This window comes from Pinus tabuliformis, chromosome Q (assembly GCF_031772625.1).
Source record: "Pinus tabuliformis cultivar Carrire ecotype Pingquan chromosome Q, CPIR1, whole genome shotgun sequence".
Lineage (NCBI taxonomy): Eukaryota > Viridiplantae > Streptophyta > Pinopsida > Pinales > Pinaceae > Pinus > Pinus tabuliformis.
In genome coordinates, this window is record NC_142296.1 from 123,516,524 (window position 1) to 123,588,612 (window position 72,089).

Here is a 72,089-nt window from a genome sequence, read left to right on the forward strand (position 1 = left end):
ATAATTTATGTAGCAATTTAGGAAACTAAATTGACTGAACATTTTGGTACTGTTTCTGAGGAAGTTTAACTAGGTAGCCTTTTCTCTTACATTCATAAAACAAAAAAACAACAAAACAAAACAATGACATACCTAGAGAACAAGACTCTAGAGGTAGATTTATAGCTAGGGGCAGAAGTTCGATTCCTACAACTCCACCTACTCCACCAAGAGTTAGAAAAGACACACCTCCATCCCAAACTCATACTCTCAGCCATAGAATTCCTAGAATTCAAGGGGTAGAAATTCAATCAAAAGATTCTCCTACATCATCCACCAAAACAGTCCTAGGAGAGAATACCTTTTTCACTTCCACAAGGGAGCCTATTGTACTCGAAGAATTAGGAATACCTGGTGAGGAAGAAAAAATAGAAACTCTCTCATAGTACATTAATAGAAGAACCAGAGGAGGAAGGAGTAACCTTACAGGTTGAACCCTATATTGACTCTGAAGAAACTATAATGGCGAAAGAGGAACAAGATGGGGAATTCACACTGTTTGGAGGAGGGGGTAGAGGGAGAGGTAAAGGAAGCAATGGAGGAGGTAGAGGTAATAATAGATAAGGAAACACATACCACAATGAAAAACATTTCACCATCTATCCTCCCAAACTTTCATGGGTTGAGAAGTGGGGATCCTGAGAAATTTTTGTTTGAATTTGAAGTCTTGTGCAGAACCTATGACTATATAGAAGACTCTCAAAAACTCAAATTGTTCCCTTCAACACTAAAAGGGGCTGCCTTGAAGTGGTTTATGGGGTTAGTCACTCAATCCATTAGAACTTGGAATGACATGAAACATGCATTTTTGGATAGATATTTGGATTATTTTATGCCTACCAATCATAAAGATGAGGTGTTCAAAATGATACAAAAGGAATATGAAGACTTAGAGGAATTGTTTGAGAGATTCAACTATAATTTGAAAAGAGCTAAGATGAACACTCTAGATGAAGAAATTTTGAAAACTCTTTTGTTAAAGGCCATTAGAGATGAATGGATAGATATGCTTAACATGATGGAGAAGGAAGATATCTCTCAACTTCCATTGAGTGACATAGCAAAACTATGTGTTCATCTCTCAAGAGGGAAATCTAAAAACTGAGAAAGGACCGAGAGATCCTTCTCTTGTTAGAGCAAACAAATCTACAACTGGATTTGTAAGTAGGGCAGAAATTGGCAATATGCTTGATGAGTTTAAAATTGACATTTTAGGGAGCCTTAGTGAGCAACTAGACACCCTTAAAATTCAGAACAAGCAAAAAATAGAGGCTGATGCTTTAGCTATCTTTTGTTCAAAATGCAGAAAGAAACATGCTCTAAGGGAATGCCCCTTAGATGCAAAAATTGTAGAAACTTGTATGATTTGTTCAAAAAGTCATGAGACCAAGGATTGTCCTTCAATCCCAGGTCTTAAGGTTGTCTTTCAAGAGGAAATAGTCCCAAATTTTATAGAACCTCTTTGTTTTGTTGCAAGAAGACCTTGGCAGGGGCAACAAAATCAAGGATTCAACAATCCAATGTATTTTTAGCCCCCACCAAACTGGAATTCTTGGCAGCAACCTTGGCCTAAACCTCAAACTCAGTATTAATCTCAACCATGGAACAATGTAAACTTTGAAGCGGGAACTATAAACTCAAAAAGGGAACTCTGGCCAAAAACCCCCGTAAAAACATCAAAAACAGTGCTAAAAAAGAAAAGTGTTGGTGCTGGAATAACACCTTTTTTTCCTAGGGTAAATTTTCAACATGTTTTAAAAATGGCGGTGAAAACCAATTTTTTGTGCAAAAATTGTCCAGAAAACACCCTCAAAATGAAGTGTTGATGTTCGAATAATATATATATTCTTTTCAATGGTAAATTTTGTGCAAAAAACACCCTCAAAATGAAAAGTGTTGATGTTGGGATAACAAAAAAAATTTCCAAGGGTAAAATTTCAACATTTTGAAATAATGGCGTAAAATATTTTATCATGACCTCGAAAAACATTAAAATTTCAAAAAATAATGAAAACATAAAATAAAAATAAAATTAAAACAATGAAACAACACAAAACAAAAAAAATTAAAAAAAAATTAGCAAAACATAAATTGAAATATATACTAAAAACAAAACATAAAATAAAAATAAAAAACCAAAAAAATCAAACATAAAAAAAAGTCAATCATAAAAATGTAAAAACAAAACAAAATTTTGGGAATTGGACAGACGCACACCCGCCACCGGAATCGGACAGCCACCCGCACACCACCCGGTGGGGCAGGTTAATTTTTTTTTTTTTTAATATAAAAACAAAATTAAAAAAAAAATGAAAATTTAAAAGAAAAAATTGAAAATTTTTTAATAATTATTTTTTAAATAAAATAGACATGAATTTGTTTATAAAAAAATAAAAATAAATTTTTAATGTTTTTATTTGTCTGTTTTTAAATTAACAATGAAAATTTTATAAAAACAATAATTTTTTTTTTTTTAAATCAAAAACACAGTTTTTTATACATTTAAAATGTTTTTTGATTTATTTATTTTTTTGTTTTTAATTTAAAAAGACATATATTTTTAAAATTTTCATATTTTTTTAGTTTTTTCTAGTAATTTCAGTTTACTTTTGTCTTTTTAGTATTTCTTTAAATGTTTTGAATATTAATTTTACTAGTTTAAAAAAAAAATTTGGGTTAATTCTCTATTTTTGTTTAATCTAGTTTGTTTTTATTTTTTATTTTTTCCTAATTTTTTTAATGTTTTCTAATTTTTCTATTTTTAGTTACTTAACTTTATATATATATATATATATAATTTTTTTTTTTCTTTCCAAATTCTTTTATGGTTTATGAGATAATTTTTATTTTATTTTTTAACTTTTTTTATTTTTTTGTTTGTCTTTTATATATATATTTTTATATTTATGTTTTTTAATTAATTAGCATTTAAAAAAAGAAAAATAAAACAACTTGAAAATTCATTAGGTAATCATAAATTAAAAAAAAAATTGAAGATAATAAATTTTAAAGTGTGAAAAATAAGTCCTCTAAAAAGAAGGTATGCTGCATCAACACGTTCCATCTACAAATTTCAAAATCAGCATGAAAATTATTAATATTTAAAAGCAAATATTTATATTTGACACATAAGAAAATTTAAAATGTCAAAAATATGCTCCCAACAAAAAGAAGTGTATTCTGTTTAACCACTTTTGAAAATCGAGTCACGTTTTTACTACCCCTACGAAACGGGTAATCGTATCGGTTATTTAAAGTGCCAAAAGCTATGCTCTATAAAAATATGTGTTCTGAATCACCCCTTTTCAAAATCGGGTCAATTTTTTGCTATCTCTACGAAATGGGTAACAGTATTAGTTCCCGTTTCAAAGTTTACATTGTTATGGGCACAAGGGGTACAAAATCCTTATGGGAGATTTGCTCAATATTATCAATATACTCCATCTTATTAGGGCTATCCTCCCACACAAAATCAACATCAAAATCAAGAACCACAACTTTCAAATCAAAGCCCTCACCTTTCATTGCCATTTCCACAACAACCTCCACAACAAAGTCAAAATCCTCAACTCTTACTTCCATTTCCACAAAAACAAAATCAACTACCATCCCAACCATTGCCAAACCCCAATAATAAAAACCCTCAGAATGCTTACATGGTAGAAGGACAACAATTTCCTACTTACATGATTGCTCCTCTAGATCTTAATGATGTTCAACTTAGATCTGGTAGGATATTAGAAAAGGAAAAATCTTCTATAGTCACACAAGAACAAGAGCCTTCTGAGGATGATTCTCTAGAAGTCAATAGATGTTTTGAGGGGACATCCCTCGAAAACCAAACCATTGAAAATGGAAAACAAAAAGAGTCAATAAACACAACTCCTATCATTGAGCAACTAACATCTACTTCTACACCTCCTTTTCCTGAGAGATTACAAATTGATAGAGGAGCAGAAAAACATATCTTGTTGCCCAATTATGACTTCCTAATTGAATTGAAGAATGTTTGTATCAAAATTCCTTTGATACAAGCCATTAGAGAAATTCCAATTCTAGCTAAGACAATAAAGGAGTTGAGCATCAAAAGACCAGGAAGAAAACCAAGAGAAACAAAAAGAATTCACTTGGTAGGAAACATAGCAGATATCATGATGGGAAAGATTTCCATGCAAAAATATGTGTATCCAAGAAGTCCAATTGTCAAGACACATATAAATGGGATTGAAATTCCAAACACATTGAATTAGGGACAACAATAAACATTATGAGTAGGCAAACTATGGAGCAGCTTAAACTTCCTAACCTTCTTTACACAGCTACCTTACTGCAACTTGTAGATAGATGAATAATCAAACTAGATGGTGTACTAGAAGACATTTCACTCTCCTTAGATTCTTGGGAATATCCTGTTGATTTCATGATTTTAACTCCCAAGAATAATCTAGGAGGACACCCACTGATATTAGGAAGACCTTGGCTGGCCACCCCTGATGCTTTTATTAGTTGTAGATCTGGTGACATGTACATTTCTGATGGCAATTCAATAAAGAAATTTACTTTGTATCCTCCAGCAAAAGCAATCATAGAAATAGATGGCAAGGAATGGATCAATGATGAAGATGTTATTCACCGTATCTTTACTATTTTAGAAATTAGTGAAGATAGAACACATTGGAAAATTTTGAAACATTTTCAGAATATGTTCATGCACAATTTTAGGAATTATCTAATATTGAATACTTTTCATCTAGGTAGATGTCTCTTTATTCTATGGAAGAGTTTGGTATCTATACAATTGAAATTTTTCCAAGTAGGACATTGAACATAAACAAAAATTTTGAGAAACCACAACAAGAAGAGCTAACCAAAATATTACAAAAGCATTCTACTGCATTTGCATGGGAGTATACTAACATGAAAGGTATTGATCCTAAGACTTGTATCCATCATATCTATATTGAGGAAGATAGTAAACTAGTCAGACAACCTCAAAGAAGAATGAATCCAAATTTTAGGAAGATTGTGAAAGAAGAGCTCTAAAAATTACTCAATGTAAACTTCATTTACCCAATCTCAAGTAGCCAATGGGTTTCTCCCCTGGTAATTGTGCCTAAAAATAATGGTAAATGGAGGGTGTGCATTGATTACCGAGAATTGAATAAAGCAACCTTGAAAGATCACTTTCCTTTGCCCTTTATAGATCATGTATTAGGTACATTAGCACGTAAAAAGTATTTCTCATTCTTAGATGGTTTTAGCGGCTATAATCAAATTTAGGTAGCACCTGAGGATCAGGATAAAACCACATTTACTTGTCCACGGGGAACTTTTGCTTACCGAGTGCTTCCTTTTGGGTTATGCAATGCACTAGCAACATTCCAAAGAGAAGTACTAGGATTTTTTTCTGATCTAATACATGATTGTGTAGAGGTATATATGGATGATTTTATAGTCTATGGTAACACATTTCAAGAAGTTATGGAAAATTTGGAAAAAGTCCTAAAAAGATGTAAAGAAACAAACCTTTCACTAAGCCATGAAAAATGCTTTATGATGTTTACAGAAGGTATTGTTTTAGGATATCACATTTCAGAAGATGGGATTAAAGTGGACAAATCAAAAGTTGAAGTCATATCTAAGTTACCAATTCCAAATTGCCAAAAAGATGTTAGAAGTTTTCTAGGATTTACAGGATATTATAGAAGGTTTATAGAAAACTTTACCAAAGTAGCATCTCCACTCTTCAAATTTCTTACAAAATATTGTGAATTCAAGTGGAATCCTGATTGCCAACTAGAATTTGAAACCTTAAAAGCAAAAATATCTAAAGCACTTATCTTGAGAGGACGAAATTGGAAACTTCCTTTCCATATTTCTACAGATGCTTCAGATACAGCTTTAGGAGATGTATTGGGACAAAAAGATTTGATTCCTTATGCCATTTACTACACAAGTAAAAATTTGACTCCCACTGAGTTGAATTATATTGTGACTGAAAAAGAATTCTTAGCTATTGTTCATGAAATTAACAAGTTCAGATACTATATAACAGGTTATGAAAATTTTGTTCATACAGATCACTCTGCAATTAGGTATTTGATGAATAAACCTATCACTAATGGCAGAGTTACAAGATGGCTTTTACTTTTGCAAGAATTCAACATTACTGTGCTCGATAGACCTGGAAAACAAAACACAGTTGTTGATTTCTTGTCTAGGATTCAAAATATCAAAGAAGACTCTTTGGTTGAGGATAAGTTTTCAGATGAATATCTATTTGTAGTAACTACTCAAACTCCTTGGTTTGCAGATTTTGCTAACTACTTGGTTACGGGGAAGTTACCTTCACATTTATTTCCTAGAGATAAAAGAAAGATCATTCAAGATAGTGCAAGGTATTCATGGATCACTAACAAATTGTATAAAACAGGGTAAGATCTCATGGCCAGAAGGTGTGTCAAGAAAGATGAAATGCCTGATATTCTCAAATCATGTCATGATGAGCCGTGTGGTGGACACTTTGTTGACAAAATGATAGCCTATAAAATCCTTTCTTTAGGATATTATTAGCCATCCATTTTCAAATATGCTAAAGAATATGTCAGAAGGTGCGACAGGTGCCAAAGGGTAGGGAAACTTACCCCCTCAAATGAAATGACATTACAACCTCAGGTACGTATTGAACCCTTTGAAAAATGGGCTTTAGACTTTATTGGACCTATTAATCCTCCGTCCAAGCAGAAAAAGTATATATTGGTATGCAATGATTATGTCACAAAATGGGTAGAAGCCAAAGCATTACTTTTTGCTAATGAAAGATCTGTAGTTAGTTTTATTTTTGAGGATATTTTTACCCGCTTTGGTGTTCCAAAAGAAAATGTGACAGATCAGGGAACTCAATTCACATCCAACATGATGAAGATGCTTATGGAAAAGTACAAGATCAAGCATAGGAAATCCACTCCCTATCATCCACAAGTAAATGGTCAAGTGGAGTCTACAAATAAAGTGATTGAATGAATCCTCACCAAGACTATGCATCTACATACAAGAGATTGGACAGATAGGCTTTCTGAAGCCTTGTGGGCCTATAGAACTACATGGAGGAGAACAACAGGACATACACCCTGTGAACTTGTTGATGGAAAGCAAGTCCTGTTCCCCATAGAGTTCCAAGTCAAAACGTTCGAGATGGTACTCACGTTGGGGATGGATTTATCAGAAGCCTCAAAAGCATAGACTAGAGCAGTTGAATGAACTTGATGAAATTAGACAAGAGGTTGTTCAAAGAAATGGTCTAGTTCAGCAACGGAGGGCTAAGTGGCATGACAATTACATCAAGGACAAAAGGTTTCAAGAGGGAGATTGGGAACTATTATTTGATTCAAAGTTTAAGGATTTTCAAGGAAAATTTCAAACTCATTGGCTTGGGCCATGTGAGATTGAAAAAGTTTTCAGTAATGGAGTAGTAAGAATCAGAACAATGGTTGAGAATCAAAATCCTCTCCTTGTGAATGGTCATAGGTTAAAAATTTATCAAAAACCAATCTAAATCATAAATATCTTTAAAAATAATTATGAAATGAAGTTGGTGAAGATGGATCCTTCTTCTCCTCCAACTTAGTCTTTGTTCTTTTCATCATATCTTAAAAATAAAAATAAAAAAATAAAAAAATATGCATAAGGTTGAAAACGAATCACTGATTGGCATGCTTATATAGAAAATACAGGGTGAAAATCAGAAGACACTGACACCCTATATTTTCCAAAAAAATGGTGACTCATTATGCATTTTGAAAAATTCATTGTTTTATTTCATTTCATTCTGTTTTACTTCTGCAAGTTTCACTTCACTCCACTACCATATTCCACCAATAAATTTTTCTTCTCTAGCATTTCTTCCATCTCCATTTTTCATTTTCCATTTTGTCATATTTTCATCCACATAGTCATTTCCATTTCATTCATTCATAAAGTCACATTTTATTCTCTGTTTTACATTCCACAGTTGTTCTCATGTTCCGCAGTTGTTCCAGTTCCATAGCTAATCCTGTTCAGCAGCCAATCTATCTCTCTAGCAATAGTTTGATCATCGGTTCAAGAATAAAGAGGCCAGTTCATAATAAATTTCATATGTAGGTAATGGAGGAGAAAACAACTTTTGAATACATATCAACATCTAAGCACCTATAGAAGCAAACAATAAAATACTAGCAAGCGAAAGGTATGATCCTAGAGGTAAGAACAAAAACTTATTTCAAATAGCAATACAAAGCATAAGTTGTATAACTCGTATAATCACACTACTACTCGATTTATCGTTATGAGATTTGATTGTTGTGATGATTCCACCACACCTTCCGACCTTAATGCCTAATGTTCTAATGATGCAATCTTCCTTTTTGACTCGTACTCAACTATATTTCTCCAACACATCTGTTAAATGGTTAGATTCATGACATATCCCATTTGAATAGGACTCTTCAAACCCTATTGTTCATTTACTACACCGAGTTCTCTCTTATACCTCCGCATCCTTCAAGTGCATACAAACACGTTGTTACATTGAGCACACAGTCATTTTATTTTCGTATTCTCTATGTATAATAGTCACTCTGTTTTCACATATAGCTTCTCTGTTTTCATATACCCTGTTTGTATAACCATTTTATTTCATGCTTATAGTCTCCGTCATTTCATCCCCATATCCATAGCTATCTTTGCTTCAATATACCAGTTGTTCCATTGCCATATACATAGTCTTCTTCATGCAGTTACTTCATTTCTCAGACAGTGAAGGGAATTTTGAAGAATAGCAGAGGACATAAGTGATGGGTCTCATCGTCAAAACAGAACCTATAGGAGTGAAGTACATGGAAGGTTATCCTCAGTTGAAAGGAATGTTGAAGAAAGCTGGTTGGTTGAGTTTCATTGAGAAATTCGATGGTCACCATAAAGAAATCACCAAATCATTTGCTAGATCATTTGATGGAATGGACGTGGAGATTGGTGACATAAAGTTTATAGTGACAGAGTCTTTTATTGTTGAAGCAACCAAGCTGCCAAGAATAGGAGAGAGGTGGTTCAAGAATAAATAATTCCATGATGAAACTTGGAAATTCATTCTCCAAAATCCAGGTATGGACACTTCAGCTTTTAGGAGAGGAATTCCCATCTCTGCACTTAAGGGTAAATGGAGTAGCATGTTATTAATTTTGCAAAAATTTATTACATGCGAGGGGAGATTTGGTTCCATGTATGTATATCACATAAGAATGTTGATGAATTTTCTTGAAAACAGAACCATCAATCTGTAGGTTTTAACCCCGTACAGAAATTACCTACATACGAATTCTTAAACACATAAAATAAACAATGCAAGAGTATAACACTTAAAACACATATACATAGAGATTTTCCCCTAGATCTGAAAACCAAGACTACCAGCTTGATTTTTCATTATGTTCCTTTCAATGTTATAATACATATTTATACATGCCGAAGCATCCAAGACCATGGACCGAAAACCATCACGTCCAATACCATGCACCAAAAACCATCACATCCAAAAAACATGTGTGAAAATCATGCAAAAAACCATAGGTGGGTCCGCCCAACCTAACATAGGGTCCAAAACCAAAATTTTCTGAGGCACTGCTCCGAACCCCATAAAGTGGGAATACGGGTGCCCCTTAAAGCCCCTGTTAACTACGTGGAAATAATATAACACAACCCAACACAATCTCCCATTTTTCCTGTTGAATACTTTGAGGAGAATGGCCACTATTGTTCAGAAGAAAATGGAAGCCATAGAAACCAATCTTTATCACCATGGTCTAGAAAAAATTTTAGTTGAATATCACTTAAAGAGTGTAGGAGACACATGGGAGAACTTTTTGATCATAAAATTTTTCCAAGATGCACCAAAATTGCCTCAGGGAAGTTCTGTGAGAAGAAGTAGGAGAAGGAAAACCAGTCTCACCATTCAAAACACTCCTGAAACTTCAACACAGAAAAATAGTGAAGAAGAGCCCATCTTTGAAACATTAACAGAGATCAGAAAACAGACAAAATAGAGGAGAAAGATGAAAGAAAAAGTTGAGGAAATCCACAAAAATACTCCTAAACCTTTATTAGAGGATGAACAATTACTTTATGAGAGATTAGTCAACATCAGGGATCAATTCAAGAAAGAGAAGGAAAAGGGGAAAAGAAGACAGGTTATAGAGGAAGAAATCATAGGCTCCCAAAGTTTGAGGAGAAGTTCTAGACTCAAGGGAAAAGTGAAGAAAGAAAAATCAAAAGAGACTCAGTTCATAGATTTGGGCGAAGAAACTTTAACTCAGTCCCAAAACAATATCTCATATGAGTAGAGCCCACAACACTCTCCTCAACAAAACTTTGAAAGTAGCCCAAAGAGAGTCTCTACAAGAATTGATACAACCCAACCGATTTATTATTACTTTGAGTCACTGGAGCGAAAGAATACATTAGTGTGTCAAGGGACTTCATCCAACCTTTAGTAGCCAGCCACATCACAAGAGACTTTGACTAGCTCACTTAAGCAGGAAATCTATGAGCTAGAGGTTCTAAATAGGCACATCTAGGTGGAAAATGAAGCCTTAAAAGAACAAAACAAGGTGGATAAGATTATCCATGATAACACTGTGCTTTATTTGGGTCTATGGCACAAGAAGAATAGAAAACTAGAAAGGAAAAACAAGAAGCTAAATAGGGCTCTCATTAACTTCAAGTTAGATTTCTCATGAGGAAGCCTAGGATGGCAGTTACAACAAAGAAAAGCAAGAAGAGGTTGGATGTTTTGTTTAAAGTCTCAAAGAAAATGCAGTAGGAGGAGGGAGTTTACAATTTTGATTGCATGGGGGCATGCACTAGTCTAGCAGTGGGGTTATGCTGAGTTCCAAAATTGCATTTCCCTTAGCTACTTTTCTTATCCTTCCTTCTCTGGTTTTCCATGAAAAATGCATCTTTATCATCAAAAAACATTACACATTGCCTCAAGAAGTATATTTCAACGATTTACAAGTTATATTGTTATGTTTTCTATTTGAATAGGTTTTTTTCTTTCAGCTACAGAATGCAACCACATTCCGTAGCTAATCGATTGTTCTACAGCCATCTCCACACTTTTGCAGGTTACAGGTGTCAAAAGAGGATAAGGACCACATGGGTAGCTTGGAAAACATTAGATAATGGATCGTATCCTATCCATTTGGCCTAGATCGATGAGGAGGACTCCGGTCAAAGGGAAGTCAACTATAGAAACCTATGACAAGCAAGACTCTGCTTTGCACATGTTTCTCAGTTATGGGATCCGAGGAAGTCTCTTGAGGCCACGGACTTCATATGCCACCTGTGCAAACAAAATCTAACAAGCCACTAGCATAGATTTATGTTTCCAAGCAACCAGGGACAATAATTCCGCACACTGGCTTGTCTACGTGTTTTGTTGTAGCTGATTTCTCTCTTCAAAACAATTGTATATTTTTCTATGAATACCATGTTGTAGAACGCAAAACAAGTTCAAGTTTTTGATTATGTAATAGTTCAAATTTCTGCTTTGTAGTTTGAAGAACTCAGTTCTCTGTTTTAATATAAAGACTCTGTTTTCAATGGATACCTAAAGTGTTGTTGGTGTATTGATTGAGTGCTTATAATCTGAGACCTTTGCAGAGGGCCCCTATGTGGTCAAGGGTACATTTTATTTCTATTTTGTCTTTCATAGTTCAATTGTAAATTCACTGTGTTTTTTCCATAATGTTTGTAATCGTTTTCTAACTCTGTTTATAATGCAGCCTGTGTCATCTTTTCACTAACTCGGAGTAGTTTTATTTGAGTGAAGAATAGTTCTTTGGTTTTCACTACTTTCTAGTTTCTTACTAGTAGCTTTAAGTTGATGTTAATAGCATAAATTGATTCATTTCATTTGCTGTTCATTAGTTTTTAGATTTTGAATTAAGCTGTTCAATGCCATTTTCTTATTAGTTTAGTAAGTCATGTTATAAATGAATATTTCCAAAATCCCTCTCTGTTGATGGTTAATCTTCTAACTAAGTGGTGAAGTGTTTCATTTATGATTGAGTCTTTCTCTGCATTTTTTATGTTTACTTTTCTTAGCATAATGAAGAATGAAATCTCTCAAAACACTATCACATGGAAGTAGTTCTCCCTAAATTATGTAGCAGAGTGACAAAAATACTTCATTTAGCCTTGCTTTCATAATAGACTAGTTGCAACTTCATTTTCAATTATAGTTTCTCACTTAGTTTAGCTGCAATTCCATTTTCATTTATTCATTGAGTTTTTATTCTGTAATAGATTAGATAGTAGTTGTAATCTTATTTCTAGTATTTCATTTTTGGTTTATCATAGATAGCTACAATCTCATTTTCTCATTTAAGCTTTGGTTTTGTAAATGAGTAGATAGTAGTGTTAAGTCCTTTTAGTTTATGTTTTGGAAACAATCATAATAGCAAGAAGAGAAGCTATGTTTTCATTTTCTTGTTTAAAACTTTACTTCCAAATATGGCTTAAAGCACTTTTAGCTCTCACTTCATTTCTATAGATTATTAGAAATAGTAGATTAAGATTTTTTATATTACATTAAAGAACATTATCAATCAAAAGAGAAAAACCCTAAAACAGACATAAATTAAAAAATAGTGAGGTAAGAAAGGTTATCTAGCACATATAGTGCACTAGACTTCATTAGTTTACGATACCCAGATTGATAATTTATGTAGCAATTTAGGAAACTAAATTTATTGAACAGGTCGAAAATCTAAAATATCCTCAGGAAATACATCCTAGAACTACTGCAAAACTAGGTACCTTCTCAACACATTTTCATCCTCAACCTCCTTACCCTTTTCACTAGAAATGTGCACTACAAATAACATACACCCTTTCCTAAGGCTATGCTTTCCTTTCATAGTTGTCGCCATCCTAACTGATGTGGATTTCTTCTTACCCTACAAGAATATTTGTTCCTCATTTTCATCAACACACTCAATGCCTTTGTCATAATAGTCCACCTTGTTTCTATGAAGATACAACCAATCCATGCCAAGTAATATACGGTTTGATCCCATTGGTAATACGTTCAAATGTGTTTTGGTAGGAATGTCATTCAAATGAAATGCACAAGCTATTACCTAATGATGAAATCGCTTCTTTGTACTTCTAGCCAACTACAATAACAAAGACTCTACATGCAATTCCTTACTCAAACTACAATTATCCACAAAGTTAGGACTAACATAGATATAATTAGATCCAAGGTCAATTAAAATAGAAATAACTGGATGAAAAATATTACCGCCCATCTCAATGATAGATGTCTGGTATTATGCCCACTTGTTGTCCATGGCCACATAAATACAAGGAATGCTCTGGCCAACATCCCCAATAGATTGCCCCTATTGTGCATTATCTATCTAAGGCCTACCACCCTGATTATGTGGACAATCTCTCTTAAGGTGCTCCTTGCTAAATATCCAACAATCCAACCGACCAGTACCAATAACTCTATGTTGTTGCTATGACTCATGTCCTTATCTAGTTGCATTAAATCTCTTTTGCGATGCCACATTTTCTTTCTCATCTACATTCTGAGGCCCTTTCCTCTTAGGCTTTCATTTACCTTTACCTTTGTATTTTCCCTTCCATCCTTGCTGAGATTTATTCTTATGCTTTGACTGTTCATAGAAATGCTTCAGTTTCCCAATAGCTTCCTCAAGTGAGCTAGGCTCATCATACTTAATCCAATCCATAAATGCTAATGGTAAACCACTGACAAACCATTGAAATTTATCCTTCTCATTAGTAAGGTACGATGCATACCTCAACAGCTCGAGATAATTGGTCATGTAGTCTTCATTTGTCATTGATTCGATCTTTAGCTCATATAATTCCTTGGCTTTACTGTCATAATACCTTTCTGACAAGTCCTTCTTCCTTAAAAGCCTATTAAACTCGTGCCATCTCAAATCATTTGTCCTGATGTCTCTGACCTGCTTAACATCTTCACACCAAATGTATGCTTTACCTTTCAAGCTGAAGATAACAATTCTAGCCTTCATGTTATATGTGTACTCATGCAACTCAAAGAATTTTTTCATCCCAAGTATCCAAGCCTCTCCATCTTCCAGCTTTTCACATCTCCATCAAAAGTAGGTGGCTTCACTTTCTTAAACTCATATGGAGAGTATCCCATATCATTCCTCATGTAAGGATGGTGATGATGATGCTCATGATGTCTGTCAGAACCAAAACTAGAATAGTACCTGTACTCATCGCCTCTCCTATCTGAAGTGTCTAACAACCTTCCATCTCTCACTGTATCATATCTATCTGACCTGTCTCTACCAGGAGACGTACTTTCATAAGGTCCATTAGTTCTATCCTCTTATCCATGGTTGATCCGAGGTGTCCCTTTTCGCTACAATTATGACAAACTTTGAAAAGGTATAGCATTAACCTATGCTTTCTTCTCTTATGCTTGTATGATCCTGTAATTATACACCTTACAACTCCTTATTTCTTCCTTTAAGCTTCTCAATGTAATTTCTAAATTAGAAGTGTTCCCAACACTATACTTCCCTTTGGATTCATAGGGAGAGTCTTTGTAGTCAACCATCTTGCTATCCATTTAATATTTGTTTCTTGCAATGCATAATATGTCAGATAAATCAAATCATAGTAAATCAACGTACCTTAGTATAATTTGGGGAGGATACCTTGTCTGCAATACCAAAAAATCAATGTGACACATGCATAACATAAACATAAGACCATATATACATACGCAAGTAAATACATCAACACATAAACATCATTCTAGTTAGGGTCCAATTATCAATGCAAGGATATGTCAACAATGCATTCTATGACCTCATGCTTGACAACAACCATCACTCCATTGTACACATTTCCACATGCAACCATAAACATGCATAAGCAATGTCTAATCAACTACACATACACGTAATCACATGTAGTCAAGCACAAGCGATCAATTCTTTTAATCAACCGACAAGACTAATACATGTAACCAAACCTACAATAGTGCAACCTAACATACAAGGATATACTAAAGCGACATATAAAAACATGTAATTGACATATAGAAATATGTAACTAGTCATATACTCATGACGATGCATTGAACAAAATCAACACTAAATTCCACATGACAACATCACTACAACCAAGATCAACATTATGTAAATGCAACAGGCACATGGAATGTAAGTGTCAGAGACACACATGAAACTGACAAGCATGCATGAACAACACATAGCCCATCCAGTCTGAGGGGTGAACCGTTATTTGATACCACTCTGTAACACCCTCCTCCCACATCTACACAAGTAACCATGCCAACCAGGGTAAACATGCGATGAGAGGCTACTATGTTTGGATTCGACCTCCTATGTGACCATAAGGAAGTGGAATCGAAGGAAACACAACACACAGACATTCAACATCAACTTTAGGACCCTCACGAACCAATCCGACACTTCAGACAACTTTCCCTTGGGTCCTACTAAAGTTTTCACTAACTTGAAACACAATTGATCTCATGCTATAGGCATGACAACATCCAAAAACCTAAAGTCGCTCTCACATGCTTTCCTGCCAGTGCCCAGAGACTCATTTTTCTAGTTCTATGCTAGGGTCCCTGGGATTTGAGCCACCTTTTTAGGCCCAGATCCTAGGTCACTGCCCATAATGGAATGATAACTTAGGAGCAGTAAATGAATATGGGAACAATAATGAAAAATAAATAAGTTAAACAAGAACTTAATCAAACCCCTACCAAACATGACAAGAATTTCATCAAACATGTCATAAGCATGTAATCTACAACAGAATTAGGTGTAGAGATCTCATATTTATCTTAGAATTTTTGTGAACCATTGTTTCCTCATTTCATTTTTTGTATTATCATCTATAAGGTCATAGACATTATCCATTCATTTACAAGTATAAACATGATGAGAGCCATACATAGATGTTGTCATAAAACATACATATAACTAGCATAGTAACAACAAAAATACCATAAATATATCAACCATAAGATCCACATATATATCAGTACATTTACACATGAAAACCAAGGGAATGAATGTCTCATTAATGACTACAATAAACCAACCAAACATGAGACTACCACGTTCCACCCAACCATAGATTAGCTGAGCCAAGTCTCTCTTCAGCCAATCACCCCCGTGACATATTCCAAGTATGAATGTGGGACTCACAGAACACATCAAAAACACCAACAAGCATGGATTCCACCGGAGTTATCCACCTACAGCATGAGGAATTCAAGTGCCTCCCAGTCTCTTAAGATTACCATAATCCGCAGTCCAATCCAGGGATCACTAGGCCCTACACTGAGACATACTCTGCAAACTTTACTGTACATCCCATCCTAGGACTACTAGGCATAGTAGAGACAAATCCACCTCTTGTCTTTACTATATATCCTGTTATTCACCAACAAGGATTCATAGGTCCACTAAGGTACACAATCTTGGCTTTACCACAAGCCATAGTCTATCTCAAGGGTTGCTAGGCCTATGTTTTTACTGTGATCCATAGTCTGGTTCAAGGACCACTAGGCCATGTGTTTGTCATTTCAGAGATCCATCCTACTCATCTTCAAATCCCTTTGGCCATCCCACATTAATTGAAATCTATGAACCCATCACATCAAAGCTGTCAGGAAATGGCAAGGCTAGGTTGAAGAATATTGTTACACCTAGAAAACCCCATGCCATGATATAAAAGAACCACATGCAATACCATGCATGCCAAATATAACAAGGAAAATACACATGAAAATCGATACCAACAATGAAGCCTGTTGTAGCTTCTTGATATTTTCTTCCTCTTGCCTTCTTTTCCTTTCTTTCTCCAATGCCAAAGTGATCCAAGAAACTCTCAGTGTCCAAGAGTCAGAGAGAGATAGAGAATAATGAGAGAGCTCCAAAAATCGATTGACAAAAGGTTACCAATTGATCCTCAGAAGCCTTTTTATGAATGAGGCCTCTATTTTATTCATTTTCCATTATTTTCCTTCATTTTCCTCCTCACATGCAACCTATGACCTTTCACCTCCTTTTTCTCATAATTTCCATTATTTCTATAAATAAATGTGCCAAAAAATGCAATTTTTCCTTTCCAAAGCCTTAGGCTTCTTTTCCAATTTCCTTAGCCATAAAAAACCAAATGAACATGCCTTGGATGTATTGCCCAACATTCAACTTTGAATAAGTTTCCCATCAACCGTGGTTATTATTTTTAACTTTTATTACATGGAATTTTTAGCATGGTTGTTACAACCACCTCCTCTTCCATCTTCAATCCTATGTTCACCATTCACATTATGTACTTTGGCTTCGCCTTCTCCTGTGATTGGAGATTTTTCAAAGCTAATATAAGGTTCCAAAATTGGATTTTATAGTTCCTCCTGTCGTTCTTCTATCAATGGAATGTTAAAATAGGTTTCTTATTCTTCTTCATTAGGGATTTCATATTCTTGTCCTAGAATTTGCTCTCTAGTTGAAGATAGAAATATTAATACTTATGTTGGGATGTCAGATTTTCTTCTACTATGACTTCAATAAGGGAAGTTGGTGAATCTTTAGGTTGGATTTCAGATCTCTGTACCTCAGGGAGTCTATGTCTTCCTTCAATTGATGGAATATGATTTTGGGTGGATGGTGTGGCACTACGAGGTCATGGTGGGGTGAGTGGTGATGTTGGAATTGAACTCCTACCTCTACCTCTACTTATGAATCTACCTCTAGAATCTCTCTCCATATGCTTACATATTTATACCAGTTTTTTTATGAAAAGTAAAAGACTCATATATACATTTTCCCGATAACAATGCCAAAATGTTTTTTAATTTAATTGATATTAAATTACTACATAAATTATTGACCAGGGCTTATAAACTGATGAAGTGTATGTGCACTGTATGTGCTACAAGTGCTTATGGTGTAAGCAATTCCTAAATTAAATTGAGTTATAATTATGCACATATTCTACTTAGAATTTATTAAAAGAACTATCACTCTTGCATAAAGTAAAGATGTCACACTTAACATAAATGAAACTAGGTTTATCACACTTGCTTGAAAGAAACTAAAATTATCACACTAGAATTATCAAACTTGCTCAAAAGAAAGATCAGACTTGCAGAAATAAATATCACACTTGAAATAAATATCACTCTTTCTTAACTAAATAATGAAACTAAATCTAAATCACTCTGACAAAAAAATAGAAATTAACTCTATAATCACAATAATTAGAAATTGAAATATTCTTCACTCAAATGTAGTTTAACTCAGATGTAACTTAAGTTATACTACAAATCATAAATCAATCCACACTGTGCCACACTACATTTCATGTGCATAAGAGATCCCAGCTTCAATCATTCATCCTGCAACAAAATGATTAAAAAATTTTCGCATTAAACTCAATTCTAAACATTAATTCAAAATTGAAACTGGAGAGTTAGATGAACTAATTAAACACTATAAAATGCAGAATTGAAATCTTAATTAAAATCAATAAAACCTTACAACTCGATGGGGCCCTCCTATGAAATGTAGGTAACAACATGACTTATTCAAAGGATTATATACGTGTTTAGATAACGCACAACAAAGGTATAAAAAATAAATGTTTTTTATAACTGTAAACAGAGTTTCAAAAATAATATTCAGGTCTTCAAGTCTATCGTTTATCATGTCGAGAGGTAGATTTATAACCTCTATCAATAATTGTTTTAGATATCTACGAGCCCATCCTACTTGAAATTAACTAAAAATAACATAAGAAGATAATATGACATGATTTCCTCATGATTTTCTATCGGAGAAGCAAATCATGAGGCTAAATATCTGCTTCCATTAACTTTCTCGCTCGCTTGGTTCACCTTCAGCTTCTTCTTCATTGGTTGACTTCCACGTTGACTAGGCTTATACGGTGTTCTTATCATTGATTCAAGCCATGAATATAGCTAAATATCATTATTCCAGATATTAGCCACCTTCCCATAGGCCTTGTTCCTCGATTGGAGTTTCAGAACCCATCGAACCTTCAACTATGCTCCAGAATCAATCATTAGCTGCAGAATTGGTGCAATTCAGTAGCTTATGAAAATATTGAGTTAAATAATAAAGAACAATGAAAATTATGAAATAAAAGATGTTTAAGTACCTTGTATTTCCATGAGCCTTGTAAAGTGATGCTGAGTTAGAGTTATTAGAGTAAAAAATGAGGATGGAGTGTAAGAAGGTCATCAAAAAGAGATAATTTTGGGCTTAAACAAGAATTATAGCACTAGTATAATGAATAAGGATAATGATTATACTAGAAATAAGCTAGCGAAACTTGCATCTCCCAAATAATCTTTTAACTTGTCAACATATTTATCGAAAAGGTTATGGGAAAAGTGACAATCACTCTTTTGCTTATATCAAGGGAAGATTTGGTAACTTGGAAATAGAATAATTGTTTCCACCAAGGATCACATAACACTACTGCTAAGAAAACCTCCCTTGATTCGATAGGATATCTCACAAATGATATCGAGCAATGATAGCCATGCTTTGAATATAATAGGTAGAATTATAGCAATGAGTCCCAACCACTAATGCTAACCCTAATTTTTTGGGATAGGGTGTCCTCTTTAAATCATATATTTAAATTAGTGTCTTCCTAAAAGGGTATTTTAAATATTTTATCCTATTCTAAGGATAATATTGGGAATTATATCAAAATATTTTCTAAAGTAAATTAGAAAAGAAGGACATCACTTTCATTACTACAACACTCCCTTGTAATGAAAAAAAAATGGCCCATAATTAAATGATAACTTTTAAACCCATCTTACCTTTAGCTCTTCTTTTAGGGATTTCTAACTAAGATAATATAATTTTCCAAAATACTTACATATAGATTTAATAAAATAGGGAATCTCATATCAAAGAGATTTCTTTAATTCCGAGTTCTAAAAATAGGTGAACTGAGGCTTTGACTCTAGGGTTTAGTGGGGCTCTACTTGATAGCTAAATGATACAACTTTCTACTTTTAGGATGCATATAGGTGCTCCAAGTTTTAGCATTTTAACTTGGTATATGTTGACATCCTTGGTTGTCCTTTTTTTTAATTTATTTGATCCCTAACATTGTGTCTTCTATAGAAAATATTCATTGTCTAATAGAAATATTTGGAATGTTTTCCACGATATTAGGGGATTCATAGGGATATTTATGGTGGAAATTTTATTCCCTTAAGGAAATCATATTATACTCTTTATATTTACAAGTTAGAATTTTTTTCTTAAATTTCTTAAAATCTAGCCTCGATATGTGCAAAGGATTCCTCTACCTTCTATTTATGTAGTGAATTTTTATCCCTTTTAATTAAGTTCTCTTCTCTATATATCTTATAAGACTTTAAGGACTCATTAGAAAAATCCATAATGGATATTCTAGCAATGTGTCTGACATTATTATATTAAGGGTGGGTTATTTTATTTTTTATTTTATAAATGAGTAGAGTGTTGTCATAAATTAATGTCATGTTCATGGTATTCTAAAATTTATATTTACTATTTGGTTTTATATGGTTAAATTTGATATGACATAATCCATAAAATTATTATATAGCCTATAGATACAAGTTAACTTATTAGGTTTTAACCACTTCATTGCTAATTATTAGGTATTAAGAAATACAAATATTGATTAACTGGATATTGATCAAATTTTTAGAAGAATTAAGAGTATATTTTCCATTTTCTATCTAAAAGAAGGCTCTAATATAGGTAGATATGATTAGAGTTACGATCATTGCTTAAAACAATAGGTTAATCAGTGGCAATTCTAATATGAAAGTCTCTTAGTAAGATGTAAATACCTTCATTTCTCAATCTGTAAATATTTTTCTCTAGGATTTTAAAAGTAAAACATTTCTTATTCCATATATGTTCTTTTTATATCCTAGTTTGAGGGATAGGTGTAATTTATTTGGCACCAATATATTGGCATGTAAAATAAAGAAAATGTTAATAATGACCATAAATAAAATATTTGAATTTCCATAATACCTAATATATTTAGATATTAACTTATGTGTGTAGAAAAAGAAACAAAGAAGTCCATTTAGGATAAAGATGTTTTCTCTTCATCTCAAATCTTAAAGTATGATAATTTGACCATTGAGAAATAAGAATGGGAAAATGGTAATGAATTTTGTTGATATAAATAAGAAACAATGTTATTGGGGCAATTAGTATCAAAATTGAAATCAAACCTAGAATAGAGAAGAAGAAAAAATATTAATATGAACTAAGAATTGTAATTAATACCTATACTCCTCTGTTATCTTATGATTATTTTTGGGGGAGTGTGTATATGGAAATAAGGAATCTACCTAATCACGGAAGATGTTGTGAATTGTCATTGAAAGTAATTTATTTTCTTACATCATGCTCAAGGCCCTTGCATTAGATTATCTTTTAAGAAAGGGAACAAATCTAAAATAGCTTGGTCTTGTCTTAGAAAAAGTAACTCAGGAAAATATAATTAATCTTCTTACTTTATCAATTAGATAAGTTATTAGGTTCAAGCAATTTTTGCAATTGTTATTCCATTAATTTATTCTCCACATTGACGTTACAAAATAGTTTCTAAATTTATTCATATGGCATTGGGCATGTGGTTGCATTTAGAAGAGAATTTTACAACTCAAAATGAGGGCTATGTGTGATTCAGTGCATGTTGAATGTGAATTTGACACATGTTTTTGTTAAAATAAAAATAAAATATTCTATAAATAGAAAATCAATATTCACTATAGTAAAAAATATACTATATTTTTATGATTAATTAGTTTTAACTAAAAGGATTATAAAACATCCTAACTTAAAAAACTGATGCAGGAGCGTTTGACTCAAGAAAAATCATTGTATTTCAGTAGACATAGGGAGTCTTGTGTTTCAAGGCAGTTGGTTTCCTAATTATTCAATTAGTGTAATTATTAGGAGTTTTGAGTGATTTTAAAGAGAGAAACTAGAATAGGATTTAATTGAATATAGTGAGGCATATTTGTAAATATTCTTGAATGTAGGAGAATATGAGAGATTTAGGATAGTTGAGAGAACTGAGGGATTTGAGAATTGATTGTAAAATCCAGATTAGGAGTTAGTTCATGATTTTGTCGATTTGAGAGAATCCTTAGGGATGAGAAAGAGATTTTAGGAATTTTGTTGAGGAGTTTATGGATCTAAACCAGGAATTGGTTTTAGAATCCCCTTTTGTATAAATGTAAGCCAAAAAGGCATAGACAGAGGTTAGAGATAGAGAGTTAGATAATTAGCTAGTTGATGTAATTGTAAGCCTACGGGCAGATGATGAAACAGAGGCCATTAATTAGAAGATTAGGCTGAGGAGAGACAAAGAGTCTCATTATGTAATTGTTTGTTGATATATATATATATATATATATATATATATATATATATATATATATATATATATATATATATATATATATATATATATATATATATATATATATATATATATGTATAGAGATTCAAATTCCAACTTGTATAAGTGTGTTATTGAATATTGAATGATGAATGAATGAATTAGCATATCCGGTGTAACAAAGAGTTGCAGACGAAGTTCAATAATTACACAGAGAAATACATGAAGAGGAGGATCATAATGGATCATTGAATCCACTAGAGGGATCAAAGTCATAACTCAGGAGAAATCACGCAGTAAAACAAAAAAAAGGCTAAAACCCCGAAGAAAAACCAAAATCACAGAAATGCTGAAGGAATAACATAAAACTTAAGTAAACAGAGTAGGAAAGGAGTAAAGTGTTAATGCACAACAACCATTAGATCATAGATCAACGACCAAGATTAAATTGCAAGAGTGGAAAAATTAGGATCACATCGAAATCTTTCAAAGGGAGGAAGCAATTGCAACATGCGATGCATAGCTGGACCCAAAACCTTATAGAATGTGACCTAGAACCCATTAGGTCCAAAATACATATCACATTAGAGTTTTAAAGTGGAAGAGTCAAGTGCAAGGATCAAGTGATGGCCGATAGTGATTGATCAAAGGAATCGACGATCAGAGATTAGAGAAGGAGTAGCGTTGCGGAAGGATTGATATGGAAGGGTAGAACTAATGATATATGAATGTGGGTGTATAGTTTTTGAGATCTGCTTATGTGGTTCAGAGCGGAATTGCAATGTATTTCCTTTTTATTTTGTTAAACTGGTGTGCCGAGTCTTTTAATGGAAAAGCATTATTTAAATGCTTCCAATAATCGCATATCGCAATTGGAGGGGTGATAAGAGCATATATGTGGTAGGATCATGGTAAATTGCAATGAGCGATTGTGATAAAGGAAATTGTTGGGAAATGTGCAAAGGCCGAGGAAAGGAAAAAAAAGGTATGTTATGCATGTTTTTTACATGTATTCTCTTATAGGAGAAATATAATGGACTAAGGTGTCGATAAAATGGTTTTAATGGTTTTCCAATTATAACCCAAAGTTATAAAGTGGGGTTTGGATATATGTGCGGCCATAGGAATTAACAAAGGTTTACAAAGATGTAAAGCGTCTCGATAGGGAAAGGATATGAGGGGTTAGACTATGGGGTTAATGAATAAATGTTTCCATATAAGTTCTAATTAAGAGGGCCTTAACCATTCTTCATTTAAAATGAATTCTTGATGGGAAGGTCATATTAATTCCTAGGGAAAATGGTTTATGCATGGTTTATATTCATACAGTGGGTAAAGCAGGGGTAACCCTACGTCATTTGGTATCAGAGTTGAAGAAAGAAATTATATCTGAAAGATTCTTTGAAAGAATTTAGAACAAAGACATGTGGAAATATGTGTATGTAGGCAAGGGAGATCAGATTCTAATGTAACAACGAAGCAACCATAGTAAAGCTAAGAGATTGGTAAGAGGTACACTAATCTTTATATTTTTGCATTTTGATAGAATGTTCAGATTTTGAGAAAGTAGAGCAAGTGGTTTATGCTAATGAATCTGTATAGTTGGAATTGTGAAATGTTTGAAATTGAAATTGGAGAAGAACAGTTAAGTTCTTAGAGGCAGGTGAGTAAGAATTAAGAAGAGACTGAAGAAATGTAAAGAATCTACAACGGTGTTTTGAAGAATGGAGATTCACTCGGATGTGAAGAGTGGGTGGGGAAACAATGCAGGTATTGTTTTATTTAACTCTGCTTTGAGTTTTGTTGGATAAAGAAATAGATTGAAGATTGATAGTTGCATCTAATGAAGTATCTTAGCAAAATAATATCAAGTCTTAAGAAGCAGTAATGGAAGAAATTGGTAAGGATTTTTGAGTGGAAGAAAACTCTGCTAAGGAGAAATTGTTGTTGATATCTAAGATTTGCCAAGATAAAGCTGAAAGATTGGAAGAAAGAATCAGATTCTAAATCTGATTGACGATAGCTGAATGTTGAAAATTTGCGTAGTGGAAGCATGAAGATCTGCTGAAACAAATTTATAGAAATGGTGAGATCCTGAAGGTAGGTGATGGTATGCAGATTTGTCTAATGATTAGTAGATATTGAATGAGTGAAATTTTAGAGCAAGATTACAATACTTAAACTATAAGAAGGACTTTGTAAGCTCTTGAAGTAACAGAGTTTGAAGATACAGTTGAAGGCTAGTGGAAAGAACAATCCATTCAAAAGAGCAGGTGAATGGGAGGACAAGATCAGACATAGATCTTAAATGTGAGGTGATATGTTCTTATTTTAATTTAAATTGAATATTGGAGAGTTGTGGTCTTTATATTGATGCACAGGTCGCAATAGAGGAAGGTGAGAAGATTGCAGCAACCTAGAGCGAGGAGTACTCAATTGGTTCCAAAGTAAAGAGCCAGATAAATGCCAATAGATTGAGCTCAGAAGAGAGAAGCTTAGTGAGGCATATGTAGCAAGGAGGAGACTTGTTACTGCAGAGGTATTGTTGTAGATCACAAAGGAAATTCCATAAAGGATGTGGGTAGAATTGATAAGAGATAAAGGAAGCTGGTAAGTGTTTCTGAGTGAAAGCATAAATGTGGCAGAACCTTGAGGAATTGAAATAGAGATTGGATAAAGAGGATAGTTGTGTTCTTGGAAAGTACAGATGAGTTGAAGCCTAGAAGGAGCAAAGAGAATTACTCAAAGGAGGTTCCAGAGATAGAGAGTCAGTTGTTTTCCAAAAGACAGAGTATAGAGGAGAGCTTGGTGAGGTAAGTGGCATCATGACAGACTTGCTATTGTAGAGGCTTTAGTGCAGCTCATAGTGAGTGAGTGAGAAACTCATAGAGATGGAAAGGATGATGACTAGTAATAGTCATAACAGAGGTTCTGAAAGAAAGCACAACCAAGGATAGAAGAAAAGAGATGCTAAGGCAAATGGCATACAGAGACAGTTAAGTAAAGAAGAATATGAGAGGGAGAAGGCTGAGATAGAAATTTAGTTTGAAGTATCAATGGAAATGCTGTACAGAAATGAGATAGACCAGAAATATGGTTATGTCATGAGAAGGAAAGTGAAGTGGCAAAGGCTACAAGAGGAGAGGGAACAACGGGTGAACATGTAGATAATAAAGGAGCTAAGGGAACTTGAACAGATTTCAGATGCCAAATTGAAGACAGAGAAGCTCGAAAGAGTTGAGCTACAACAAAAGGAAGATGTTGAAGAAGATGTTGAAGTTTCGATATGTGAGCTAGAACGTGGACAATTACTTTTTGAAAGTGATGAAGAGATAGAGGAGTTGAATCATATGAATGATTCAAAGAAGCCAGAAGACTTGATGAATGAAGCATCAAATGGGATTGGAAGGTCTTATATTTTTAAAATTAATGATTTGTGTATGATTGCAGGTTTGGAAGAAGATAGGCAGTCTTTTAAAGCTGTCAAAAACATGAAAGAATACCTTCAAGAAGATGAAAGTTTTGAAGAAGTATATGACAAGGATATTGAAAAAGAATCAGTTCGCTACAGTGGACAAGTGCTGAAAGACATCATTGAAAAGATGATGAGAAGGAGAGACTAGCTAACAGTATTAAGAGTTCTTTTAGTTAGAATCAACACATTCATATGTTGACAAAAGAAGAGAGATCCGAACAGCATAATGCAGTGTTTCCAAAGGAAGAAGAGGTGGACAGCCAAATGAAAGAAGAAGAGGAAGAACATCTAATGAAGGATGTTAAGAAAGATTTAGCAGAGGAAGAAGGACCATGTGATGATGGGTCAATAGAAAATGAAGAAATGGGAGATTGTGTAAAATTTCCAAAGTTTACTCCAAGTAAAATCGTTGAGTTATATAGAGAGTTAGACTTTAAAAGGAGAATGTTAGAAAAATAGAGGATAAGTGTTCAGGATAAACTGTTGAAGAAGGATGACAAAGAAGTTGTCATAAATAATAATCAAGAAGAAGTTGACAGGTACAGAAAACAAAAGCAGGAAACTGTTCTGAAAGCCAATATAGCAGCAGCTGAAAAGGTACAAGATAACAGTAAAGAAGAGGGTAAGGATGAAAAGGAGGTAATCAGGATAAGTGAAGAACAAGATAAAAAGAGAGTTCATCAATCAAGAGATGAAAGCAATCAACAAACTGAGGATATACTAGACAAAGAAATTGAATTGATAAGAAGGCTAATGATGAAAGTGTCTCAGAAGAAGACAACTGCAAGAAAAGAAAGGAGTAACAACAAGAGGAAGACAACAACAGACTATGAAAGCAAGGCAAGTGGAGCATTACAACATAAGGTATGGAGACCTGGAAAATAACAACAGAAAATAGCAGTAATAGAACAATGGGCAAGCAAAGACAGGTTACAAAATAAATTTTGGGATCCAGGAGGAATCAATTATCAAGACTTATGACCCAGAGGTCATAAATTTTCTTACTTGGGGAGTCTAATGTAGGAGCATTTAGCTCAAGAAAAATCATTGTATTTTAGTAGACATAGGGAGTCTTATGTTTCAAGGAAGTTGGTTTCCTAAGTATTGAATTAATGTAATTATTTGGAATTTTGAGTGATTTTAGTGGGAGAAGCTAGAAAAGGATTTAATTGAATATAGCGAGGAATATTTGTAAATATTCTCGAATGTAGGAGAATATGAGAGATTTAGGATAGTTGAGAGAACTGAGGGATTTGAGAATTGATTGTAAAATCGCGATTAGGAGTTAGTTCATGTTTTTGTTGATTTGAGAGAATCCTTAGGGATGAGAAAGAGATTTTAGGAATTTTGTTGAGTAGTTTATGGATCTAAACCAGGAATTTGTTTTAGAATCCTTTTGTATAAATTTAAGCCAAAAAGGCATAGATAGAGGTTAGCGATAGAGAGTTAGATAATTAGCTAGTTGATCTAATTGTAAGCCTATGGGAAAATGATGATCAAAGGCCATTAATTAGAAGATCAGGCCGAGGAGAGACAAAGAGTGTCATTATGTAATTGTTTGTTGATATATATATGCATAGAGATTCAAATTCCAATTTGTATAAGTGTGTTATCGAATATTGAATGATGAATGAATGAATTAGCATATCCAGTGTAACATAGAGTTGTAGACAAAGTTCCGTGATTACACAAAGAAATACATGAAGAGGAGGATCATAATGGATCGTTGAATCCATTAGAGGGATCAAAGTCATAACTCTGGAGAAATCGCGCAGTAAAACAACAAAAAGGCCGAAACCCCGAAGAAAACCCAAAGTCACAGAAATGTTGAAGGAATAGCGTAAAACTTAAGTAAATAGACTAGCGGAGGAGTAAAGTGTCAATGCACAACAACCTTTAGATCTCATAGATCAATGGCCAAGATTAAATCGCAAGAGTGGAAAAATTGGGATCGCATCGCAATCTTTCAAAGAGAGGAATCGATTGCGACATGTGATGCATAGCCAGACCCAAAACCTTATTGAATGTGACCTAGAACCCATTGGGTCCGAAATACATGTTGGATCAGAGTTTTAAAGTGGAAGAGTTAAGTACAAGGATCAAGCAATAGCCGATAGTGATAGATTGGAGGCATCAGCAGTCGGAGATCATAGGAGAAGTAGCGCAGTGGAAGGATTGATATGGAATGGTGGAACCGACGATATATGAATGCGGGTGTATAGTTTTTCAGATTTGCTTATGTGGTTCGGAGCGGAATTTCAATTTATTTCCCTTGTATTCTGTTAAAGTGTTGTGTCGAGTCTTTTAATGCAAAAGCGTTCTTCAAATGCTTCTGATAGTCGCATATCAGAGTCAGAGGGGTGATAAGAGCATAGATGTGGTATGATCATGGTAAACTGCGATGAGCGGTTGCAATAAAGGAAATTCTTAGGAAATGTGCAAAGGTTGAGGAAAGGTGGGAAAAGGTATGTGATGCATGTTTTTACATGTATTCTCTTATAGGAGAATTATAATGGACTAAAGCGGTTATAGAAGGGTTTTAATGGTTTTCCAATTATAACCCAAAGTTATAAAGTGGGGTTTCTATATATGTGTGGCCATAGGAATTAACAAAGGTTTATGAGGATGTAAAGAGTCCCGATAGGGAAAGGATATGAAGGGTTAGATAATGGGGTTAATGAATAAATGTTTCCATATAAGTTCTAATTAAGGGGGCCTTAACCATTGTTCATTTATAATGAATTCTTGACCGGAAGGTCATATTAGTTCTTGTGGAAAATCATTTATGCATGGTTTATATTCATATTGTGGGTAAAGCAGGGGTAACCCTGAATCAAAAACCAATAAATATGGATGTTTAGTTAGTTTCAATTAAAAGCGATCAATATTTGTAACCTCACTATGATCACTTGATCTCATGTGGATTGAGTAGATAGGCTCATTCCACAACCCAGTATGATATCTAATGCTTCATCATTGAAGTTGAAATTTTTCTCTTGTTGGTCAAAATAAAAAAAATAAAAATAAAAAAATAAAAATAAAAATTAAATAACTATAGAAAACATTTAAATAATATCCACTTATAAAATAAATTGAACGTGAAGGAATTCAATCCCTCTAGACTCATGTTAGATCCATATTTAAGATGAATCTATGTTGGTATTACAACCTAATGTGGTAAAGATATTTCACTCACTCTTAATGGTAAATATAATATTTCCATGTCCATATGACTTAATATAATTTCATTTCTCCTAGATACACATTCTATATAGTCTAGAGTTGACCCATTAGTTTTAAGATAGAAACAAATACTTTTATAATTAAGAAAAAACAAATAGATTATAATAAAATCCAAAATATTTTGTAAATAAAAAATAGAAATAATGTATGTGATATCTATATATATATATATATATATATATATATATAGAGAGAGAGAGAGAGAGAGAGAGAGAGTTAGTTAGTTAGTTAGTTTTGGTTAAAAGTATTGTAAAACATTGCTAGCCTCACGTCACTTTGTTCTCTTGGTGAATTGTTGATATTACAATTTGTACTCTTAGTTTGAAACACAAAGAAAATATATTGATATCTATATTAGGTAACATAATTTTATATCAAACTTAATTAAAAGTAAACAAAGCTTATATTTAACTTTTGAATCTAAGCAACATGTATGATTCTTAAAATTTTTAAAAATATTTCAATATAGTACTTAAATAAATATGTGAATATTCATATGTATTAATATATTCTAATATCAATCTCTCTTATATATGTGTGTGTAAATTTGTAAAAAAATTACTTTAATTTGGACCATAACAAAATATTTTATTTGAGCGAAAAAAATATTGATTTACTTTTAACAATAACGAGATGCTTAATTCATTCAATTCTTAATATAAAATTATTTTTGGCAAAATAATATTAATAATTAAAGAATTCAATGTGGGTGAAAAATAAAATATTTTAATATACCAAATTAGATAATAGTTAGGTATATTTCAAAATATATTAATAACAAAAGGATATTTTAACGGAGTCCATGATATAACTTAATTAACAATCATTTTGTTATGAAGTAATATGTAAATTGTGAGTTTCTAAATTCAAATCTTTTTATTCACAAAAAATAAATAAACAAACGAAACATTTTTGTGAGATAATGTGGTAAATTTCGATTTCAACTATGTATATATATGATATACATTGTCCATTTCAATTTCAAGTATGTATATATGATTATGGTTTAAAAAGTTAAAACTACTTGTATTATATAAAGAAATTATAAAAATAAATTATTATGGTTAAGAAATTCTAGGTAGTCTTACTATTCTATATTTTCGTTTATTTTTAAGAATATTTTCCAACCAATTTTGAAAGCATCAAATCCATTTATGTATTAAAAAATTCAATTGAATATTTGAATCCATTTATGCATTCAAAAGTGAAATTTAATTAATGGAAAATTAAGTACTGTGTGGTAAGAAAAACCACAATTTCAACCCACTATTCATCCACCTCTATTTCTTATAAACCATTTTATAACCAACATAGATCTAGCTTGTAAGAAAAATCACAACTTCAACCCACTATTCATCCACCTGTATATTAAGCAAATAAGTTTTCATAATTTGCATTAATAGTATTAGATTCTCCTTATAAACCATTTTATAACCAACATAGATCTAGCTGAACACTCGATCTATTGATGGCACAGAGGGATCAAATCTCTTTTAAAGTGAAAATTTGAGAAAAAGTTTGCACCTCAAGAGTTTTGGTCCCTGTAGTCCCTTTTAAAGTGAAAATTTGAGAAAAATTTTGCACCTCAGGAATTTTGTTTCCTTAGGCATTTGATAGATTTGTTCTTAAGATGGATCTATACTAGTATGAGCTTTAAAACTAGATAAAGTAATTAAAATTTAAAAAACTATGAATAAGATGTTTAAGCCTTACATTTTTCAAAAATATTTTAAGAAATTATTAAAATAAACTCTCTCTCTCTATATATATATAATTTTATTTTTATATATAATAAATTATTGAATATCTAGAGAAAAAAAAGTGATTGAAAAAAAATAAAAAAATAAGTGCTTCTTGATAAGAATATTAAGAGGGTGATATGTACTTCATTTCATTCTTATATGACATTTAGAAACATTCACAATAATTAAAAAAAAATGTGGGTCATCCATAAAATTTTTTAATACGGAGGAATAGGTAATATTGATGTATACTTAAAATATATTAATAACAATTTTTTTTAATGTAGATAATGTAATCCATACAATAAATGTTTCAATGCACATTTTACCTAAAATAGTTTAATAATATATATGTATATATTATATATATTTAAAAAAAATGATTTATATATCATATAAATTAATTAAAAAAATAAATAAATGTTTATGGTTAAAATATTGGACATAGTCTCACTATTTTACATTTTAGTTTTTTCCACTTTGTTAGTTTTTGTTGAAATTCAAAAAAAAAAATTTAGAGTTATGTATTTTATATAGCACTCAAAAATATAATTTAAAAAAAAAATTAAGAAAAAACTAATGGTAAATTCATTAATAAGGAAAAAAATACAAACTTACACCTCAAAAATTTAATTCTTCAATATACACAATACATCTCCAACTAAAATAAATCTTTACTAATATTTTGGAAATCAAATTGTTTTTTATAAAAAGGAGATCCATCCTCAGTAATATCCACTTTACTCTTTGGTTACTCTAAAGAGTTTTAATCAATATAAGCTATTGAAGCCACGTCAAATGTCTATTGATATGTAATATAAGTTCAACACATGGCTATATTTTGATGGAGTTACATTTTGATCCCACGAAGCTTTTTGGTATATATGTTTGGTTTCGGGTTATTCACTTATCAAACTGATATTCGTTAAAATTCAAAATACAAGGGATTGGCATCCTTTCAAAAAGTTTATCCAAGATAACGAAGCTCACACTCACGCTACTATGGGATAATGTTTCTTGAAAAGTACAGTTTTAGGTAAGATAAAAGTTGAGTATAGTGGTCAATTTTATATTTATATTCAGATTCAGATTCATATTTATGTTTATATTTATTTTAAAAAATAATAATTATTAGTTTTTTCGTAGAAAAAGACAGGGAAATATACTATTAAATAGCCATAAAGGAAATATGGTTTAGTCGTGGCTCCACGATGATGGAAAATTTAGGAGTTCACTGACCTTGGTTCGAAATTTCCACCTCCTTCATAATTCGATTCATAGTGCTTTGGCTGATGTTGTTCCGGTTGTTTTATTTTCCGATAGAACTTTGATGGGGGACAATTTGAGATACTATAATTGTAGAAGAATAGTGCGGATTAATATAACTAATAAATAAATAAAATTTAAAGGTTTTTGTAAATGAAGTAATTTGTTATATATGTGAGTGGAATTATTTTTATTAGATATATTAACATAATTTTAAATATTTAATTAATAAAATTACAAATATTTTTATTAAGAATAAATTAATGATATATAATTTAATGTATATAAAGTATATTAATATTATAATTTGAGAAGAATAGTGTGGATTATCATAGCTAATAAATAAATAAAATCTGAAGGTTTTTATAAAGGTTATATCTATATATATATATATGACTCCGGATATTATAATTTTAAATAATAGTGTAGATTACCATAATTAATAAATAATCAAAATCCCCAAAAAAATTAAATGAAGGTACACTTAAATATACATGTCAATGGAATTAGTTTTACTAGACATATTATTATAATTCTAAATACTCAATCAATAAAATTACAAATATCTTTCTACTAAAAATAAAATGTAAAAAATAAATGTCATATTATTTAATTTATATATAGTATATTAATATTATAACTTTAGGAGAATAGTGTGGATTCTCATAACTAATAAATAAAGAAAATCTGAAGTTCTGAAGGTTTTTGTAAATGAAGGTATTACGATATATATGTGAGTAGAGATACTATAACTTTAAACAAAATACGAAGGTTTTGTAAATAAAGGTATTACGATACATATGTGAGCGGAATTAGTATTACTAGATATGTTATCATAATTCTAAATACTCAATCAATAAAATTAAAATCTTTCCACTAACAACAAAATAAAAAAATCAGTGATATATTATTTAATGTATATAAAGTATATTAATATTATAACTTTAGAAAAATAGTGTGGATTACTATAACTAATAAATAAACAAAATCCGAAGGTTTTTGTAAATGGAGGTATTACAATATATATGTGAGTGGAATTAGATTTACTAGACATATTATTATAATTCTAAATACTCAATCGATTAAATTACAAATGCCTTTCCACTAAAAATAAAATGAAAAAATCAATGATATATTATTTAAGGTATATGAAATTAAAAATATTTTTCCACTAAAAATAAAATAAAAAAATCAATGATATATTATTTAATGCAGATAAAGTATATTATTATTATTACTTTAGAAGAATAGTGTGGAATACCATAACTAATAAATAAACAAAATCCAAAGGTTTTTGTAAATGAAGATATTACTATGTATGTGAGTGGAATTAGTTTTACTAGACGTATTATTATAATTCTAAATACTCAATCAATAAAATTACAAATATCTTTCCACTAAAAATAAAATTAAAAAATCAATGGTATATTATTTAATGTATATAAAGTATATTAATATTATTATTTTAGAGGAATAGTGTGGATTACCATAACTAATAAATAAACAAAATCCGAAGGTTTATGTAAATTAAGGTATTACGATATATATGAGAGTGGAGATACTATAACTTTAATGAATAGTGTGAATTAATGTAACTAATAAATAAATCAAATCCGAAGTTTTTTGTAAATGAAGGTATTACTATATATATTTGAGTGGAATTAGTTTTACTAGACATATTATTATAATTGTAAATACTCAATCAATAAAATTACAAATATCTTTCCACTTACAATAAAATGAAAAAATCAATAATATATTATTTAACGTATATAAAGTATATTAAGCAGTCGCAAGGGTTAGCTCACTTGGTCAAAATCAGTGCCTCATTGATAGGGAGGTCACAGGGTCCATTCTGCCCAAAGCCCTTGAGGTTAGGCCTTGCTAGTGGGCTGCGAGGCTAGATTCCCTTCGGGCGACCACACCTTTACCAAGGTGTTTGTGAACCATAGCGAAAAGAATATATATATATATATATATATATATATATATATATATATATATATATATATATATATATATAATAACTTTAGAAGAATAGTGTGGATTACCATAACTAATAAATAAATAAACAAAATCTGAAGGTTCTTCTAAATGAAGGTATCACTATGTATATGTGAGTGGAATTAGTTTTACTAGACATATTATAATAATTCTAAATACTCAATCAATAAAATTACAAATACCTTTCCACTATAAAAAAAAATCAATAATATATTAATTAATGTATATAAGGTATATTAATAGTATAACATTAGAAGAATAGTGTGGATTACCATAACTAATAAATAAACAAAATCCGAAGGTTTTTGTAATAATGGTATTACCATATATATGTGAGTGGAGATACTATAAATTTTAAGAATACTGTGGATTACCATAACTAATAAATAAACAAAATCTGAAGGTTTTTGTAAATGAAGGTATCACTATATATATGTGAGTGGCTTTAGTTTTACTAGACATATTATAATAATTCTAAATACTCAATCAATAAGATTACAAATACCTTTCCGCTAAAAATAAATAAAAAATTCAATGATATATTAATTAATGTATATAAAGTATATTAATAGTATAACTTTAGAAGAATAGTGTGGATTACCATAACTAATAAATAAGCAAAATCTAATGATTCTTGTAAATGATGGTATTACGATATATATGTCAGTTAGTTGAATTAGTTTTACTAGACATATTATTATAATTCTACATACTCAATAAATAAATTTACAAATATCTTTACATTAAAATTAAAATTAAATTATCAATGATATATTATTTAATATATATAAAGTATATTATATATATATATAAAGTATATTATATATATATATATATATATATATATATATATATATATATATATATATTCCTCGATCTAAGTGCAAGTGGGGAAGTGAATTCCACGGGATCCATGTCTTACATAGAATTTCGAGGTGAAATGATGGTGAGGGTCTTGTGTCAACCCTCACAAAGTCTCCAACCTTTGGAAGGTGGCTATACACATGCAAGGAATTAATGGAGAACAGAGAGATCTGTGTGATAATTTCTTCCTCTGATTTTATGTCGTGAGCTTGGATCGAATCGGAGGTAATGAAATTGGTATAGTTACAGGCATAGTGGAACACTTTGGGGTGTTCTTGAAGGCTCCTCTTGAAGCGCATCAACCTATTGCAAAAGGTCTTTCCCTCTATCCTGTGGCCAACGTTTGCGGCTATCTTATCTCAATATATTCTCACTTCCTTTTCCCTTATCTTAATTACTCTCTGATAATTCTTTGGGAAAGGACCTCCCAGAAAATGTTTTAGATTAGAAAGACTACATTACAGAAATCTTGGAAGGAACTTGCTATTTTTTATGATGGGAAGTCTCAATTTGGTAGAATAGTTTTGGTTTGCTATGGTATTTTACTCTCCCGAGTGGACATGTATTCGGGGTTGGTGCCTTGACATTCAGTCTGTACTCTCTTCAGGGATGATTTAGTTTTATATCATGTTTCCTTGTTGTTCCTACTAGTCTTTAAGAGAAGGGGTCTTCTGTGAGAGTATCTTCTTGAATCGATTCTCTGTTTTGTCCTTCGAAAGCTCGGGAAGCAAATGGTTGATATTTCCAGTGTTTCCCAGTATACCCATATCATATTCGTGGGAAAAAAGTTGTTTTATTGACTTTCTTCTCATAGTTATGTGCAATTTTCTGTGATACTCCTACAAGTTTCAATTCTCGGTGCATGCACTAGGCCCTTAAGCGAGATACTAGCATCGAGTTGGGGATTCCAGGTTACCATTTCAAGGTATTATTTAATTATTGTGGATAGTAGATTCTTATTATGGTGTACCCTCCCTCTAGTAGAGGCACCATGATAGGAGAATGTAGGGGAAAAAGCCAACGTTTTGGGCTCCAGTGTGGAGGTAGCCAACCACAACCACGTTCAGCTCAGGGTTGGGGTTGTAAATCGACTCCTAGCTTAATTCATGAAGTGGCCCGGGATTATCAGACTAGTACTCCACCTCAAATTCGACAACTCATATCTGGGTGGGAAGCAGAACTCAATCAATAGGATGCACACGAAAATTGGGATGTTGAGAAATGGAGCGAACTAGTGCCAAACCGTAGTCATACCAGAGGTTGTTCCTATCAGTATAAACAACTTTTCTACCTCTATTGGTTAATGAAAATTATCATGGCAAGAGCCCTGATGACTCTGGTAGCTAGCCCGCTCAAGACGAATCTTAGATTTCGGGAGATTCATAAGGAATTCTAGCTTATTCAACTCCATATTTAGCAAGAGAATCCTTGCCTCAACTGCATAGAAAAACATATGCATAATCTCCCTCATATGGAATTACCTGGCTCGAGCATGAAAGATATAGATCCTATGGAATCTTTTAATGATTAATAGTACGTTATGCATAGTGTGATTTTCAATTATTGTTTTGTCTAGATGTAGGATTTGCATACTTTGATACAATGTCTTAGATATTTAGCTATTAGGATACTTAAGCATACTTAGACATATATAGCTATGAAAGATAATCTTAAATTATTTTTCTTTTGGATGACTTATAATGTGATAAGGTGGCCAAAAGATCTTGTTTCCCAATGAGTAGATTGAGGACACTTCACCACCTGGTCATGGATGTAATATTCTCTTTTTTGATGAATTAATGAAGAAGGTTCGGCCAAGCTTACTATATATATATATATATATATATATATATATATATATATATATATATATATATATATATATATATATATATATATATATATATATATATATATATATATATATATATATATATATATATCTGTGTGTGTGTGTGTGTGTGTGCCATAAAAAAATTTATTGAAATGATTTTTAATGAAAAATAAATTAATAAAAAATTAATGCTCTAAAAGAATATAATTTCATTTCAAATTTAAAAGTAAATAATTTAAATAAATTTGTTTTATTCAAATGAATCTCGTTGGACATTGCTAAAACATCGACTACAATACTTAAATCTATGGACCTTCTTTTATCTATCAACAATCCAAACCACAAAAGTCTTAATACAATAACCAATATTTATTTATTTATTTTTATATTATATTATAAATCTAAAACTAAAAAATAACTAACCAAAAATAATCTATAAACTGTCATCGATATTCCACTGGATAGTTTGTCACAATAGATATGATAATATTATATTAAAAATTCTGAGATTCTACACTACTACAGTTTTATTTAATTTCTAGATGTGTAGATTTTACTGTAATTAGTGCATGCATGCAAATAGAAACTATGCAGAAAAGTAGAGAATGGTAAAATGAGCTCACACACACACATAAGACACAAGATATGCTCTATGGGAAACCCTTTTGGGAGAAAACATAGTTTGAAGGTGAGGGCACTTCACTTTCTTTCTTTGTTTGGAAATATGGTTGCAAGTACAAAGAAGTAATGCCTGTGGCCCGTGGGCTACTGCAGTGGACAAATCCTCTGTGTGTGCTCTACCTCCTATCTCTACTGGCTATCTCTACTCAACTATGGAACAAAATTCTCTCGAAAGAATGGAATGCCTCCTCCTCCTAGTGGCTTGATTATAACACAACCCGATAGCCTACTAGTGATTAAGTTTGACTACATCAACTCTCAACTAGAGTTAAAAAATATACTCTTATAGATTATTTTACATCACAAACACGTGGCTAGCCAATTTTCCATGAATAATGGGGCCTGACATGACATCCTCCCGAACTATAGGTGTGAAAACAAGAAGGTCAAACTTTATGCCATTGACGTGTTTCTTATGCCATTGGAAAGGTATTGATGTATAGAATAACAAGAAAAGGTATGATTCTAAAGCATCAAATTGTTACCCCAAAAAACGTCATTTTATGCCTCAAAATGCTCTTGCAAGTTGTGAGACCTCGTTTCGCCAAACTAGGTCCTGCTAGTAAAAATGGTCCCATGAGCTAATTCCTCCATGTTTTCCCCTCCAAATGCATCAAGGTGAATGAAAAATAATGGTGCATTTCGAATTACACCTCCCCATATTAGGAGGGTTTTGGTCCCCAAAATCATTTACTAAACAACGTGAGGAAATATTTCCTCCACCTTCTCTCTGGTGTACCATATAGCTTTGCTTGGAAGTTGTCCCTTCAACCCAATTTGCCAAAGGTCATGTTTCCCATGTCTTGTATTTCTGCACCTCTTCTGCAAAATTGTATCTTATGTCAAGCCTACCTGAGATTTTGGTGCTAAATACTCCACAGAAGGTAGGACATGTTCCTCTTCTTGATCTAGCATGGAAGGCTCATAGAGTTTCAAATTATCTACATTCACAACTCAGTTAATGTTTATATATGGTGTTAAATTGAGTAAATAGGAATTATCACCCACCTTTTCTAGTATCTCAAAGAGACCATACCTTAGAGCCTTGATTTTCTTAACAAGCCCTTGCATCTTGTCCTTGTTCAACTATAGTCATACTCTGTCTCCCACCTGAATAATTTCTGTATTTTGTGCTAATCATGCTTGGCCTTATACTTCTCCTGTGACTTCTGCATTGTTCCTTGAACATGTAGATGGATCTTCCTAATCTTCTATATAATTTTTTCAGACCTCAACGCATCCTTGTATGATCTTTCATGGCTCCTCCTTGCTTCCCATATGTAATATTCAAAGGTGAAGGTGGAAAATTTCCAAAACAAGTCTCAAATGGGAACTTTCTTGTAGAAGTCTCGACCGCTCTATTATAAGATTGTTGTATATATACCAAATTTTCATCCTAGGTCTTTGGATGCCTCTGGTTGTATCCCCTCAGAAGTTGTATGGAAGTCCTGCTAACTACTTCTGCCTTCCCATCTATCTGTGGATGGAAAGCTTTTTATCTCTTAAACTTGATGTCCATCTTCTCCCATAGTGTAGTCAAGAATGAACTGAGAAATCTTGTCTCCCTATCTGAAATGATGCTCTTTGGTATCTGTTGTAGTGGCTACAACCACCCTCCAAAATTTTGCCTTAGTTTCGTTTTGGAGCCTCCCTACCAACCATCCATAGCAGCATGTCTTGCAATGTCCAGGTACATATGCTTCAGTTGTGTTTCAATGGCTTATCATCTTTTGTTTGCTAGCTTGTTTGCCTTCCACCTGCAAGATGACATCTGAGGACTTGGTCATTATATTGTTGTTGTGCTCACTTGGAAAATTGTGCATAACTAAAGGGGAGCGAAAATTCCTCTCCATAAGTAGGTAACCTTCCCTCTAAAATTTTCACAGAGAATCCCATCACTCAGCTTGCTCTCAAAATTTGTGCAATTTTGGCCACGCAGGGCTTCAGTCCATAAATTGCACAAATCTTGAAGGGCAGCTAGAGCCACTCAACCCAGAAACTATGCATAAGTCATCCACAAGCTTCCTGTCCATTGTATGTGCTACCAAGTTCACTGATTCCCTCCAGGACTGAGTAATCTTGATTTGCATGCGTGGGCTACTTTTCCCAAAAAGGAAAAAAAGAGAAAAAGAAAAACGCATCCCTAGATTTAAGGGATCCATTTTTAGCAGCTAAAGGTTACATGCAAAAGTCGTTTTGGAAATCTCTCGCCAAGTTTCACATTTTCCTAGATTGGTGGCATCCACGTCATAAGCATCGATCTCATCAAAAATATTTATTTGATGCTCTAGAGTTCATTCTTCACTTCGATCTTGCAGCTCTGGCATCCCACATCACATCTAGGAGCATTCTGCAGACTCAACTCAACTTTTTCCGTGTAAGTCCATTTTTCACGTCTTTTGCTGATTTTCTGTTGGTTTTTGTATTTCATTTTGTGTGAGTGTTATTGTCTTGGCTTCATTGAACACTTGTTGTCGTTTTAACAAATGTTATCTTGTAGAAGCACTATTTCAATTTTTCATTTGCATCTCACTTTTGTCACATGCACGCCACTATTTCTACACTAAATGTTGTCGTTGCAGTGACTTGCTTCATACACTTACCTGTTTTCATATTTACTGAATCTTGCACTCATTGTTTTCATGCATTTTCATTCATTCATGTCTACACTCATCTTCACACATGCATTTAGTGTTTTCATGTTTTGAGTCACCCGTCAATGGGGTCTGGGCTGCATTCGCCCAGACCTTGCCTTGCCCATCTTGCACTGTGTATTTCCAAGTGTGAAGGCTTTTCCTTCCTCCTAGATATTGTGCATAGGTTTCCCAACACTAGCCTAAAGGATTTCACTACACAATTCTAAGAGGCAGTGCCCCGTAGGTGCCCAAAATTGTGCAGATGAAAGTTTCTGTGTTGCAATCATTGTTGACTAAAATTACGAATTCCGCAGTTTCATTCCTTAGCAGGCTAAGTTGGATTGTGCTCTACATATTTTCAACAGTCATTCATCCCATTAATATGCCAGACTGTGTTCTACACAATTTTTGTAGTCAGTCTCCCATCCTTCCAGTGAAAATTGTGCAAATCTTCTAGTCAGTCACCTAGCTGTATTGCATGTTAGTCCTCAAGTTGCTTTTGGTTTTCAAATGATTATGCTTTCCATGAGTGTTTCTCTATCTCCACGTCTCACAGGTATTCATCCACCTCTCGTAAGTATAGGTACAATGGCTTTCAAGAGAGCAGGGTCAAAGGACACCGTTAAGAGTGCAAATGGAGATGTAGGTGAGCAAGTGTCTATGAGGGTACCCATCTATGAAGACACTAAGCTATTCATAGACAAGGAGATCAAGATGAAATGGAATGACATCAATGAAACCTTTTTAGGAACATTTGAGGAGAATATGAAGGACCTCAGAGTCTATGTCAACATACACAAGTCTTGCTTGTACTGGGTTGCATGTAGGTATCTTCCATTTCCATGCACAGACATTATCCACTAGATTGTCTCGCATACTGATCCAGAGACAATGGTGTTGAGCAGTGTCAGTGGAACACAAATTACTACCTTCACAGGAAAGGACTTTCAGTAAATGTGTCACTTTCCGCAGTTGGTGATTAGGATGGATACACCCTTTACCAGACCCAGCAGCAGTGCAAACTCAAGAAAGATCTTGAAGAGCTAGGTGAAAGAGGCATGCAAGTTCAGAACAATACCAAACTAGGTGTACAAGGCAAGGATACTATGGAAGACATATCATCTCTTGGTCATCTTTGCATGTTTCTTATACAACCAAGAGAATATTGATACCTTCCCACAGAGTTGCGTGATTGTGTTAGAGTAGCTGGCGAATGAAGGGAGACCTTTCAACTAGTCTGACATGTTAGCTCTTAGGTTGAATGAATGACTAACAGAAGCCTGACATCGACCCAAGGGTCAACAAGCAAATAATTTCATGTTCGCTTATATATTTGATGCAGTCTATGCCCGTAGCAGTTCCTAGGCTTGGGTTGGGCATCGACACCTTCGGAAACCTCTGTGCACACTTATTGTAAGTTGTTCTCCGAATGCATCTTCCATGAAGTTATGATACATCTATCAGAACACTTTGTCACCCCGGTATACAAGATGATCTTTGGGCAGGATCCACCTTGCATGTCACAAGCAATGATGGAGCCATTGGTTGACATAGCGGATTGGTATGCCACACCCCTTGGCACCTTCATCTGGATGTCCAACGCGAAGAAGGCTCTATATGTTTTACCGAAGTTTTCCATGGATAAGTTGGTCATGTAGGAAACATCATATCACATCTCAAGAGGGTTTTCAATGAGACTGCATAGGATGAAGAAGTAACCCTGGCCTGCTCTTCCTTTCTAGATCAGTTTGTATGAGATCTAGAATCTCAAGCATACTGAGGCTGAGACAAAAGAATTCAAGAGGTTCACCTTAAGTACCAGAAGTTTCAATTGATATGACCCACATTGCTTAGTAAAGGATCACTATGTGAGAGTGCATTATCCTTGGGTCCACGGGGCATGTCATTTACCTGAAGAAGACCCTTGGAGATACTTTTATAACTTCTCAAGGCTCACTGAACCTATTAGAATGGATGTAGAATGGTTAGTAGTGTAGAAGGAAGTAACATCTGAGAGAGAAGCATCATCAACAATAGCAGAGGGTAGTAGACCTATGCTTGGCAAAGGAAAGAGGAAAGTTGTTGACAACATAGAGGCAGAGTAAAGATGATAGTTGAAAGAAAATCCACTTGTGTTAAGAGTAGCTTTAGAGGCTAAGGAAAAGAGGAAACAACACGACAGAAGGATCGTGTAAAGGGAAAGAGAGAAACAAAAGTTGGAGGAAGCAGAAAAGGAATTGTAGGATTTGAAGTAGCAACTCAGGGAAGAACAAGAGCTATGCAGAAGTGATAAGGAAGTTCAACAGGGATAGGAATAGTAGGAGGCACAACATGCACATATTGATGAAGCTATGTACATACAGGTTATTGATTCATCTGAATAGCTCTCACATAGCAGACATGGTGAGTAGTCACATGAGAAGGACATTTATCAGGAAATTGAATAGATGTTAGAGAATAAGGACATGGATGTGGTTTAACCAGAGTTAGATCAGGGTATTGACCTCATGCGTCAGGACCAAGAGATCACCCCATCAGCTTCTCTAGATCCAGAAGTAGAGAAAGTCCCAAACAATCAAGAACACACTGAAATCCTTTAAGATAATCCAGAAGCGAATGTGCACAACATATCTTTCGACGAGTCAAAATACAAAGTTGTTTAGTTGCACAGAGTGCCCAATCCAGATATCCATGTATGTCCTGCGCAGTTTCAAGAATGAGTGATCATGTCAAATGTGCATAGACATCGAACTACATTGGTCGATGCTACCAAGGCATATGCCGAAGCCACCAACTGAAGTGTTAGATTCTTGGTAGCTGAGAATGAGTGCATGGCTAAGGAGATACAAGCAGCCAAGCAGGACAAGAGTAGGTTACATCATCTTCCACAGCATTGTTGAGGAGAGCGATACTAGATGAAGTATAATCTCTCTCGAGAGTCATGTGGAAGTTGTGCTTTAGATTCGTCACTGTGCATAAGTCAGTTTTCCATATCAACGGTTGGCAATACCGCTGTTCTAGGCGAGCATGCATCATGTCATATCTAAACACTAATGTCGATCACATGCAGATATGAACAATGAGGTACAAGGGAGATCCATTGCACTTGCCAAAGACGATGAATACAAAGGAAGTGGAGTTGAAGACATGCATCTAGAGTCAGATCCGGAACTATGAGGAATTGTCGTAGCTCATCACTATTTTGCAAGATTCACATGCACGCTTGTTTAGGAGAATGGATGTCATTGTTCACGCACATTCGATCCCATATATTAGCAAACTCACTGAGCTGAAGTCAAAGATCACATCCAACTTGAGCTGGACATGTACTTTGATCAGTTGATGGGCATAGCCACCAGCGGAGACTTGCAGATGAGTACAAACACTATGCACCAGTATGTTGCTAGTCCAGATGCACTCAAGACCCTGATTCACATGCTATCTTGCAAGTTGGATAGAGGTTCCAAATTAGTGTACCCAGGTGCAACAGAGGCAAGGGTTCACTTTCAGAAGGATGTCACCACAGAGTATACAAACACCATAATAGACTACCAAGCTTGGCAACCATTCACCACTGTCGATCATTAAGAGGATGTTGAAGAGTTAGTATTCCCACAATTGTCTGAGTCTTAGTGATGTACTGTATGGCTTACTCAAGCCCATTTTTTTCTCACATGGGTACATCTACATATTGTAATATAAACATGTTGTAAAACTAAAAGACCTAGTATCAATAGTATAATTTAATAGTCATGTGTAAGTTCAAGAGTCATGAGGGTAGGTGAAGAGTAACGAAGGGGAATTTCAAGGGCCACCCCACCCTTTGCTATTTATAGAACCTCATAACTCGGAGAAAGCTTGGAGTGTATTGTGATGAGCCTTGGCTTCTCCATAGTGTAGAGGTAGTACATCTCTTTGGAGGAGCAAGCAACAGTGACTGTAATGTTCTACTATTGGGGCTAGTGGAAGTCATGGTTATATGTATGATTGGATCTTTCACTCTTTTAATATAACAGGGCCAACATGTTTCATGCATATGTTGTTATTGTAGTTCGGTTATCCTGGTTACTTTAATGATGTATGTAGCTGTAATTTACACATGTATGTAAGGACTATCCTGTATGTGTTTGTATGAATCTTATCAAATCATTTCGTTGATATAATTCATCACTTTGGATCATTGACTATCTTGCTTTCCATCTCATGATGTCCTTATACTCGTGCGTTTCCTTTCAAGTGGCATCCTATCATAGGTTTCTAATGGGCACACTCACTCCCCCTTCCATGTGTTAGAACCTTCCATGAACCTTCCTTGAGTTGCTGCAAGGTCACATCCTTGCTACAAACAAGGACATCCTACTTTCCTCTGCATGCAACCATATACAAGGCGATACTGTACTACCCACTGCTAGGACTCCTACTCCAAATGGTTTGAGTTCTAGTTGGGACTTCTTACTGGGGAGATCCCGTGACATATTAGAAGGTCCAACACCGTCAACAGTATCGCAAAGTGCATCCAAACCTTTCCAAAGAAAAAGCCTTTTTCTTGTTGTCCGTTGATGGCATTTTTACAAGGCATCAGAACGCACATCTTGCTAAACCTGTCAACTACCACAAACAGGTAGTCATAGCCCTTCTTGGTTCTAGGTAAACCTTCCACAAATTCCGTGGAAATTATTTCCCAAGGATGAGTAGGTATAGGTAAAGGATGATACATACCCTATTTCTTGTTGTTATGCTTGCTAGTAAAACAAAGCATGCATCCCCTTATGAGCCTAGCTACGTGCTCTTACATCATGCGCCAATACACATACCTCTCTAAGTTAGCCATGGTATTCCCTAAAACAAAGTTTTGTACAACCCTAGAGGTGTGAACCTCTCTAATTAGCTGCAAATGCTAGCCTTTAGGAACACATAGCTTATCAAGACTGTAGGGTAACCCATCATGGAGATGGGAGTCAATGGTTTTGTTGCCATCATGCACATGACACTGACTCTGCAACTATTGATACTCCTCCTTGAATTCCTCATCTTCTGAATATGACTCTCTTTATGCATCATGGGTGAATGGCTCCATTTGCATGCAAGTCTCCAATGTTGCAATATTTGATGTGGGTGGTCTTAAAATCATACTAGCCAACTTGTTTGTGTTACCCTTCTTGTACTTGATCACCAAATGAAATTGTTGTAAAAACCCCATCCACTTGTAATGCTTAGTCTACTGTAGCTCACTCTGGGCCTGCAAGTACTATAACGACTGGTCATCCATGTAGATTATTGTCTCCTTTCCCATCAGATAGTTCTTCCACATCTTCAGATATTGCACCATGGTATAGAGCTCCATATTGTAGGTACAATACTTAAAACTAACCTATGAGTTAAGAAAACTCCCATAGCATAGCCACTCGCATTTGTCTCCACTTCCAAGGGTCATTGCAAGTTTGGTAATGCCAGAATTGGTGATTGACTGATCTTTTTCTTTAGCTCCTCAAAAGCCTTCTGCTGACCTTTTCCCCACTAGGAACTCTTGTCACTTGCTGTTATGGTGTGGAGCAGTGCTACTACCACTAAAAATGAGGCTATGATTCCTTAGGTATTGTGTTGCCCCAATGAAACTCCTAACCTCAGGAACATTAGAAGGCACCAAATATTTCATGATGGCCTCCATCTTGGAAGGATCTATCTTTAGCTCTCCTCCACCAATCACATACCCCAGTTACACTAAAGGCTGCTATGCAAACTCACACTTCTTGAGATTTTCTAGTAGCTTGCGTGACTTCAATGTTTCCATCACCTACGTCAAATGTGAAATATGATCCTCCCAGGTATCACTATATAGTAGTATATCATCCATATAGACAATAACAAATGAATCTAGAAAATGGTGCAATATGTCATTCATTAATCTCATAAATGTAACTAGTGCATTAAGCAAGCCAAATGGCATAATTAACCACCCATACAAACCTTGCCTAGTTTTGAAGGTGGTCTTCCATGTATCTTCTTCATTGACTCAATCCTGGTGATATCCATACTTCAAGTCTAGCTTGGTGAAATACGTTTCTTGCTACAACTTATCTTGTAGATCATCTATCCTAGGTAGTGGGTATTTGTTCTTGAGCATGATTTTATTCGACGTCCATAATATACACACATAATCCAAGTATGATCCCTCATTGGCATAATGATTATGGGTGATCCACATAGTGTTGTACTCGGTCGAATGACATCATGTTCCAACAACTACTGTAATTGTTTCTTCACCTCAACTGATTCTATAACAGATTACCTATATAGCCCAATATTTGGCAATGGGGAGTCTGGAAATAGTTGAATCTCATGCTCCACTTTTCTCTTAGGTGGTAACCCTTTAGGCTCTTGGAACACATCCTTATATGCCTATAACAACTCCTCTAATTGTTGTTTTTGTTTGTTAGAACACCCCTCCAAGGATTCCTTGCCTCTTATTGTAGAAAGGCATCCTGTCTATTAGTGTTTTATGGATCCACCTCGTAGGCTATTTGTCCGGACTTGGTCCAGCTTCAGGCTGAGAAGCTCCCTTAAGAAATTGCATAATTCTAGAGGGAAACCGACCTTCCCTCCAGAAATTGCGCAATTCAGTCTGGAAACCAGCTGGGCTCCAAAACTGCACAATTCTACTAGTCAGGCTTCATCCAAAAAATTATGCAAATCCTCCTAGCAGGCCTGCTCAGACCAGGATTTGCACAATACAGGGCGGCAATTAGCTACTCTGCCTAGAAATTCAACAATTCTCCTAGGTAGCCAACCCAGCTCCCTTCCATAAATTCCTATTTTCTCCCAGCAGTTGAGCAGCCTCTTGCATGTGGAGTTGAGTTGACCGGTTCCCTCCGGGACTGAGAAAAAATGATTTTCATGCATGGGCTACTTCTCCCAAGGTAGCTAGCAAAGGCATCCCTTGATTTAGGGATCTACCTTTAGCAACTGGAGGTTGAATGCAAGGATAATCTCAAAAACCTCCCACCAAGTGTCGCCCTTCGTAGATTTGTGTCATGCGCATCAGATCTTTGATTTTATCAAAACTCATAAACTGGATGTTGCAAAGCTCATTCCTAACATCAACCTTGCAACTCTGACATCCCACATCACATCTAGGAGCTGTCGGCACATTTAACTCAATTTTTTTGGGGAAAACCTTCTTTCAATGTATTTTGTTGCATTTCTGGTGCTTTTTGTGTTTCACTTTGTATGAATGTTGTTTGCTTGATTTCAGTGAGTGTTTGTTGTTGTTTTGATACATACTAGCTTGTACTAGCACCATTTCACTTTTCGTTAACATCTCACTGTTGTCACATGCATTAACTATTTTTCACGAATAGTCACTGATTCGATGACTCTCCTCACCCACATGCATGTTGTTCCATTTTTTGAATCTGTCATTCACCGTTTTCATGCTCGATTATTCACTTATTCTTACACTCAGTATCACCATGCATTCACATTCACATTCGCTTTCAGTTGCCCATCGACGGGTCTGGGAAACCTTGGCCCGGATTCTGCATCACCAAGACAACATTGTACAATCCTGAGAGGGAAGGCTTTACCTTCCTCTCTATAAATGCACTTTTTTCCCAAAATCTGTTCCCGAGGCTTGCTTTGCGCAATCCTGAGGGATAGTGACTGCTGGCCCAGAAAATTGTGCAACTCAGTCATTGAGCCTGCAATCATTGCTAGCTCAGATTGTGCATTACGCAATTCCAGTTAGGTTCGGCTCTACATTGTGAAGTTCCATCTGCAAATCAACCTCTTGACAACCCAAACTATGCCTCGCGAAACCTTCGCAGTCAATCTCCCAACCTCCCAGCATAAATTGCGCAACCTTCATGACCAATCACATAGGTATGATGTAAGTCAGTTCTCAAGTTCATTTTGGTTTTCGACTAAGAGATTGCTTACCATGAGTGTTGTCATGTCTCCAGGTATCACGAGTATTCATCTACATCGTAGTAGCACAGGTACAAAGTACACTTGGGGATGCAGTCGATCAAATGTCTATGAACTTACTTACCCACGAAGACATCAAGTTGTTCGTAGACAAGGACATCAAGATATGATGATAGCAACATCACAACAAGCATCACCATGAATAGGAGCTGAAGGCAATATACCATATGCAGTAAATGCAAGAGTAAGGTTTTTGAAAACACAGAGGTGGAACAAAGTCGCAAGCTCAAGCAGATCTACTTTTGGTGAAATCAAGTTTGGAGACTTAGCCTACGAGGTGATGGCACAACATAAGGTTGTGCGAAGGTAGAGAACAGAACAAAGAATGAGTTCCGGGTGCTCAAGCAGCAACTCAAGGAAGAAAGCTCCATAGACAAGAGAACATGTTACAACAAGAACAGGTACAGTAGCAGGTGAAACATGCACTCATGGATGAAACTATGCCCGTAAAGTTGAAGATCCATCCCAACAGTTGGCACAGAGAATACATGGTGAGCAGTGTTGTTGATCACATGTAAGGGAATTTAGCAGCATGCAGGTCATCGTGCACATGAATGCGATCTCACCCATTCAGCACACTCACTGAGGCAAAGAGAAGAAGCAAGTCCAACTGGAGCTGAACATGTAGTTGGCAGTTGATGCACATGACCACTAGAACACACTGGAATATCAACATGGACACTATGCATCAGTGTGTTGTCGGTTTGACCACACCCAAGAAGACCATGCACATGTTAGCTGACGAGTTGGATGGAGGAGCCACAGCAATGCACCCAGATGCAACAGAGGTAAGAGTTTGCTTCAGCAAGATGTCACCATGGAGCCCATGCACACCATCATGGATGACCAAGCTTGGCATCAACTCACCACCTTCACCATCACAAGCATGTCAAAGAGTTGGTCTCGCCACAACGGACCGAGTATCAGTGATGTCTTGCATGGATTTCTCAATCCATTTTGTCTCACATGGGGACATGCGCATTGTAATGTAATGTCTTGTCAAGTGGAAGTTCAAGTGTCGATAGTTGGATGTAACAACCATAGAGTAGATGAAGAGTCATGAGGCTAAATGATCTATCAAAAAGGGGAATGTCAAGGGTCACCCCAACCTTTTCTATAAATAGAACCTCATAACTCATAGTAAAGGCTTTTGGTCAGCCAAGCTTCGATAGGAGTTTCTTAGAGAAAGCTTGGACAATATTGTAATGAGCCTTGGCTTCTCCACTATGCAAAGCTAGTACAACTCTTTGGAGGAGTAGGTGGTTGTGGCCATAATGTTCCGTTATCAGAACTAGTGGTTGGACATGGATGTGTTGTATGACTCGAACTTACTGTAGAGTCAAAGGATTTCCTTACCTTGACACCCTTTTTTCTTATACTTCTTCCTTTTTCCTATACCTATCACCTAAATAAATGCAATACAAACAAGGTTTTGTTAAGGTAAGAACTTACATGTCCTCTTTTTCATATTCGTCTATATACCTTATTATTTTATTAAAGTGTGCATTCAACTATCAAATTAGCGTGTTTTTGTAGGTAATCCATATTTCCGTAGCTACCTCAAATGTTGACATGGTTCGAGCACACTAGCTAAGCAAAAGAAGATATGGATGGATGAGGAATGATCCCCTCATGGATTCTTTCTTATTCTCTCGAGCCAAACCTTCAAGAAGATTGCATTATAACATGGTCAACCTCAAATTCAACTGAAAGATTATTGCTCAGACAAAATCCGAGTTTTCACAAAATGTTATTGATCTTCTTTTCCAAATAGAAAATTGATTATTTAATGATATAGTTTGGTTTAATAGGATTGAAATAAGGATATGTAGGCTTAAAAATATCGTAATGTTATTCATAGAAATATTATAAAATCAATGGTCGCTCTATGTTTTGGGTGCACGCCGATATATGTAAATTCTGAGAACATCTTGTTAAGCTTGTTTACGAGTAATAGAATTAGTTCATATTTTCCATGCTGCGTTGATTGAAGATTGTCAATTGTTTCGTGCGGGGCCCCTACATCTAGTACAGGTATTTGACTAGTTTCACATAGATTTTTTTAATTTCTTAAACGTTAAATTGTAGATGCTTTGTTTTATGTTTTGAAATGCAATATAATGGAATTCACAATTAAACTATTGTCTGCATAAGAAATTTCCTTTACTTTCTACCTAGCTTAATGCTATTATTTCATTTTCTTTTTTATTTGCTATAGTTGATAATTCACTTTGCTTTCTACCTAGTGTAGTTCAACTATCTCATTTCATAGCTTAGTTGCTTTTCAGTTTTTCATTTTTATTTCTTGTTTGGATGAGGTTGAATGAGTTAAAGAGCAACAATCTTTTTCTTGGCAATTAAATTCAGACATCGCTCATTTTCAATTTGATAGAATAGATCTCTCTTTCACATAGTAATCTATACTTGGTTGCAACATAAAATAAAAACTAGTCCAACAACAGTAGAGTTTAGGATCTCTATCAAACCACACACAAAATTGATTCAATAGAGATTAATTTTTAGGATAATTAGCTAACAACGTTAAGAACAATACTCTAATCTAATCAGTAACACCATCTCCATATTAATTCTAAGATTAGACCTTAATAATAACATAGATATCTTAACGACAAAAAATAACTTCTAGCACATATAGCGCACTTGTGCTTCATTAGTATACCTACCCTATTCAATAATTTATGATGAAAAATTAAGAACATTAAATTGGCTAAATATTTTACGCCAATGCGGGGGAAGTAAAAATAGAAGTTAAAAGAAAAAGAAAAAGAGAGAAAAATAATTAATTCAAAACATGATATCCGTAGGGATAGAGACTCTAGAGGTAGAATTGTAGCATGAGGAAGAAGCTTGATTCCCACAAATCCATTCACTTCACCATGACTTCGAAGTTCCACACCACCTACTCAAACTCGAATTCCATTTGTAGGTCGACAAAGACTTCCTGAAGTCTCAAGATCAAAAATCTAATATAGAACTGCACCTACTTCATCCACTAAAGCTATAACTAAAGAAAACCATGCATCCCCAGCTACAGGAGTATTTTTCCTATCCTCTACTGGTGAAAAAATTTTAGGAGAAGAATTAGAATTTCCTAGTGAAGAAGAGGAACAGGAAACTTACTTTTATGACCCATTAATAGAGGAACTAGAAGAATTAGAAGAACCTTACATTAGTTCTGATGAATCTATCATGGCCAGAGAAGGGGATGTAGAGGTACACAATGTCAATGGTAAAGAAAATAGGACTGGAGGAGGAAGAGGAAGAGGAGGAGCTGGAGATAGGAATAGAGGAGGGCGTAGAGGTAGAGGAAATCAAGATCCTTTTAGATTTCCTATTTTTGATGAAAATACAACCCTCACAATGAAAAATGTATCACCCTCAATTCTTCCTAATTTCCACGGAAAAGAAAATGAAGACCTAGAGACATTTCTCTTCGAATTTGAAGTATTATGCAGATCATATGACTATCTTCATGATGCTCAAGAGCTGAAATTGTTCCCTACTACCTTAAAGGATTCAACCTTAAACTAGTTCATGAGTTTAGGATTGAATTCTATAAGAACATGGGCAAAAATTAAAGAGGCTTAGTTAGGAAAATATAGAGATTACTGTATGGCTATTAACCTTAAATATGAATTCTTGAAAATGACACAAAAGGTAGATGAAAATCTTGAAGACTTAGTAGAGATATTTGTCTACAATATTAAAAGTGAAAAATGAATAATTTGGATGAGGAAACTTTGAAAGCCCTCTCGCTCAAGGATATGAAAGATGAGTGGATCAATCTCATTAACTTAATAGGGAAATGGAATATTTCTCAATTACCATTTGTAGATATTTGTGATCTATGTGTACATATCTTAGGGGGTAAATCACGGGTTAGAAAGAGTCCTAGAGACCCTCTCTTATCAAGAATTAATAAATCTGTAGTTGGAACAATTAGCAAGGTAGAATTAGGAGGCTTGCTTGATACCTTCAAGAGATATATTTTAGGGAGTCTAAGTGAACAGATAGACACCCTTAAAATACAAAATAAGCAAAAATATGAAAAATTTGCATTATCTATTTTATGTCTTCGATGTTGAAAGAAGCATGCCTTAAAAGAGTGTCCCCTAGATTCAAAAGCTATAGAAACTTGTGCCATATCTAAAGATAATCATGATACTAATGAGTGTCCTTCTTGACGAGCTCTCAAGGTTGTATTTAATGATGAAGGAATACTAGAAGAAGTAGACAATGTTTACTTTATAGCCAAGAGACCATGGAAAAACTCCCAACCAAATCAACCACAAGGCTTCAGACCACGAAAATTTGCTCAGTCTTCACAAAATAATTGGAATCCACCTTGGAATCCTTGGGCTCAGCCACAATCATATTATTGGAATCAAGGATGACAAATTCCTTATGGGTCTGTTGTGGCCACCAACAACCCCCCTCTTTGTTTAGTATTAGCAATAACACTAAGCAAATGGGGACCCTTAGTAAAAGATCCAAAAAACATTTTATATAAATTTTTGTATTCTACTCCTTGAAATTATGTCGCATCGCGTGGAGAAGATAAAACACCCCCTTATGAGCATAATAAAAACTGCGAAGAAGCGACGCGAAATTCATCGCATTGCACACATTAAGAAGCACTCTTAAATGAAAATCTTAAGAAATCTCCGACGACCGATGTGCGACGTCGCATATCGCAATATCGCATAAGCAGCACACAATGATTTAATGATAAATGCAATCCGCGATGCTACGATCTGGTGATATCTGCGATCTGCGATAATCTGATCTGAAAAATCTTGCGATGACACATCTAGGTAATGTGATGACGCAATGCTGCTATCACCCATCGCAAATTTCCTCGGCTCAACATTCAATAAAAGTTGTTCGTAAACCAAAAATTAGGCGCGCGCCTTAAAAGAAATTAATGAACATATGCCAAAGTGTTAATGAAGGACAGTTTTGTGTTTTTCGAAGAGTCAGTTTACGATGGGTGTCATGATTTTATACATTCATAGAGGTTAGAGCTTTCGTATCAGTATTTATTATCATTACTCTTTTCCTTTGCGTGAACTGCAGGAATGAAAAACAGGAACAATATGAAGCAATGAGCAGGAAACATCTAAGGAAAAGGGGAAAGCATCAACGCCGGAGAATAGAGAAGAGATGCCTTCATGAACAGATGCCGCATGCAACAGAACCGCAGATTCTAGAGTATCACTCAACAGATGCTGAGGTCGATAGGTGATTCAACATTCAGGGTCAGAAAGCCCACAAAAGCAGCATGTTTACAAAAAATCCTGAAACTTCTACCCGGTGAAGGAAAAAGAGCTAAAGAAGGAAAACGCACCAGAAAAGCCCGGATCAAAGAACATAAGGCAGTTTTCGATGCGCGATTAGCGCCTAGTGCTAATCGCACATCGCTAAGAAAATTGTTCAAAAAGCAAGGTCCCTAACTTGCTTAGTCATTCGCAAGTCCGGAAACCGAAATAGCAAAAGCAGAAGTAGTTTGAGGGAAATTTGGGTTGTTGCCAAGTATATACGCAGTAAATTTGCCCAACCAGAAGATAATTCTCAAAAATATCTTCTAGTGTACTAAAAAGTGGTGCCAACGCTTGCCATTTCTGTTTGCATAACTCAAACAAAAGCAGAAGGCAACCAGCCGTCTCTTCCCAGGCGAATGTTGAATGCTCTCAACATTTAAGGAGCAAATGCAGAAATAGTTAGGAATTGGATTAAGTTTTTAGAAATAGTTTTTCTTTAGAAGAAGGGCGGTCATTTAAACTGTATCCTAAATTTATGTAATTAAGTTATTTAGTTAGCGGTATTTAAACCCTTCTCATGCATTTGGAGAAGGGTCCAGAAATTTGTCAAAAACTTGTCCTCAGAACATATACTTTTACACCCTCAGAGGGGGTTTTGATGAATGGATGGATCAAGGTTTATTGATATTTGCATTTGATATCTGCTACTGATGTTGCACTTCTGTACTCTTAGTAGATGTTAGAGCAAGGAGAGATAAATCATTGTTGCTTGAAGCTTATGAGTAGAATCAGTCATAAATGGTACTTTTATCTCTTGGCCATTTCTACTTATATTCTTAAAGTGATATACAGTTTTTAGTTGTTTATATGTTATTGCATGAATTTGTGAGTTACCATTTGGCACTTTTGTATGGTGGAGCCATTTATTTATGTCTGATATATGAATAACTTATTATGCAATATGCTGTTCACAACTGTTTTGCCTAACTTTTTACGCAAGGTAGTTCATCTTAATTGATTTCTATTCTTGTGATAGCTGAATGATCTTTATTACTAGTTATTATTTGAAATCTTTTTAGATCTTATAATAGAAGAAATACACCCCGGGTTAGCATAGATTAGATGTGTTGTTTTTCATTAGATTACAATAGCATAAAGTTAGTTTAAAAGATTGAATTAGATTAGCTTTAAGTATCCTTAGATCAGCAACATCCAATTCTGCACACACACACCCTTAGATTGGGAAATTGGTCCCATTATCCCCTGTCGGACCCGCTATACCAAATGGATAAGGAGCTGCCAACCAAGGTCCGGACCGGGTGGGTATCCCCCTTGTTGTCGACCCGATTTTCGGGGCTTCAACATATTTGGCGCTAGAAGGAGGGTTGAACTATGAATGGCACCTAAATCAAAATCTAAATACCATTCTGAGAGTAAATTGCCCTCATCAACTCCTCCGACTTCCGCAGTACGTTTAAATCCAGAGTCAGAAGTCACTCGAGTATTAATCGCTGCTACACAACCTAATATTTCAGACCAATCTACCATTAAACCCCCTGAAGTTCAAACTCTGATTCACAAACTCCAGGGATTTTCCATTTCTACTCAGAGGTCTGATAAATCTCAAAGCAGCATGACTTCGCAGTACAATCCTGCTCATCCCCTGACCAGATTAAAGAGTGAAAAATTTGGCATCCAACCAACTGAATTGCCTCTCCCCACCAGGAAAAGAGTGAGGAAAACACCACAAGAGTCTGACAGTGAGACTCTTTCATCTACATCCTCCATTTCAACTCCCTCACCGTGAAGTCAGCCACCCACATCTTCATTCCAAACCATCATCCATCCGCTTACTGGAACTCCCACAACCCCTCTTCAATCATCTATGATCATAGTGTCTTCATCTTCCCAGCCACAGGGATCATCTTCTGCACTTTCATTCACTAGCAACTCAACGATGGCCCAGTCTCCATGGAATAATCCTGGGGCAGTTTTAATGCCTCCACCCTTGAGTCAAATACTGGCCCATCCTGAGAAATGGCTACCCAAATTCAATCTAGAAGCAGGCATGCTAGTTGAAGAACACATAAACAATTTCATGCTTTCTTTCAATCTCAACAGAGTTACTAACGAAGATGCTGTTGTTCGGCTTTTTCCCTATACAATGAAAGAAACAGCCGGGTCATATTACCTTTCATTGCCCTCCAGGTCTATCACAAGTTGGGACATTTTCAAAAGTCAATTCCTTACCAAGTTTGGTGATGACAGATCAACGACAACGTTAATCAATGACCTATCCAATCTTAAAGCCGAGGCTAGAGAACCCATCAAAGATTTCAATTTATGGTTCAATACGATCCTCAACAAAATTCCCACTGCTTCCCAACCCAGCGAAGAAGTATGATGTGAATGGTATATTACGGCCTTACCATCAAACTTAGCAATCTTTGTGGATAGGGCAAATAAAACAACCTTAGTTGAAAACTTGACAGAGGCGATAGAAGTAGAGAAACGCCTAATAGCCCTGGAAAAGAGATCTGCGATAGAGGAACGCAAGTCTAAAAAAGTCACCTTCAAGGAAGACTCCAAGAAGAAACAAACGAAAGACCCTTTCGATTTGGAAGGATTGCAAAAAGTATTAAAGACCATGTCCAATGAGATGATTGAAATAAAAAAACAAGTAGCAGAAACTTCTTCGAAAAAGCCCTACAGAGCTTTTAAAAGAGGTCCTTCAATGGATGTGAAACCACCCAACGTGATTTCAAATGTCGAATCTGAAGAAGAGGAAGAAGAAGAGAATACCACTGAAGGGCAGACTGATGACGAAGAAGTTGTGGAATTACAAGGAATGTGGGATTTCATCCTCCCATAAGAAGAAGATCAAGAAGCATTTCTGTTTAGCACATGAAGCAAAAATCAACTTGATCCTCCCCAAACTACCCGTAAGCAGAAGAGCACAAGCTCTGCAATAAAAGATAAAGTTGCAACAAAAAAAACGACCACTAAAGCGACTCAACCTAGCCCGGTCCAATCAGATCAAACAACTCCATCAAAAACACTAATAGTGTCAGATGAAATGGAATACAATATTATTGACGACATGAAAAAGACTAGGGCTAATATTACCCTTTACGAATTGAGCAAATTGAAACATCAACAGAAGATAATGATGAAATAATTACATGCCGTGCCTATTACATCTTTGCTTATAGCTGTAGCTTCCCACAACATGGGAAGACCTCCAACCAACACGATTAATAAGATTGATCCAAATGACATCACCTTGATTGGAGGAAGATCAAGGTCTCACACTCCCCCTTTCCTTCTCGCTTATGAAATTTTCAATAAAAATGTGCACAATTGTTTGGTAGATTCTGGAGCTTCAACGAATATTTTACCCAGATCAATATGTGCCAAGTTAAATGTTCAGCAACAAAAATCCGCAGTGCGCATAGTTCAGCTTGATCGATCTCAAGTCGAAGTGATTGGTGAACTTAATCAAGTAACCATAAGATTGTCATCCAACCCAAAGGTATGTTAGGTTATTGACATTCTAGTGGCTGATATCCCAGAATTCTATGGCTTGATTCTTAGCAGGGATTGGTCCAAGAAACTCCATGGATACTTTTCAACCGACTGGTCACACATGTGGTTACCCTACAATGGTAAACCGAATCAAATAAAGGTTGAACGAGAGTTACACCAGAAGTACATAGTAACGGAATTGGAGGGAGAAAATGAAGCAGTATCGTATAACAACAGTATCTTAGGCAATTACTCGGTAGATTCTTTTCTCAGCAATTTCAATGCTCATACATCACCTTACTTAGAAAATTCAGTTTTGTCCCAAGTCGAAAATTTTTCCCAAACTGATAATTCAAAGTGTGTTAATTTTGGAGATAAACTTGTAAATACATCTTTGTTTTGGAAATTATATTTTGACGGCTCTAAATCTAATGGAGTAGGAGCAAGATGCGTTGTGATTAACCCAGAAGGAAATAAGACCATGCTTACGTGCAGACTCGAATTCGATTGCACAAACAATACAACAGAATATGAGGCCTCGGTGCAAGGCCTATACAAAGCAATTGGGTTGAACGTCAAGTATCTTCAAGTCTTCGGAGACTCTGAGATTGTTGTCAAACAGGTACGTAACACTATTCATTGCCTATCAAGTCATTTAAAACACTATCAATCTTTGGTGCAAGATCTGACTGAGCATTTCATAGCATTCAATATTTCTTCAATCCCGAGACTCCAAAATGCAAGTGCAGACCTTTTGGCTAACGTAGCCTCTAGGCTTATTCCCTCCGAAGAGTTTAGTCCAGATAGATTCTCAATAGAATTAATCTTTAGACCATCCATCCCTAACAACATTACAAATTGGAGAGTATTCAATGACGATCCCGATATTGTAAATTTTCTCACTTCCGAAGGATCCTACTCCAATCAGATAATTGACGAAGACCATCACGATCGACAAATACAACAAAATGGCACAGATAATGATATACCTAAATCGGTGGTTAAGTTAGAAGACTTATACGATTTGAAAAATTGGTTTAAAAGGTCTACCAATTCAAAGCTCTACAGTTCAACTCTGAACTACGAATTAGTAAACCTAGGAACCGATGATAAACCACAAAAAATTAATCTAGGCATCGGTTTAGCCCCTGAAGAAAAACTAGTGTATATTCGTCTTTTGAGACAATATAAGAATGTCTTTGCCTGGAATTACGATGAGCTGAAAACGTACGACACTTCTATCATTCAGCATATAATCCCTATGATTGACAATGAAAAACCTATCCAACAGAAACTGAGAAAGATCCACCCCAATTTAGAAAATCAGATAAAAACCAAGCTAAATAAGTTGTTAAAAGCGAGAATAATTTTCCCCGTCAAACATTCCAAATGGGTCTCCAATATGGTACCCGTTAGAAAGAAAAATGGAGATATTAGAATCTGCATCAATTTTCGGAATCTCATCAAAGCCTGTCTAAAAGACAATTTTCCTCTCCCACCTATGGAGCAGATATTACAAGCAGTAGCAGGCTCAGAACTGATGTCTTTCTTGGATGGATTTTCAGGATATAATCAAGTGTTGGTACATCCCGATGATCAGTTGAACACCACATTCAGAACTAAATGGGGCACATACGCATATCGGAAGATGCCATTTGGCTTGATCAATGCCGATGCTACATTTCAGAGAGCCATGGACATTGCATTCAAGGGATTAGTCAATAAATCTGTAGTAATTTATTTGGATGATATAACAGTGTACTCCAAGAAGCGAAGCGACCATCTCAGAGACTTAAAACAAATCTTTCAACGATGTTTAAGGTATGGGATTTCACTTAACCCAAAGAAATCTTTTTTCGCACTAAGTGAAGGGAAACTTCTAGGATTCATAGTGTCAAAATTTGGTATTCACATTGAGCCTGACAGAATCAAAGAAATTTATGAAATATCCCTACCTCATAATAAAAAAGCCATGCAATCTTTCCTTGGTCAAATCAATTTTTTAAAGAGATTTGTCCCAGATTTTTCACGAATTGTGTCTCCTTTGCAAACCATAATTAAAAAGAATTCAAATTTTAAATGGGGTCAAGATGAACATGAAGCATTCAACCTGATCAAACAAGCTATCATTAATGCTCCATCTTTAGCAACCCCAAATTTTTCAGAATCTTTTATCTTATACACATTTGCCTCAAAGAAATAATATGATGTGATTCTAACTCAAGCAAATCAAGAAAAAGCAGAAGCTCCAATCGCATTTTTTAGCTTGAATTTACAAGGTGCTGAACTCAACTATTCATACGTGGAGAAACAAGCATATGCTGTTTTCAAAGCAGTCAAATATTTCAGACCTTTCTTACTTAAAACGCATACTAAGATCATAGTAGTGTTTCCAGCGGTAAGAAATCTTCTAGTACAGAAGGATGTGGGTGAGAAAAGAGCAAATTGGATCACTGCTTTACAGAAATACGACCTTGAGATCAAGCCAGCAAACATTGTAAGAGGTCAAGGCTTCTGCAGAATGTTGGCCGGAGCATCGCAGATTTCTGAAAATTCATCTGAATAGGTACAACTGTATGAGGTAAGCCTAAACGATGCAGAATCATTATATGCTGACATCATTTATTATCTTAAGAACGGATACGCTCCATCACACCTAGATCACACTAAGAAAAGAGCTCTGAGATTGAAAGCTAAACAATATCAGCTCATAAATGATCTTTTTAGAAAGAATTATGATTCTGTTCTTCTTAGATGTCTTGAGAAAACTGAAGCTGAAAAAGTTTTGCAGGAACTCCACGACGGACTAGCAGGCGGACACTATGCTGGAGATGCTACTGCACATAAGATCTTACGTGCAGGATATTACTGGCCTACGCTGTTCAAAGACTCACACACTTACGTAAGGAAATGTGAAGTCTGCCAAACAACCGCTGGAAGACAAAAGAAGCTGTCCTTGCCACTACAACCGGTAAACATCGAGCAACCATTTAGTCAGTGGGGCTTGGACATAATAGGTGAGATCATTCCTCACTCTTCTAAGTAGCATAGATACATCCTCACGGCAACGGATTCTTTTACTAAATGGGTAGAAGAAGTTCCTCTCAAGACAGCGAATTCTGAAAATATTATTGAATTCATAGATCAATTTATAATCACTAGGTTTGGATTGCCAATGGCTTTAATGTTTGATAATGCATCATACTTTTTTGGAAATGCAATGACTGAGTTTGCACTTAAAAGAGGGTTCAAACTGAAATATTCGGCCAACTAATATCCGCAAGGTAATGGGTTAGCTGAGTCAACAAATAAAAACCTAATCAGGATTATTAAAAGAATAGTTGACCAGAACCAAAAGAATTGGCACAAAGATTTGGTAAATGCTTTATGGGCAGATAGAATAACGAAGAAAGCTTCAATCGGCACTTCTCCCTTTAATTTAGTTTATGGTCAAGAAGTGGTTCTTCCAACTCACTTAGTCATTCCCTCTTTGTCTTTAGTACAATACATCGATGAAGTATCTACTTCCTCCATACAACTAAGACAAATGGAAACAATTAAATTAGAAGAACAACTAGAACAAGCTAAGAAAACCCATGCTCATCACCAAGCGCTAATAAAATCCTCTTTTGATTCAAGCATAATGACCAGAAAAAGTTTTCAGATGGGAGATTTAGTTTTGAAATGGGAGAAGGCTCATGAAGAAAAGGGCAAACATACAAAATTTCAAAAGATGTGGCTTGGTCCTTTTTAGATTGTTGAAGTCATAGGTCCATCAACGTTTGTGTTGCAGGATTTAGCAGGTAGAAGGGATTCTTTGCCTGTTAATGGAAAAATCCTTAAAATATATTTTCCATAGAAGATTATCCTTCTATTTTGTAGAATAGTTTTTCTTTTCTTTTTCATAATAAAACCAGTTGTAAGTGGTTACTACAAGTATTCACGGAAAAGACACCAATTCTCTTTCAGATTTTGAGCTTTCTCTTGTATAAGTAGAAATTTTTTTTGAAAATATGATTTTTATTATTGACAAATACAGTTAAAAACTTTAGCCTAGATATGATACTAGTTTCAACTTCAAAAATTTGATGAAAGCAACCTTTAGCGAAGGAATTGTTTTATATCAGCACAATGAAAGGTATCAATAGCAAAATAAGGCTTCTCTGTAAAACTGTTGTTTTCAAACTCTATTATTGTCGTCCAGAGCTTTCTTAAGGAAAAACAATCACTTCCTCCCCGCTAAAGAAAATCGCAGCATTCAGAGGAAGATTCCGAGAAACACTATATCTCAAAGAATAAGAGGTCTCGTCACGAGCCGACTTATCATGATCACAGATAGTATAACTTGCTGACTTTGCCAATACTGTCCACCAAAACAGGGCAATGACTCAAGATTGTTGCAATCAAAAGACAAGGGGTCTCATCACGAGCCAGCTTGTTCAGCAAAAGTGTAAATCAAGTGAATGACTGTGTCATAATTTTGGCTACCAAACCAAGACATTGTTCTTTGAGAATAAAAAAGGAAAAAATGTCGATGTGGATTTTTCTTCGAAGGTTGTAGATAGCCTTAAGCAGGATAAAGGATCATTGTTGTGTAACAGGTAACCCTGTCGAGGCTATGGACGCCTGCTGGCAGCATAGGCTCTACCTACGACAAATGAGCATATTTTAAAGTGAGCACACAGAGAAGACTTTATTTTATCTTTAAAAAAACCAAGTAGAGGCTGATATAAGTACAAGAACAAGCCTGAGGAAGCAAACAATTAGAATAGAAAAAGGTTGAAACAAAATATCATTAATAGGATAAGGCATAATGTACTCTATATGTCCATAACAAAATTTAGACTTATGAAAATTTTTCTGTTTTGGAAGTTAAGATTCAATAGAAAAGCAGATATAACTGGTTCTTCCCAGTGAATCACCATTGTTTTGGCCACCAACAACCCCCCTCTTTGTTTAGTATTAGCAATAACACTAAGAAAATGGGGACCCTTAGTAAAAGATCCAAAAAGCATTTTATATAACTTTTTCTATTCTACTCCTTGAAATTATGTCGCATCGCGTGGAGAAGATAAAACACCCCCTTATGAGCATAATAAAAACTGTGAAGAAGCGACGCAAAATTCATCGCATCGCACACATTAAGAAGCACTCTTAAATGAAAATCTTAAGAAATCTCCGACGGCCGATGTGCGACGTCGCATATCGCAATATCGCATAAGCAACACACAATGATTTAATGATAAATTTGATCCGTGATGCTGCGATCTGGCGATACCTCCGATAAAAGCGATCTGCGATAATCTGATCTAAAAAAGCTTTCGATGACACATCTAGGTAATGCGATGACGTGATGCTGCTATCGCCCATCACAAATTTCATTGGCTCAACATTCAAGAAAAGCTGTCCGTAAACCAAAAATTAGGCGCGCGCCTTAAAAGAAATTAATGAACATATGCCAAAGTGTTAATGAAGGACGGTTTTGTGTTTTTCGAAGAGTCAGTTCACGATGGGTGTCATGATTTTATACATTCATAGAGTTTAGAGCTTTCGTATCAGTATTTTTTATCATTACTCTTTTCCTTTGCGTGAACTGCAGGAATGAAAAACAAGAAACAATATGAAGCAATGAGCAGGAAACATCTAAGGAAAAGGGGAAAGTGTCAATGCTCGGAGAATAGAGAAGAGATGCCTTCATGAACAGATGCCGCATGCAACAGAACCACAGATTCCAGAGTATCACTCAACAGATGCTGAGGTCGATAGGTGATTCAACATTCAGGGTCAGAAAGCCCACAAAAGTAGCATGTTTACAAAAAATCTTGAAACTTCTACCCAGTGAAGGAAAAAGCGCTAAAGAAGGAAAACGCACCAGAAAAGCCCGGATCAAAGAACAGAAGGCATTTTTTGATGCGCGATTAGCGCCTAGCGCTAATCGCGCATCGCTAAGAAAATTGTTCAAAAAGCAAGGTCCCTAACTTTCTTAGTCATTCGCAAGTCCGGAAACCGAAATAGCAAAAGCAGAAGCAGTTTGAGGGAAATTTGGGTTGTTGCCAAGTATATACGTAGTAAATTCGCCCAACCAGAAGATAATTCTCAAAAATATCTTCTAGTATACTAAAAAGTGGTGCCAGCGCTTGCCATTTATGTTTGCGTAACTCAAACAAAAGCAGAAGGCAACCAGCCGACTCTTCCCAGGCAAATGTTGAATGCTTGCAACATTTAAGGAGCAAATGCAAAAATAGTTAGGAATTAGATTCAGTTTTTAGAAATAGTTTTCCTTTAGAAGAAGGGCGGTCATTTAAACCGTATCCTAAATTTATGTAATTAAGTTATTTAGTTAGCAGTATTTAAACCCTTCTCATGCATTTGGAGAAGGGTCCAGAAATTTGTCAAAAACTTGTCCTCAGAACATGCACTTTTGCACCCTCGGAGGGGGTTTTGATGAATGGGTGGATCAAGGTTTATTAATGTTTGCATTTGATATCTGCTACTAATGTTGCACTTCTGTACTCTTAGTAGATGTTAGAGCAAAGAGAGATAAATCATTGTTTCTTGAAGCTTATGAGTAGAATCAGTCATAAATGGTACTTTTATCTCTTGGCCATTTCTGCTTATATTCTTGAAGTGATATACAGTTTTTAGTTGTTTATATGTTATTGCATGAACGTGTGAGTTACCATTTGGCACTTTTGTACGGTGGAGCAATTTATTTATGTCTGATATATGAATAACTTATTATGCGATATGTTGTTCACAACTATTTTTCCTAACTTTTTATGCAAGGTAGTTCATCTTAATTGATTTCTATTCTTGTGATAGTTGAATGATCTTTATTACCAGTTATTATTCGAAATCTTTTTAGATCGCATAATGGAGAAATACACCCCGGGTTAGCATAGATTAGATGTGCTGTTTTTCATTAGATTACAATAGCATAAAGTTAGTTTAAAAGTTTGAATTAGATTAGCTTTAAGTATCCTTAGATCAGCAACATCCAATTCTGCACACACACACCCTTAGGTTGGGAAACTGGTCCCATTATCCCCAGTCGGACCCGCTATACGAAACGGATAAGGAGCTTCCAACCAAGGTCCGGACCGGGTGGGTATCCCCCTTGTTGTCGACCCGATTTTCGGGGCTTCAACAGGGTCCTATGCTCAATATCAACAATATTCACCATCATATCTTCCACCACAATTTTTACCCCAATCCAATCAAATTCCCGAAGCTAATCAACTACCTCAAATCCAAGTTCAGAATCAAAATCCATAGCTCTCCCTACCATTTACACAAAAACCCAATCAACTACCCACTCAACCACTTCCGAATCCTAATAATAAAAAACCACAACAACCTGTGTACAACATGGAAGGGAAAAATCCTCAAACCTATGTAATAATTCCACTAGATCTAAATAACATCCAATTAAGATATGGAAAAGTGTTACAAAGAAAAATTCCTGTTGTTATTTAAGAAGCAAGACCAAATCCTGAAAAACATAAAATTCAATTTGAAGAAGGAGAGACCTCTCTCCTTCGAAAAGAGAATAATAAAACAGAAAATGTCCCAATAAATACTCCTATCATAGAACAACCCTCGGTATCAATTAGACCACCTTTCCCTAAATGATTGAAAATTGATGAAGGAGTAGAAAAACAAATCACATTGCCTGATTATAATATGTTGGATGAATTAAGAAATGTTTGTATCAAAATTCCTTTGTTACAAGCCATAAAAGAAATACCAATTTTTCCAAAAACAATTAAGGAATTAAGTACTCAAAGATTAGGAAGAAAACAAAAAGACATAAAAAGAATTCAATTAGTTGGGAAAATTGTAGACATCATGATGGGGAAATCAACAATTCAAAAATATCTAGATCAAGGAAGCCCCATTGTAAAAATTCACATCAATGGAATTTAAATACCAAACACACTGATTGATCTAGGAGATGCCATAAACATAATAAGTAAACAATTTATGGATTCACTTAGGTTTCTTAACCTTCAATACACACCAACACTATTACAATTAGTAGATAGGTATGTGATTAAACCTAATGGTGTATTAGAAGATTTTGTGTACCCTTAGATTCTTGGGAATATCCTGTTGATTCCATGGCCTTAACACCCAAGAATAATTTAGGATGACACCCATTAATCTTAGGAAGACCTTGGTTAGCTACCACTGATGCTTTCATTGGTTGTAGATCAGGTGACATGTTTATCTCGGATGGAAATCCTACAAATAAATTTACATTATACCCTCCTGCAAGAACAACAATAGAAAAAGAGAATGAAGAATGGATAGATGATGAAGATGGCATACAACTTGTTTTCACTACTGGACAGATAAGAGAGGAAGACCAAATTTTAATGTATTGAAAAATAATGAATCTTCCTCACATTATGACTATAATCGAAATGAATATCTCTCATCTAAAAAAGTATCATTACTCTCCATGGAAAAATTTGGGGATTCTGTAATAGAAATGTTTACAGGAAAAACTTTGAATATTAACAAAGACTTGAAAGGATTACAAAAGAATCAACTAATAGAAGTCTCAAAGAAACATTCTTCTTCTTTTGCATGGGAATGTACTGATATGAGTGAAATTGACCCTGAAATTGCATACATCATATCTAAATTGAACAAAGTGCAAGACCAGTTAGATAGCCACAAGGAAGAATGAACCTAAATCTAAAAGAAATTGTTAAGGAGGAATTGCAAAAGCTGCTAAATGTAAATTTCATTTATTTGATATCAGACAGTCAATGGGTTTCACCCCTAGTAATCATTCCAAATAAAAATGGAAAATGGAGAGTATGCATGAATTACAGGGAATTGAATAAAGAAACATTAAAAGAGCACTTTCCACTACCCTTCATAGATCAATTCTTAGACACGTTAGCAAGGAAAAAGTATTTTTCATTTTTGGATGGTTTTAGTGGATATAACCATATTCAGGTAGCACCTAAGGATCAATATAAAACCACATTCACCTGTCCATGGGGAACTTATGCTTACTGAGTACTTCCCTTTGGATTATGCAATGCTTCAACAACATTCGAAAGAGTAGTCCTCAGAATTTTCTCTGATCTTATTCATGATTGTGTGGAAGTGTACATGGATGATTTCACAGTTTATGGAGATTCTTTTAATGAAGCACTTGAAAATTTAGAAAAAGTTTTCGTAAGATGTAAAGAAACAAATCTCTTGTTAATTCATGAGAGTTTTTTAATTATGTTTAACGAAGAAACTATTTTAGGTCACCATATTTCAAGAGATGGAATTAAGGTGGAATCATCTAAAGTTGAGGTCATTTCTAAATTATCAGTGCCAAACTATCAACAAGATGTTAGGAGTTTTCTTGGTTTTACTGGATATTATAGAAGATTTATAGAAAAAATCACAAAAATTAAATCTCCAGTCTTTAAATTGCTTACCAAGGACTGTGAATTCAATTGGGATTTTGATTGTCAAGTTGCCTTTGAAACTTTGAAAATGAGAATTTCTGAAGCACCTATCCTAAAACAACCTATTTGAAAATTGCCTTACGATATATCAACTGATGCTTTAGATATAGCCTTAGGAGTTGTGTTATGGAAAAAATACCTTACTCCTTATGCAATATATTATACCAGTAAAAATTTAACTCCTACAGAGTTAAATTACACTGTAACTGAGAAGGAGTTTTTAGCCATAGTTCATGCGATCAACAAATTCAGACATTATATAACTAGCTATGAAACTTTCATTCACACAGACCATTCTTCCGTTAGATACCTAATGAATAAACCAATTACTAATGGAATAATAAGCAAATGGTTGTTATTGTTACAAGAATTCAACATCACCATTCTGGATAGACCGAGAAAATAGAACACAATTGTTGACATTTTATATAGAATTCAAAATGATAATAATGATCAACCTGTAGAAGATAAATTTCCTAATGAATACCTTTTTGCAGTATCTACTAAATCACCTTGGTATACATATATTGCTAATTATTTAGCTAGAGGGAAAATGTCATTTCATTTGTCTCGTAGAGAAAAGAGGAGAATAGTTCACAATACCACATCTTATTCATGGATAAACGAAGAGTTATACAAAATAGGATCAGATCATATTATCAGAAGATGTGTTTGAGAGGATGAAATACAAAAAATACTTAAATCTTTCCATGATTAACCATGTGGAGGACATTTTTCTGAAAAAATAACTACTTATAAAGTCTTATGTTTAGGATATTATTGGCCTTCCATTTTCAGGTACACCAAGGAATATGTTAAAATATTTGACTGTTGTTAGAGAATGGGGAAACCCAATCTTTCAAATTAAATTCCATTACAGCCACAAGCACTCATTGAACCATTTGAAATATGGGCACTAAACTTTGTTGGTCCAATCAACCCACCTTCAACGAAAAAAGGTATATTCTGGTATGTATTGAATTTTTCACTAAATGGGTAGAAGCTAAAGCACTTCCTTTTGCTACTGAAAATGTTGTAGTTTTATTTCTTTTTGAGGATATTTTCACTCATTTTGGTGTTCCAAGAGAAACTATAACAGATCAAGGAACATAGTTTACATATAGATTAGTGCAGAAACTTGTCGAGTAGTACAAAATCAAACATCAAAAGTCCAATCAGTACCATCCACGAGCCAATGGACAAGTTGAGTCTAAAAATAAGGTGATTGAAGCAATCCTCACCAAGAATGTACACTTACATGGGAAGGACTGGCAAGAAAAGCTTCCAGAAGCTTTGTGGGCTTATAGAACCACATGGAGAAGTACGACAAGACATACTCCCTATGAAATTGTTTATGGGAAGTAGGTCTTACTTCCAATAGAGTTCTAGATCTAGAATTATAGAATAGTAGTCTAGGTAGATCTTGACTTATCAGAAGCACAGAAGCAAAGGATGAGACAGCTTAATGAGCTTGATGAAATAAGACAAGAATCCCTCTATAAGACCAACCTAGTGCAACAATAGAGATCCATATCGCATGATAAGTACATTAAAGAAAGAAAATTTTATCCAGTAGATTGGGAATTACTCTTTGATTCAAAGTTCAAAAATTTCCAAGGAAAATTCCAAAACTATTGTCTTGGACCTTATGAAGTTGAAACTTTTTTTGACAATGGTGCAGTTAGAATCAAGATGATTGATGAAGAGAAAATTCCTCTTTTAGTGAGTAGACGTCGACTTAGAATTTATTAGAAGCCATTGACAAAAGAAGACTTTGTCAAAATTTTCCAAGATAATTCAAAATTGAACATGGTTGAGAAGAGTTCTTCTTCTTTTCCACCTCAGAAATTTACTTTTCTGTATAAAAATGAATAAATTATCTATATATATATATATATATATATATATAGATAATAAGTAAATAAAAAAAAGTATAAACATGAAAATCAACTTGTGTTGGCACCTTAAATTTTCCTTCCAATTTTTTTTTGTTCCCTTTCCTAAATATTTTTTCTCAGCTATAGAATCAACAACTTTCTACAACTTAGACAAGTTTCTGTAGTTTACACATGTTTATGCAGCTAGGACAAGTTTCTGCAGCTCTAATAAAATTTTTGTAGCCAACTTGACAAGAAAACTTGGTGATTCGAATCGAAGAATAATTGAGAGTGCAAAGTACCTGCAAGAGATATCAAAGAACAATTAAGGTTAGCTAGTTAATCAAAGGTATGCGATACTTTAATTTTACAATAAGGATTAATATATTGCATATATGAACTAAGAGGGCATAGCACTGACAAAATAAAATGACATTGTTGCAAATTAAGGGTGATGGTCACTTGTCAAAATCATCATAATCCACCACTTAAATTCTTATCTTGTCCCCATTATGAATCAGTCACCAAATCATTATTTTGAATGCACTCCAATGGCCAATTCATTATCCATGGCCTTCATCATAATTCACCTATTCTTCCATTTCCCCGAATTCACGTAACCTCTTGGTCTCTCCGCCATTGAACGAAACCCTACCAACACCATTTTTTAGTCATGTGAGCAGTCCTTGTGACAAAGTATCTTCCATAATGGGTGTTATTATCTTAACCGAGATAGCAAGGAAGAAATTCTTAGAAGGATATCCTCAGACCAGGGAGTTGTTGCAAAAAGTACAGTGGCTAAAATTCATAGAGACATTTGACAGTTTCCATGAAGAGGTGACGAAGACTTTTTCACATTCGTTTGATGGAGCGGAGGCTGAAATAGGAGACATCAAGCTCACTATAACAGAGTCCCTGATTGCCAAATCTACTGAATTTCCCAGAAATGGAGAAAATTTCAGAAATAGGGGAATCAATGGAGAAGATTGGAAAGTCTTCTTGAAAAATCTAAACATGGACAACATCGTCTTCAAGAAAGGTATTCCTAGTAAAACCCTTAAGAATAAATGAAGGAACTTTCTCCTTGTAATTCAAAAATTTATTACCTATGAGGGTCGATTTGGATACATGTATTTATACCACATTATAATAATGATGAATTTTCTTGAGGAGCAACAAATGAATCTTCCTTATTTCCTCTTGAATAGTCTTAATAAAATGTCCATGAATGTTCAAAAGCAAATTCAATTCATAGACAATAACGTGTATCATAATGGATTGGTAAACATCTTGGTTGACTTTCGCCTTTAGATTATATGGGATAACTAGGATCTTCTGGTGAGGAACCATTTTGAAGAAAGAGCTCTTGAACAGCCCAGCAATAGTACAACCCTAAGGGGAAGGAAGAGAACAATGGAAACAATAAAATAACAAGAACTCCAATCTCAACAGGAAATATCAGAGGATGAACTACCCATAGTGGATATTTTGCAGAACATGAAAAAGGAAAAGCTTAGAAGAAATAAAGCTAGCAAAAGAATAGAGGATTTACCACAAACCAAGATCCTTCCTCAAGAAAGGAAGCCAAAAGCTAAAAGGAGGAAACCAAAGGGATTACAGACCTCAGGAGAGAGGAGAAGTAATAGATTGTATACAATGGAACAAGCAGTTTTAGGAGCTATAGAGTATATCGATCTTGAGGAGAGGGAGCCGATTGAAGACACTGAAGGTCCTCTAGAAGGATCACCAAAACTGTCACCAAGGGTGTCATCACCACCCTGCAGTTCACCTCCAATAATTCCAGTGCATAGTCTAGGTGTTGATCCTACTCAACAAGAGATTTATGACTACATAAAGTCATTAGAAAGGAACAAAGCAATAACTAAAGAATCAATCCAAAGTCCAGGAGAAGGAAGCAATCAGTTCAATGAACCACAAGAACCTTCAGCCTCTAATGTTTTAAAGCAAGAGATCTTTGAGTTGAAGACATTGAACAAATATCTCAAAAATGAAAATCAAACATTGAAATCACATAATGGGATTCAAATTGGAAAGAGTGACAAACTTATTCTTCCTTTGAGTTTATGGTACAAAAGGAACAAGAAGTTGAAGAAGGAAAATAGGGTAATGCAAAGACAAACCATCAACCTAAAATATAATATCCTGATGAAGAAACCAAGAATGCCAGTGGTCGCTAGAGAAGAAGAAAGTGAATCCTAAATGTGATAATCAGAGGGCACAGGAAGATCAAAATGATGAATTGTATGAGGACATATGAAACCTCCAGCATGGGGGAATGTAGAGTCCAAGGACTGGCTAACCTTGACAACCTTTTTGCTTATACTTCTTCCTTTTCCTATACCTATCACCTAAATAAATGCAATAAACATAAGCTTTTGTTAAGGTAAGCACTTACATGTCCTCTTTTTCATATTTTTATATATACCTTATTGTTTTGTTAAATTGTGCATTTAGCTACGGAATTGACATGTTTCTACAGCTAATCCATATTTTCATAGCTACGTCCATTGTTGATAGGGCTTGACCGCACCTGTTAAGCAAAAGACTATATGGATGGACGAGGAATGATCCCCTCCTTCAAGAAGATTGCACTATAACAAGGTAAAACACAAATTCAACTACAAGATTATTGCTGAGACAGAATCTGAGTTTTCACAAAATCTTATCGATTTTCTTTTCCAAATAGAAAATCGATTATTTAACGATGTAGTTTTGTTTAATAGGATAGAAATAAATATATGTAGGCTTAAAAATATTGTACTTTTATTTAGAGAAATATTATAAAAGCAATCGGCACTCTGTGTTTTGGGTGTGCGCCGATATATGTAAATTCTGAGAACATCTTGTTAAGCTTGTTTATGAGTAATAGACTTAATTCATATTTTCCATGCTGTGTTGATTGAAGATTGTTGATTGTTTCGTGGAAGGTCGTTACGTCCAGTACAGGTCTTTGACCAATTTCACATAGATTTCTTTAATTTCTTAAAATTTAAATTGTATATGCTTTATTTTATGTTTTGAAATGCAGTGTAATGGAATTTGTGATTAAACTATTGTTTGCATAAGAAATTTCCTTTTCTCTCTACCTAGCTTAAATTTTTCATTTCTTTTTCTTTTTTATCTGGTACAGTTGACCATTCCCTTTGTTTTCTACCTAGTGTAGTTCAACTATCTCATTTCATAGCATAGTTGCTTTTCAGTCTATCATTTTTATTTCTTGTTTGGATGATGTTGAATGAATTAAAGACTGCCAGCCTTTTTCTTGGAAATTAAATTCAGACATCATTCATTTTCAATTTGATAGAATAGATATCTCTTGGACATAGTAATCTAGACTTGGCTACGTCATAAAATTCAAGATAAAATAAAAAATAGTCCAACAAGATTAGAGTTTAGGATCACTCTCAAACTATCCATGAAACTAATTGAATAGAGATTAATTTTTAGGAAAACTAGCTAACAAAATTAAGAATAATACTCTAATCTAATCAGTAATACCATCTCCGTATTAATTCTAAGATTAGACCTTAACAATAGCATAGATATCTTAATGACCTAAAATAACATCTAGCACATATAGTGCACTT